This window comes from Eucalyptus grandis, chromosome 5, assembly GCF_016545825.1.
Source record: "Eucalyptus grandis isolate ANBG69807.140 chromosome 5, ASM1654582v1, whole genome shotgun sequence".
NCBI lineage: Eukaryota > Viridiplantae > Streptophyta > Magnoliopsida > Myrtales > Myrtaceae > Eucalyptus > Eucalyptus grandis.
Window position 1 is genome coordinate 49,539,471 of NC_052616.1, and position 60,948 is coordinate 49,600,418.

The 60,948-nt window shown below is 38.4% G+C and overlaps 4 protein-coding genes across 21 annotated transcripts in view; all 4 read left to right on the plus strand.

The window, feature by feature from the left end:
* LOC104445341 (F-box/LRR-repeat protein At5g02910) overlaps window positions 1-273 on the plus strand; it is a 9,796-nt gene extending 9,523 nt beyond the window's left edge. For all 4 annotated transcript variants that reach the window (XM_039312486.1, XM_010059225.3, XM_010059226.3 and 1 more), the window contains one exon: window positions 1-273. This exon is cut by the window's left edge and continues 284 nt beyond it. In XM_039312486.1, coding sequence (XP_039168420.1) covers window positions 1-85 — 85 coding nt within the window. In that variant the 3' untranslated portion in view covers window positions 86-273.
* A 6,772-nt stretch (window positions 274-7,045) lies between these two features.
* On the plus strand, window positions 7,046-16,133 carry LOC104430880 (F-box/LRR-repeat protein 25-like). 3 transcript variants are annotated; one of them, XM_039312746.1, is made up of 6 exons: window positions 7,046-7,133; window positions 11,460-11,571; window positions 11,985-12,090; window positions 13,851-14,761; window positions 15,186-15,361; window positions 15,657-16,133. In XM_039312746.1, the coding sequence occupies exons 3-6, from the start codon at window positions 12,015-12,017 to the stop codon at window positions 15,664-15,666; spliced, it is 1,173 nt and encodes a 390-aa protein (XP_039168680.1). In that variant the 5' UTR covers window positions 7,046-7,133; window positions 11,460-11,571; window positions 11,985-12,014; the 3' UTR covers window positions 15,667-16,133. The 3 variants fall into 3 exon arrangements, 2 of the variants coding, with proteins under 2 accessions (XP_039168680.1, XP_039168679.1); XR_005551236.1 differs by having other exon boundaries at window positions 7,050-7,133; window positions 15,265-15,361; window positions 15,657-15,796; XM_039312745.1 differs by lacking the exon at window positions 15,186-15,361 and having other exon boundaries at window positions 7,055-7,133.
* Window positions 16,134-22,777: 6,644 nt separating this feature from the next.
* LOC120293435 (putative F-box/LRR-repeat protein At3g18150) lies at window positions 22,778-32,964 on the plus strand. 8 transcript variants are annotated; one of them, XM_039312733.1, is made up of 8 exons: window positions 22,778-23,049; window positions 23,183-23,342; window positions 28,236-28,347; window positions 28,761-28,872; window positions 29,855-29,917; window positions 30,663-31,582; window positions 32,007-32,183; window positions 32,480-32,964. In XM_039312733.1, exons 2-8 carry the CDS (start codon window positions 23,203-23,205, stop codon window positions 32,831-32,833), a joined length of 1,878 nt encoding a protein of 625 aa, XP_039168667.1. In that variant the 5' UTR covers window positions 22,778-23,049; window positions 23,183-23,202; the 3' UTR covers window positions 32,834-32,964. The 8 variants fall into 8 exon arrangements, with proteins under 8 accessions (XP_039168667.1, XP_039168668.1, XP_039168669.1 ...); XM_039312734.1 differs by having other exon boundaries at window positions 30,666-31,582; XM_039312735.1 differs by lacking the exon at window positions 29,855-29,917.
* Window positions 32,965-39,021: 6,057 nt separating this feature from the next.
* On the plus strand, window positions 39,022-56,405 carry LOC104445339 (putative F-box/LRR-repeat protein At3g18150). 6 transcript variants are annotated; one of them, XM_010059213.3, is made up of 6 exons: window positions 39,022-39,135; window positions 39,357-39,507; window positions 42,894-43,006; window positions 44,796-45,760; window positions 46,185-46,361; window positions 55,837-56,405. In XM_010059213.3, exons 2-6 carry the CDS (start codon window positions 39,377-39,379, stop codon window positions 56,188-56,190), a joined length of 1,740 nt encoding a protein of 579 aa, XP_010057515.2. In that variant the 5' UTR covers window positions 39,022-39,135; window positions 39,357-39,376; the 3' UTR covers window positions 56,191-56,405. The 6 variants fall into 6 exon arrangements, with proteins under 6 accessions (XP_010057515.2, XP_039168677.1, XP_039168678.1 ...); XM_039312743.1 differs by having other exon boundaries at window positions 44,796-45,298; XM_039312744.1 differs by having other exon boundaries at window positions 44,796-45,223.
* The last annotated feature ends 4,543 nt before the right edge of the window (window positions 56,406-60,948 follow it).

Sequence of the window (60,948 nt, forward strand, 5' to 3'; positions counted from 1 at the left end):
GCTCCCGAAGCGTTCCCCAAGTGCAAATGTCATTCTAAGGTATCCTTCCCAAGGAAGTTCGTCTAAACATGTGCGTAAATCCTGATTATCTCATCGACACCAATGATGTCTTTTCCTCTGTTTTGTACCTTTACATTTATAGGAGATGTGATTGAATGCAACTCCCGGGGCAGAAATTTGAAATAAAACTTCCCCTTTCTGTATGTTTCAACTGGAAACTTTTAGCTCAGCTTAATATTGTTTCAGAAGTTACAATGCATGTCTTTCTCAGAATGCAGCTAATGAGGTTGATTACCTAAGTGAATAGCACAGGTTCACAAGCACTTAACTCTTGTCTTGCACCAACATCCCAAATGTTTTACAAAGCGCAGCATCATCCTTTGAAATACGCTCTCTTTGTGGACTGAACTAGGGAATCCACATTCTCACTCAATGATTTATGGATGTGCGAGAGTTGGATTATAGTTGTGAGATTTATATGTCATAAAAGAACAAGTTTGTTGGTAAAAGGTTGTGATTGAGTTACTAACATTAGTTTGACCAAACAAATTACTAATTACTCTTTGATTATTTATGAATTTTCAACTTCTGTAACAAGTTTCCAAAATCTATATACATAATTTGCAGTTTTAGAGTTATATCTCCACTCTTGTATCAAGTTACCAATTCTAATTTGAAAGATTTACCAACCATCCTCATTTGAGATACCAAATCTTATTGGATTGACTGAAAAATATTTTTGTCATTGTTTTCAAATTATTAACTTTTAATTTCGTAACTTTTATACGATTGTTTACCTTTGCTTTATGTTACCAACTTTTTTCTTCGTAACCTTTATTTGATTGTTTCCAAATCACTTTTTTATTATTATTATAATTTCCAATACATACCAATCTTTTAAGGCTAAAGTTTTTATCGAATTATCAATCTTCATTTAAGCGAGTCACCAATTTTTCTCCAGTAAGTTACCAATTAGTTGAAGGTTATTAATTTTTACTTGTTTGACTTATCTAAGTTTATTTGATTGTCTTGAAAATAAATAAGTACTTATTTGATTGTTTCTGAATTATTTCCTAATAACTAACTAATCTGTTTACGTAACTTACTAACGTTTTAAATTGAACATCTCTTATATCAAATAGCCAACCTTAATTTGAGTGGTTTAAGAGAATGTTTCGATTAACTATTACTAGATTTAGGTTGTCAATTCTTGCTTGAATAACCTATCGACATTAATCATAAAGATCCGACAAATAGAAAAGGGGAAAAAAAAAGGGCTTAAAAGGAGGCTCATTATCCAGCAACATATGTGAGAGGCCACCCCACGACTTTCACATACCAACTCCTGCTTTCCCTAAGAAAGGAAAATTGAACCCCTCCTTGTTGCACAAGTAAACACATTGATCTCGCCATCCGGTTACGTTAAGGCGTCCCCGCATAACTGAACCAAACGGAGCTCGAAATGGATTGAAAAACTTTTGGATTTCAGACGGAAAATTGCCAGTGAAAGTTGGGGAAGTTCGATCCGAACATAAGCCAAGACTTGGAAAACTTAAAATGAAGCGATATCAAAGCATTTTGTCAAACCCAACTTAATCGCACATTGTCAAAAGTGGCACAAAAAGAGACGAGCAATGTAATTTCCATTCCTATGTCATGCAAATCTAGGGGTGTACAGTGTGGCATTTTTTCCATAAAACTAGGGACTTCTCAAGGCACCTCTAATGCTCCATTAAGCCAAAGGCTTTGACAGGCCTTTGGAGATGCAATTGCATCTTCTTAAAGCTCTCCAAAGAATTTGCAGAATGCCATTTGCAATTGTCCAATGGATTTTGGAGCCCCAAAGTTTCCTGAGAAATCCGAACCAAATGCATCCTGTGTACTTGTGATCTCTGACAGCCTTTTTGCAGCTGAATCACATCATGAAAATCCCAAAGATCATGAGGGTCGGTGGGTACTCGTCGAGGCGATGTCCTTAATTCAATGTTAATTATCATCTTCTCCAATCCAATTGCCTCCTGAAGAAGAAACTTAGCCAGATCAAGCAAAAGTTTTGATTTTCGTCGTCAAATTCCCACTCTATAAATTCAACCCTTTTAAGATGATTTGCCACACAATAGAATTCCTTCTGTGAGCGCCAGAATTGCTTCTCATCAAAGGGGCAAAGCTTTAAAAAATCCCTGTTCTTGAACAGAAAACACACATGGACAGTAATTTTTTTTGGAGCTAATTAAGAGAAATTATAAACATAGCAGTGATATTAAGTACAAAAAGAAAAATGAAAAACAAACAAGCTTGTTTGATCTGGTACGATACATCTTAAGTTCTCATAGACCCAAATGAATCAATGATCACATCCTTTGCTACTGAACAATCGACGTTTTTCTTAAGAGAAGGCCAGTTGATGATAGCATCCCCTGAAAGATGACATCCAGATACTCACAAGCTCACCAGCGATACGCAATCGTTCAAGGTTCGATGTAACTCATGAGACATGCGTTCAGAGCCCAACGAAGCATCTTCAGCGATGATGACATTAGCATCGAGATGGAACTTCTCTATCTTAGAAGCAGTGCAGAGACTCAGTGCCCTGTCGATCTCGCTGATGACAATAGCATCAAGTTGGAACCTCTCTATCTTAGAAGCATTGCAGAGTCTCACCGCTCTGTCGATCGAAGGAACAATACACCAAGGGGAGAGAGAGATCGATGTATGGAGTGGAGGTCCAAGTGAAACGCCATTGCTTGGACAGCACGCTGGTCGTGACCACGTCTTTGAAGGGCAAGAAGGAGAAGATGCGGTGGATTATGACGTCCCGCAAGCGGCTGACGTGATCAACCTCCTTTGCCGCAGACGCCATCTCCACGTTGATGTTTAGAGAAAATAAGACGAGCGTCTATGGTGGCCCAACCCTAATCAGGGTTGTATGATATATCTTTATAGGATCATCAAATGTAAAGATAGAAACATAATTATAGAAATATCTCACGATATATATAAATTACACATTCATGCTTCCCGCCACGAATGGATTTTGAGGACCTGGAGGGGTTTAATAAGATGTTGGTGGATTGACATAGAAGCCAAATCAGATCATCGAAATGCAGACAAATCAGATATTGGAAATTATTGTCATGAGATTTTGAACATTGGTCATGGTAAAATAATGGGGAGATTTTAATTCTCTGTTAATATCTTTGTCAACCTTACTTGACACACCAACCGATAAAACATACACAAACATGCGCATGAACATTAGATACATGAAAAAAAGAAAGTGATTTGGATTATTTTAGTAAATCGATCCAATTTATGGTACTATGATAAAATTAGAAGTAATTTTAAATCTTTGAGAAACTTTGTGACGAGTGTATGATATTTTAAGTGATGGGGGTGACTTGTGTTATGTGCGTATTAAAGGGCTATCTTCAAATTATCTTTTTGTCAATTATTTAGTATATACTTTTGCTATTCGTCTTGCAGTGGGCAAGTATATTATAATCTCGGGCCGAAATATGAAATTGAAAAACGCTTTTAATGTCCTATGTAGTATAGGGAGATTGAAGATTCATTTATTTAATCGAAAGTTTTAACTCCAAAGTAGTTAGCATTATTACACTCAATCAAAACAATCTTAGTTAGATTATATGCCTCCTCCAAGATCAAGCAAAAACCAATAAAAAGGAAAACGGCACGTCCTTTTTTTTTTATAAATAAATTATTAAAATTGTAAAGGATACTGTATAGTCATTATTCGGATTAATATTGGTAATTTGAGGGTAAAAATACTAATATGAGTGCAGAAGCATCTACAACTTTTATTTATATGTGTTAGAATAATTTATGTACAGCACTTTGTTTCTTTGATACAAAAATTGAATATATGATTGCTTTCTTTCACACATTTTCTATTTCCTCCGCCATAACATTACTAATTAAGAATCGTAATGATTAAATTTGTATTATTTGTTAATGGAAAGAAGTTATTGACAACATATGAAGAAACTTGTACAAATATACATATGGAAACAAAGCAGTGTTGCAAATTTTGAATTATCTTTGTAAAGTTTTTTATAAAATAGACAAAATTAACCGATTTGGGATTTGGGAAGGGGACGCTTCATATTGGTATCTGCTGCGATGGAAGTGGATTGCTGTGTTCTACTGTTCTTCATTTTGTTGAATAACATTGAAAGGTGCATGATCTATTTCAATGCCTGTACCTTTCGCAAATTAACCGATTCGTTTTGACGTTTCATTCTTCTTTTCTTTTGTGGTCATTGAACCTTCAGTCCTCTTACCTGGAGAAAGCATGCTATGTAAAGCTGATATCGCATAGCACGCTTGCGTGGCATCATCAATGAATTGAATATACTTATTTAGTTTACTTTCGAAGGTCATGAAGGAAAAATTACAAAAAAATCTTAAATCTATAGAACTTCTGTCAATTCTATAATAAATATTTTAAAATGAACAATTTAGTCATTGAATTTTTTAAAATTCATCAATGTCAATTTTGACTGAAAATTGTTGCATTGATGTCGCCCGTCCTACATGGCATAACCTGCATTCATGTGAGCAAATATTTTAATGCTTTTTTTTTTAATTTTATTTTTTTTATCATTATTTTATAATATTTTTCTTTTCTTTTCATTTTCCTTCTTCCTCTACCAATCACTAGGCCTCGGCGATGGCTGGTAACCGGGCACAAATAATGACTGGCGAGGATTGCCCTTGTTGGTTTCAAGCTAGGTCGCCCTCGCTTGGATCTAGATGGGGGCTGCACAGAGGTGACCCGGATTCTCCTATCACACCCAAAAGTGTTCTCCAAGCACGAAAGTCATTTTTAGGTGTCCGTCCCAAGGATGTTCGTCTAAACATGTGCATAAATACTGATTTTTTCGTCAACACAGATGACTTTTCCTCTGTTAAGTACCCCTCAGCTCAACATCCACAGGAGATGTGATTAAATGCATTAGAAATATTTAGGCATCTCCCATAGATACTTAGGATATTTTTTATGATTTTCTATATCTATTTTGATGTCAAAATTTATAGATTCAAGGGAAAATTCCAAAAAGGGCCCAAGTGTCCTCATTTTCTTACATAAGAGTTTAAAGTGAACCTTATTTCAAATAAGGGTCTAAGTAGTTATACTTATTTCAAATAAGAACATAATCAATGACATTTTTGTCATTTTTTTTCTTTCTTTCCTTTTTTCTAGTTTTTCTTCCTTCTTCACCGATGGCTAATCGGCCATTGGCAATGCCCACAAAGGGCTAGGTGAGGGTTGCCCTGGGGGAGAGGTCGCCCCTTGTGGGTGTCAGTGAGGTCGACCCTCTCCGACCCTAGGCCACGGCTTGACACCCATCGCCAGTAGTAGTCGAGCCCTCACTAGCTCCTATCAACGATGGGTGTCGAGCCTTCGCTGGCCCTAGGCGAGGGCTTGCAAGCCGACCCTTGCTAGATTTGGCAAGGGTGGCCTTGCCCGTAGTCGGTGAAGGCTGACTTCATTAACGGCCATGAGGGTGGCCCTCACTGGATCAAGGGAAGGCGGCCCTCACCCGCTGGCATTGCTGGGGGCGGCTAGCCACCGGCGAAAAAGGGAGAAGGAATAAAGAAAAAGGAATGAAAGAAGAAAAAAAAGGGAAAATGATGAAAATGTCCTTACCAAGCTCTTATTTGAAACAAGTATAATTACTTCAGCCCTTATTTGAAACAAAATCCATTTTGGGCTCTTATTTTAAAAAATGAAAGTATTTCGAACCCTTTTATGAAATTTTCCCTAGATGCTCCAATTTACTTACAAATTTCAAACTCACGACTGAAAAGAATAGGGTCGAGGAGGTCGGGACCCGACCCCAGACCAAGAACGACAACACAAGGTGGCCATGTCAGTAACGGCCAATCTTCTTCATCTTCTCTACATCCTCCTCCTCCTCTCGCTTTGCTCTGTACATCATGTCATCGCCCACCTCGTATGCTTTTTTTTTTTGGTAAGGACCTCGTATACTCTTTTTATGCATTAAACTCCAAAAACTTAGGCACTTACCAAACAGTGCCTAATTATGATTTTTGTTAAGTCCCTGGAATCGGTTTGGGAATTTTTGGAATTTTGTTTGAGAATAAAAAAAAATGTGATTCTCGATGAATTAAAATAGTGAAAGTCTTCTTCTTCCCTTCCACTATCCCGTGATTGCCGTCCACCACCACTTGCTATCGTCCGTCACCGCCCATCGCCAGTCGCCGTCCACTGATTCGACAAGCTCACCGGAGGCAAACCCAGCCATCGGCGAAGGCTGAGCCTCGTTGGGAGCTAGGCAAGCCTCACCGCGGTTGGGCGAGGCCCATCCAGCCCTAGCGAGGCTCACCTAGCCCGGTGAGGCTCCGCTTGTCCACCGGCGAGGTCGAGCCTCGCGACACCCAAGCCTCGCCGGTGGCCAGGTGGGCCTCGCTCGCCCCAGTGAGGCGCTGGCCACTAGCGGGTGGCTAGGCAGGCCTCGCCCAGCCTTGGTGAGGTCGGCCTAGCCATGGGCAAGGCTCGGGCCGATGAGGCCGACCTCGCCATGGCGGCGATATACTTCGGTGAGGTCTCCAGCCCTCGTCAAAGAAAAGAAAAAAGAAGAAGAAAAAAAGCAAAAAAATTTATTTAAAAGTTGAAAAAAATATTAAGTTGGAACAGAACCGATGAGCACGCTATCAAACGTAATTATTTCGAATCAGAAATTTTGAATAGTTATTAAACGCGTTTTTTTTTTTTATCCAAAATCAGTTTTTGAAAATAGAATAAATAGTAATGAAAAGCGACCCACTTTATGGATTCTCTTGCCCAATCGCCTCACCTTGCGTCTCCCCCTCTCTCTCCCTCCTCCGATCGCATTTCGGCGGAAAGTTATCCCTTTTCATCAAAGAGATGAGACCGACGCACCCTTCTTTTTGGGTTCTCGAGGGGGGGAGGACTTTTGGGTATGGGTTCTTGAAGCCGCGCATTGGTTGTGCTGGGGTGGGTGGGTGTGTCTGCTGGTCGTGCCAGGTGGTGGGGGAGGAGGCGGGGGCGCTGGAGGTGCGCTTGATGGGGGCGACTGGAGGGCTCATCTGCCGCCCAACTCACGGGAGAGGATCGTCAACAAGATGTGAGTGCCCGATTCCCAAGGCTTTAGCAAATATGGTCATGTTATTAGGTCGAGGCACGACATGAATTCTGAGGTAGCTTTCGCTGTAATGTTTTCTCGTTGGATAGTTTAGTCTTGATTAATTTTCAATAGGGGATTGAAAGGGTATGTAGGCCGGATGCTCTTGTTACATTGGTGATTATATAGCATAAGAAGATGGTTATATTTCTTTCTTGATTGAAATGGATTGTCTTCTATTACCAGGAGGGCTTACCATAGTATGTAGATGAACATAATAGCAGAAGTAATGCCACGTGGCTTTCTGGTAGGAGAACAGTTACTGGAAGATGGCTGTCATGCTCGTGACAAAAATTTACTTATCGGAGCCTAAGGATTTTTAGGCGTATCATTGCTTGTAGGTTGCGTTATTTTTTATTAATCTCAAATATATTTAGTTTATACAAGCTCTTACTGGAAGAGATACATGGACGATCATCTGATTTTTCCTTCTCCAATTCAATATTGTCAATAAAGTCGTAATAGGTGTTGAAGGCCCAAAGGTTTTCCACAGGAAACCTTTTCTTCACTTACCGTGAGTTGCAATGGTTAAACTCTCACCTGTGCCACCTGTAATAGAAGTAGATGCTATTAATGTGTGTGGGTTTAGGTGTCACCAAAGTTTTATAGGTTTGTGAATTCTTATGTGTGTTATTTTGGATCATTTCCTAGTTGCTTTCTTATCTGGTAGAAAGCTATCCATAATTTGTTGAACGATATGCAAATTCCACTGGATCTTTTTATCTGTTGTCCACTGGATTTTTTTGACTATATTACCTCCTTAACCTCCATTGAGCGCCATGAACTCTGGTGAGCCTTTGACGAAGGCTCCATTGGCTATGTAGGCTCTTTTCCTCTTTTTTTCTCTGCTGTTTGCTTTCTCTGAGACGTTGAAGACTCTTTCCCTCTTTATCTTCTTTGCCGTGTAATTGTGGAGGCTGGTTTCGTTGTAAGAGACCTACAGGGGTAAACGGGTTTTGTGGAATGACAATCTTTTGAGCTTGTGTTAGAGGCTGAAAAGGAGGAGTTGTTAAGAGCAACGGAGTACGCCAGATGGAGGAGATTGTCGATATACCTCTCTATTGAGAACTTGAAATGGTGGATGGATTACCATGCAGTTGTAGAACCTGGTAAAACGGGTGTATGGGGAATTAGATGCTGTAGTTGGAACTGGAAGAATTACTGGTGTTTTAAACATGTGGTGGCATTGTAGTGATGTGCAATGAGAACTTATTCGACTTAGTAGTTTGCTTAGTGGGCCAATTTAGTGTTTTGTGCCTGTTTGCTGGTGCAGAGAATGGGGAAGAACGGGTGTTTACAGTGGTTTATGGTCCTGGAGAGGGTAGTGCTGGGAGTTCTTTTGGGGATTAGCTCTCTGATGTTAGAAGTAAATGGGGAGTGCCTTCGGTGATTGGGGGAGACTTCAACATGGTATTATGTACACATGAACAGAATGGGATTGGTACTGACATAGCTTGCATGAGGGAACTTCGGCGAATCTTAGATACCATTTGCCTAATTGGCTTGTCATTGGTAGGTGGGGGATATACTCAGTCCAGGGACGGGGAGGGGCTATCCTTTTCATGCATTGGTCGGTTCCTAGTTTCAACAATATGGGAGGATATCAATCCGAGCTAGATTCAAAATTTGTTACCTTGAGTGACCACCATCCACCATCCAATTGTGTTAGAGGAGATAGGTATTAAATGGGGCCCATCTCCCTTCCGGTTTAAAAAATATGTGGCTCACAGTAGAAGATTTCAAGGAGATAGTTCTCAATTATTGGAAGAATATTTCTTTTAGAGGGTATGCCACCTTTGCTTTTGCTTCGAAGGTATATTCTGAAACAAAAAAGTCATGAGAAGGTTGGAAATGTGGAAAACAAAGTTAAAGAGACAATTTAAGAAGTTGAAAGGCTTGACGATAAGGAGACCGGATGATCTTAATGAAGGAAGAGCGCTTTAGGAGAATGGAATTGAAAAAAACTGTTACTTTGTTGATTCTAATGAAAGAAACCTCCTGGATACATATTTCTCAGGAGATTTGGTTTGATGAGGGTGATAGAAACACGAAGTCCTTCCGTAAGATGGCCAATGCTCATAGAAGACAACTTCCTTAGTGAGTTGGAAGTTTTTGGGATGGTTGTTGAAGATGTGGATGCCATGAGTGTGTGGTTATGTAGAATTCTATGCTGATTTATACAGGGAGAGATGTTTCGGGAGACTGTAATTTTGGAGGCTTCCCTTGATCCCAATATGGTTGAGATGCTGCAGATGCCTTTTATAGAGGAGGAGATTAGAAGGGCAGTCTTGGAGTGTAATTGAGATAAGGCACTAGGTCCTGATGGATTTGCATTGAAATTGTTCAGGAGAATTGGATAATGTTATTGAAGACCTTCTGAAGGAGTTCCAGAGTAGGGGGGGAAGTTTGTAGATAATCTAAATTGTACATTCTTAGTTATCATTCCGAAGGAGCCTGGTGCAACGGATGTTAAGGATTTTCAGCCAAATACTTGGCGGGTAACTTGTTCTGGTCATTTGAAAAGGTTCTACCTCATCTTTTGGGACCTTTTCAAATTGCATTTATGGAAGCTTGTCAAACATTGGATGCTATTCTTACTGCCAATGAGGCGGATGATTGTCTTGAGGAAAGAGAAGCAGGAGTGATTTGCAAATACGACATAGAGAAGGCCTATGATCATAAATCATGGGAGTTCTTGTTGTATGTGTAAGAAGAATGGGCATTGGTGACCAGTCATGTAGATGGAATTTAAGAAGCATTTCTTCATAGATTTTCTTGGTTATGGTGAATGGCAGTCCAAGTTGTTTCTTCAAGTGTTCTAGAGATTTAAGGCAGTCCTCTGTCACTTTTGGAACTTGTGTTGGATTTGGAAGTGTTGAGCAAGATGCTGATTAAAGCTACTGGTTAGATTAGTGGTTTCACAGTTGACAATGCTTGTAATGAAGATTCCATAATTCCTTTTTCATTTGTGGATGATGCCATAATTTTCTTGGAGGATGACATCAAACAAATTTTACACTTGTATGTTTTGAGGCTGTCTTGGGACTGAAAGTGAATTTGGGAAAAAAGTGAAATAACTCCTTTGAGTGAGAATGTAAATTTGCAAGAAATATCTTGGATTCTTGGTCGTAAGGTTGCCAGCGTACCTATAAAGTACTTGGGGTTGCAGTTGGGATCCACTTACAAAGCAAAAGCTGCATGGAATCTAATGATACAAGATTTGAAAAGAGTTTAAGTGGGTGGAAGATGGCTTATTTGTTCAAGGGAGGTAGATTTATGTGGATGAAGCGTGGGCTTCCTAATCTTCTGATTTGCTTTCTTTATTTGTTTCCAATCCCTATTTCAGTGGCAAAAGGACTTGAGAGCATACAAAAAGTTTCTTTGGGGAGGGATGACAACCCGAGATTTCATTTACTTAATTGGACTATTGTAACACAATCAGTTTCTTTTTCTTGTTTTTTTAAGGGGGGGGGGTGGGTGTGGAGAGAGGGGAGGGGGTTGGGGGTAAAGTCATTGGTTCTTGTATACTAAAGCTTTGCTTGTACAATTGTTGCGGAGATTTAATGGGGGAGAAAACTAGCCCTTGAAGGGGGGTACTCATTGCAAAGTTTGGTTCGGAAGATACAGAGTGGATAACAAAATCTGATGAACACATGGAGTCAGGCTTTGGAAGCACGTTAGGCAAGGATGAAATGCTTTTGAAAACAGACTTTCCATTAAAGTGGGAAATGGTAGGGATACTATTTTATTTTTGTGCAAGACTAAAGAAGAGAGCATGAATCATTAAGTTTTACAATGTTGCTGGACCAGAAAGATTTGGGCCACAGTTTTTGCAATTTTAGGAGTAAATTGGTTGACCTTAGGCACAGTATGACACAAACTTAGGGCTTGGAGAGGGACTTTCAGTTCGTGTGTCATAAAGAAAATATTACTAAGATGATTCCTCTCCTTGTTTTTTTAGCTCATTTGGAGAAAAAGGAATAAAAGAGCATTTCAAGGAGTTGAATCCTCGTGGGATTTTTTTAGGGATAATTGTTTGTACACCCTCACTTTTGGTGTAGCAGGAAAGTCCAATGTCACACATAGTTTGGTGGAAATGCTGGAAAGTCTTTGTGCATTATATTGTATATGGGTGTCTTCTGTTTTTAGCCATTTTGTTAGGGGTGGTACCCCCTTGGTACTTCTTAATGAAATCTTATTTATCATTGATGAGAAAATGATTGGCCAGAAATAATTGCAGCTGAAGTGCAAATCTCTTTTGATATGCAGAATGGAGACTTTGAAGAGACATCTTCCTGTTTCTGGTCCAGAGGATTTGCGTGAACTCAATAAAATTGCCGTGAAGTTAGAATGAAAAATTTACGCTTCTGCAACAAGCCAGGTATTATATGATGTCCATGTCCACCATGTGCGTTTCATTCTCTTCGATCTTATTTTTGATAGCATTTTATGAAGTTTCCCGGGAGCTAGTGCTTACTTATTCTGTATCAAGTTTCTATGTGGATAGAGGATGCATAAACAAACCGGATAGGCTGTGCTTAAAAATTTTTGAAAAGCGTTCTTTTATTGAGAATTCCTATGATGCGTGCATTTATGTAGTAACTGGAATCGTTTAAATATTTAAAATTAGCTTCGCACCAGTGATATCAGGTTTGCTCAGTGCTGTGATATTATACTGAGTTTTAAGTTATAGTTTCAAATTGATATCTTCTTTATTTTCTTTCTAATTTGATTATTTAATTAGTTGGTCTATTATGAAGTGATTGAGTGATTTCTGCTTCCTTTCCCTTTTAGCCTTACTATTTGAGGAAGATATCTTTGAAGATGTTGAAAATGGAGACAAAGTCTCAGAGTACCTTACCTAATGCTTTGCCATCGGGGAATAGCAGTGAGGAATTGGGTACGACTTAAGTTCCTGTTACTTGATACCATTGATATAGGGATTGGAATTTCTGTTTTGTTATCCCCTTGTATATTTACATATATGTATATTTCGTCTTACACAAATTTTCATTCATGTGCTTGCACTATTTTTTATTTTATTTTATTGATTCATTGTTTTTTAGGGACTTAAGTCCTAAAAATTGTTATGATACAGCATTTGAGTCCTAAAACTTTCATTGTGTGCACTTAAGTCCTAAAATTTGTGATAGTCATCCACTTTAGCTCTTCCATTAGCTCTTTTATGTTTTAGTGGACGGAAAATCCACATGACTTTTTTATTTATTAATGGCCACATAGTATTAAAAGATGCATCTTCCTTCCACTTAAAATTGACAGAATTAATGGAATGAATCAAGTGTATTCAATTGCAAGTATTGTGACTTGAATGCATGAAATGAAAGTTTTAGGACTTAAGCACATTAGCATAACAAATTTTAGGACTGGCCCTGGAATTTTCCTTTTTTTGGGCTTTACATGGTACACATTCCTATACCCACGACAAGCTGTGCTGCTTATTTATAGGGTAAATGCTCCACCGGCACATGGAACTTTTGGTGGATTTTCGTTTTAGTACCCTGAAGTTAATTTCTTTTTGCCATTCTTGCTCATTTGTAACCTTAAATACTCATTTATACCACGGGCAGTGGCACATTTGAATTTCTTTGTTTCATTTGTAACCTATTGATTTAAGAATTGTAAGATCTTGGTTGTTTGCTTCATAGAATCAGATATGCATTTGTGAAGAACAAGTTCAACTAGAAAGGGCCAAATGCTTGCATATTTTGTAACTTCCTCCCACATCTTTGCCTCAAAATTTCTTTTTTAAAAGTGAGTCTCTCTTATGGCGTCAAAAGATGCATGCTTGCAAAAGATAATTTACATTACTCTTTTATTCTTTTGTTTCTTTAAGATTTCAAGATCACTTCATGTACATGAACTTCACAGAGATTTTTATTTAGTACTTGCCGAAAAGAAAATGAGTGAGTAATTGTTTGTCTGTTTTTGCATATCCATTATCCATCTAGTATCACTTGCTCAGAAAGTTTCAATTTGAAGTAATTAAAGGTCGTCCTCAGGGTGCATCTATCCCTCATTCCTTTAATCTTTCTTTGCTATTTGCATTTGCTGCTGCTATGCATGTATCGATCCGGTTTCTTGATTCACTAACATAACTTGTATACATTGTATGTCATCTTAAGTTATGCATCCAAAAAATCAAGGCCAAAGCCAACCAAATCCTAATTCCTTAGCTGTGGATCAGCCTCAAGCAAATCAACAGTAGTTAGTTTGGAAAACTCAGAATAATTGTTCCTTCTGAAGTTCAGGTTGGTTTGGCCTGCCCATTAATCTAATAAGTTAGCCTCCACTCCTCTAATCAAATCTCTCCCTCTGTCTCTACCTCATTTTCTCTCCTGCTTGTTCCTCTTCTGCAATTTCTCTGCAAATTCTCATACTCCGGTGGACTTTGTTGCTCTCTCGCTCTTCCATTCTTTGTAATGCCTCCATTCCCTAAGTAGCTCAAGCTTTCCTCTGGGTTTTCGATCTCAATTCCTTCATGTGCTATCTCTTGGTTCGCTTTTGATTTATCTTTTTTTCTTTTTTTGAAGAAAAGCCATGGGACTTTTTAGGGTTTAGTTACTTTCCTTATGTGCTGATAAGAGTTTATATAGTCTTTTTGTCACATTTCTTGCCAACCTTACTCTTCATCATCATCAGCAGGCAAACGTGCTCGGTTACCTCCTTCCAATCAAGATGAAAGGCGAAACTCAGTGGATTACATCAGCGAATTGCCCGATGCCATAATCCTTCATATCTTCTCCTTCATGACCACAAAAGACGCTGTCAAAACCAGCGTCTTGTCCAAGCGATGGCGTTCCACTTGGACCTCTAATCAGTATATGAGTTTCTCTTTGCCCCTTGGCAGTATCCTGAAGAGCTTCATCACTTTTGTTGACTCGGTGCTGTTACGCTGCACCGCAATTAAGGCAAAAAGATTCCTCTATGATGGTCCTTGTTTCGCCTTGATACAATCAAGTCTTGATAGGTGGCTCCAGTTTGCCATCAAGCACGGTGTTGAAGAGGTATCAGTAAACCTGCGTTACTTGCGCTACAAAGATTTTCTGTTGCCGCGAATCTTGTTCTGCTGCACCACGCTGGTGAATTTGCATGTGTCCCAATGCTGTTTTAGGGTGTTCGGCACTGTGAATTGGTGTTTGCTGAAGACATTGCGCATTGATTATGCAAAGTTGAACAATGATGGGATGATGAGAGTTTTGAGTGGCAGCCCTGTTCTAGAGTTCCTTGAGTTGAAAAGTTGCGTGGGCGTCAAGCACATCATGGTTGAATCAAAAAGTTTTAGAGAGTTGGTGATTGATTCTCATGTGTTTCGTGGTCGAGCTTCAATGCTGAAAATTTCGGCCCCACATCTTCTCAAATTGCGTCTATTGGGCAATTCTCGAGGGGGAAAGTTTAGACTAGATGAAGTATCTTCCTTGATTGAGGCCGAGTTAAATTTCAACATGAAAATTGCACTCGATAAGGTTAAGGCTCGTGCCAATCTTGTCAAGGGGCTTCTCAAGAGGCTGCATCATGTCATGAAATTAGTGATGGGAAGCTGGTGCCTTCAGGTGCAAGCCGATTCTTTTAGCCCTATTATTCCTGGTTCAAGTTGCAGACATGCATCACACATTCTGCCATTTGATTAGATAAATTGTGAGATTGTTTATTGGTGCTTGATGATACCATGCTCAAATAATTGTTATTTCAGAGAAACCTTGTCATCTTATCAACAGAATTTTTGCTGGATAAGGCTCTTTTCCTTTTCATAAAAGAACTTTTCACACCTAAGCTGATATCACCTTTATGGGTCCAGCATTACATTGGCTTCGATAAGACTAAAATCTGATGTCCTTGTTTGCTCATTCGTTTGGTCTGTTGGCTATTGTGAGAGGTCTTTGGAATTGCAAGCATGTCTTATATTTAATCTTCTTTAGTGCTTAGAGAAAGTAAAGTGATCAGTTTCTGCTTCTCTCACCACAATGATGTGCTTAGGTGCTGTTGCTAATGGAGGAGAGAGATATGTCTCTTCCATCCTTAGAATGTCGGCATCTGATATTACTCGGCACAGCAGGTCATGAGGGAGCTCCTGAGGCTATAGTGAAAATACTCGAAAGTACGCGGCTCTTGGAGAAGTTATTCTTACAAACAACTTGCACCCCAATTCTGCGGTACACGGCTGCTAGAACCCTCTCAGTTCACTGGGTTAATTTAACACCAGATTTGCTTGAACATATACAGATTGTGAATTTTAGCCTTAGGCCGCGTATAAACCTGTCTTTCTTTTCTTCTCGTGATTGAAAATTATTTTTGTCCCTGTCTATTTAATTGACATTTTGGATTCTCAATAGATTTATATTTCTCTTGGTGTTGTAAATGCTATATTATACTCTCAAAGCTCGATATTTGTCTCATCTAGTTCCAAATGTGTATCTCCTCCTTAGTCATGATGTTGTACATCTGCAGATTGAGTTGAATGCGGAGAGTGTAGGCCATCGCATCTTTGCTGGAGAAGAATTTTGGAATTTGGTAAGGGGGAGGATCTATCAGTGTTTGATGCATCTCAAGCATGTTGAGATTGTTGATCGCGGTGCCAATCTGCTGGCATGGGAACCTGTTCTTTCCCTGCTCAAGTTTCTCCTCCAGAATGCACTTTGGCTGGACGAAATAGTGATCAACAGTACCAATTCCAAATCATCCCAAGCATTTGAACCGTCACCGCTGCTTGAAGTGGCCCGGATTCTTCAGTCGCACCCAAAGTGTTCTCCAGGGCCAAGGTCATTCTTAGATATCCTTTCCAAGGATGTCCGTCTGTGTAAATCCTGATCATTTCGTCAACACCGGTGACTTCTTTTTCTCCGTTTTGTACCCCTGAATTTTAGCTTAACATTTTCAGGAGATGTAATTGTATGTACCTGTCGCAAATTAACCAATTCGTTCTGACGTGTCGTTCTTCTTTTTCTTTTTGTGGTGGTAGAACTTTCAGTCCTCTTACTGGGAGAGAGCATGCTATATAAAGCTGATATTGCATAGCATGCTCGCGTAGTGTCTTCGATGAATTGAATATCCTTATTTAGTTTACTTTCGAAGATAATGAAGGGAAAATTACCAAAAATGTTCTAACTCTATAGAATTTGTGTCAATTTAGTAATAAACATTTTAATTTAGTGTACTTGCTACCTTTAGGCTGTTTTCTTTGCCGTGTTTGTGTCTTGCGGGTTGGCTGGTTTTGCCGCTGTTTTGGCAATCCTTTTCCATCCCTGCACCCTTCCACTCGCTATGACTCTTTGTCATTTTGAGTGTAAGTTTTGGTGCCGCGATTACCTTTTGTATAGTTTGGTTAAAGCTCAATATATTTCTTACTAAAAAAAAACATTTTAATTTGGCCAATTTAGTTATAGAACTTTTAAAAAAAATTGTCAATATAGTTCATCTGATCAATTTTTGATGAGAAATTATTGGAATTGATGTTGCCCGTCGTATGTAGTATGGCTTGCACTCACATAAACAAAATTTTGAATTTTTTTTTTGAATTTTTAATTATTTTTAGTATAATTTTATAATTATTTTTTTTTAATTTTCTTTTTCCTTCTTCCTCTACCGATCATTAGGCTTTGACAATGGCTGGCAAGGTTACCCTTACTGGTCTCAAGCAATGTCGCCCTCGCCTGGATCTAGATAGGTGCTGCTTGGAAGTGACCTGGATTCTTCTATAAAACCCAAAATGTTCTCCAAGCCTGAAGGTCATTCTTAGGTATCCGTTCCAAGGATGCTCGTCTAAACTTGTGCAAAAATACTGATTTTTTCATCAACCCCGGAGTTTTGGCTTAACATCCACATGAGATGTGATTAAATGCGTTAGAAATATTTAGGTATCTCCCATAGATACTTAGGATATTTTTTTATGATTTTCCATATCTATTTTGATGTCAAAATTTATAGAAATTCTAACTTGGTATCAAAAGCAAGGCAGTGCTATTCCTTTCACGGAATGTGCATCTACCCCCCATTAGTCAAAATTCCATGCCAAGGGAAGATACTTGAAATAAAAACTCCCTTTCTGTTTGTTCAACTAGAAACTTTTAGCTCAGCTTAATATTATTTCATGAAGTTACAATGCGTCAGTCTCGAAAAGCAGCTAGTAAGGTTGATTACCTAAGTGAACAGCACAGGTTCACAAGTCCTCACTCTTGCCTTGTACCAACATTCCAAAAGTTTTATGAAGCGCATCATCCTTTGAAATATACTCTCTTTGTATGCACTGAACTAGAAGAATCCACAATCTCACTCAAAGATTCATGGAAGTACAAGAGTTGGATTATGGTTGTAGGATTTATTTGTCATAAAAGAACAAGTTTGTTGGTAAAAGGTAGTGATTAAGTTACTAACATTTTTCTACAAAAAAAAAAAAATACTAATTTTTATTTTATTATTTCTGAATTTTCAACTTCTGCAATAAGTTATCAAAATTTATTTGGCAGAAGAATAACCCAAGTGCCATAACTTGGCACGGAAGGACACTTAAGTGTCATAACTTCAAAATTGTACACTTGAATGCCAGTTTTGAAGTTAAATGAAACACTTAAGTGCCACTCTGGCGAAAATCTGGTCAAATGGCTGACGTGGCCATTTTCAAACGAGTTTGGTCCAAAACAGCGTCGTTTTGCACGCTGACCTAGCGAGAAAATGCAAAAACGACGCCGTTTTGTGTTTGACGTGTAAATAATAATATAAAAATTAATTGAATTAGATTTAAACTTAATTTTATTTAAAATATTCTAAAAATTTTAAAAATTTTAAGAAAAATTTAAAAAAAAAAAGAAAAAAGAAAAAAAAAAAAAGGGGGAGTTCGAAGGGGGTGGCCGAGGGCTAAGCCCTCACCGCGCCGCCTCCCGCCGTCACCGAGAAGGGCCGGCGATGGAGGGGGAGGGTCAGCCAAGGTCGCTAGCCCTTGGCTGACGGGCGGCGAGGGCTTGTGGCCCTCGCCGCCGGTCGGCCGATGTCCCCGGCCCCGGCCGAGCTTGGTGACCTCGGGCGACGTCCCGACCCTGGCCGAGCCCGGTGACCTCGGCCGATGTTCCTGGCCCCTGGCCAGAGCTCGGTGACCTCGGCCGACGTTCTCGGCCCTTGGCCAAAGCCCGGTGACCTCGGTCGACCCTCCCCACTCAGTCGCCGGCCCTTCCAAGCGGTGACGGGGAGGTGGTGAGGGCTCACGAGTCTTCGCCGGATTTGGGCAAGGGCCGCGACCCTCGCTCCGGATCGGGGGAGGGCTCGCGTGGGGCGAGGGTCGCGGGCCCTTGCCGCCTCCTCGCCACCGCCAGGAAGGCCAGCGATGAAGTGGGGAGGGTCGGCCAAGGTCACCAAGCCACGACCAAGGGGCCGGCGAGGCCGGGTCGGCCGGCGGCGAGGGCCCGTGAGCCCTTGCCCGGATCTCGGGGCAAGGATCGTGGCCCTCGCCGCCGGTAGGCGGGGGCCTACGCGACCCCGGCCGACCCTCCTCCCTCCATCGCCGGCCCTTCCGGCGACGGCGAGGAGGTGGCGGCGGCGAGGGCTCGCTCTCGGCCGCCCCCTTCGACCTCCCCTTTTTTTTTTTTTAAAAATTTTCTTACTTTTTAGAATATTTTAAATAAAATTAAGTTTAAATCTAATTTAATTAATTTTTATATTATTATTTACATGTCGACACGAAATGACGTCGTTTTGCATTTTCTCGTCACGTCGGCGTGTAAAACGACACCGTTTTGGACCAAACTCGCCCGAAAATTGCCACGTCGGCCATTTGACCGGATTTTCGCCGAGTGGCACTTAAGTGTTTCATTTAACTTCGAAACTTGCACTCAAGTGTACCATTTTGAAGTTATAGCACTTAAGTGTCCTCCCGTATCAAGTTATGGCACTTTAGGTGTCCCAAACTCAAATTTATTTGCATAATTTGCAGTTTTAGAGTTATATCTCCACTCTGGTATTGAACTACTAATTCTAATTTAAAAGATTTACCAATCATCACCATTCGAGTTACCAAATAATTTGAAGATACCAAATCTTATTGGATTGACTTATCAATATTTTTGTGGTTGTTTTCAAATTATTAACTTTTAATTTAGTAGCTTGTTATGTTTTAAATTAACAAATTTTTACATAAAATTATAAACCATAATTTCAGTAACTCACAAAATTAACCCAAATTTGAGTGACATACGAACTTTTTTTTGGTGATTGATTTCCATTTATATTTGAGTAACTTATTGATATTTACTTGGTTTACTTGGTTGTGCCGACAAAAGCGCATTATTTTTATTCTTTAAAAATTGCAAACATTTATTTGCGTAACTAATTTAACAACGATTTAGAGGTACAAACTCTTATATCAAACTACTAACTTTGATACCAAATTAATGGCCTTAATTTAAATCATTAACTGACTTTAATATGATTGCTTTACCTTCACTTTGTCTTATCCACTTGTTTCTTCGTAACCTTTACTTCATTGTTTCCAAATTACCAAATTTTATCTCCAATAGATAGTAAGATTTTCAAGTTAAAGTTTTTATCAAATTACCGATCTTAATTTAACTGACTTGCCAATTGTTTTCCGATAAGTTACCAACTAGTTTAAGGTTATTAACTTCTACCCATTTGATTTATCTAAGTTTTTTCAATTGTCCTCATAATAAATAAGAATGTATTTGATTGTTTCAAAATTATTTCATAATAAGTAACTTATCTATTTGCATAACTTACTAATGTTTTAAATTTAACAACTCTTATATCAAATTGCCAACCTTAATTTGAGTGGTTTAAGAGGATTTTCTCGATTCTTTATTACTAGATTTAGGTTGTCAATTCTTATTTGAGTAACCTATCAATATTTATTATGATGTTCTGACAAAGAGAAAAATGAAAAAAGAAGCACATGATTCCGACTCTTGTAATAAGTTATCAACTTTTATATGTATAAACAAAAAAAATGAGTCCTACCTTGTGGTATCCATGAACCTATAACTTCTTGGGAAGAGATAGATGTACATGATCATCTCAATGTTTTGCAAATTTGATCATTTTATTTAGGGGATAGCTACAGGATTATTGTACGAAGGAGTTTGGTTGCGGTATAAATTTCTGCTTGCCCTAGCAATTAGTATTTCCTCGAAGCCTGGCTAATAAGACTTAATCTCACTGGCTATCTTTGCAAAGCCTTGATGTTAATTAGCGTTAGATGAGAGAAAGAGCACGCATTTTGCGCATTAAAAGAATGTAAAAAACAAATGAAATGTGTCTAATAGAAACATAATTATAAAATGATGTCGTCAGTTTACAAAAATAATCTTAAATTATTCTATGATAAGAAAGATTCATATTCTAATTTAAAAATATTAAAGATTGAAGAAATTATCTTGCTTTAATCGTATTTTACATTTGGATGGCGACTTGGACATCATTCGGTATTGAGAGATTGTGATTTATCTTTACAACCTACATGGGTTTTCATGGAATTTACTTTTGTTTGGAAACGGCCTTTGATTTGCTTTATACTATGCGGAGATAACCAGAAAGAGCACACTCTTATGCATGTTGAAAATGACAAAGGAATTCATAGATTTTTCGGGGAGAAAGAGAGTTTTAAGATGCAAATTAATTTAGCAGAGAATATATGTCTTTATTTTTGTTTTATTCTATCTTTTTTTTATTGATTAAAGAGAATTTGTTGAAATAAAAAATTATTTCATTTATATTTGTAGACACTTTCTCTAATTTATCCATTTTTCCAATTTTAAACTCAAGAAAAAACGAATTTCCATAAATTGTTGCTTTATCCACGTTCTGACATTCAAATTAAACATAAAAGTTAAGAGATGATAAATAAATAAGCTAAAAAGCTTACTAGTGAAATTCGGGCCACATGGCAAAATAATGTCATGTGTCTTGCCATGTGGCAAATGTAGCTGAAAAAATATGTGTAACATGACAATAAAAAAAGCAAGAATTTTCTCAGCTTTGACCTTAATTATATATAATAAGAGAGGATTCCACCTCTTAATCAATATTACAAGATTGTAATGCACCAAAGGATCTTATGGCATTTAATGGTAAAATTTTGATATCAAAATCCTCATTTGCATTCTTTTTTTATTATATAGAGAGATTTGCATACGTTATTATATAATATAAACAAAGTTAGAAGTGTTTGGGCCCATTACATATTAGTCGGTCTAGTTCAACTTTTGGAATATATGCTTTGCATTTTTATGCTCTCATTGGCTCGATGCATCTTTTCAAATTGAATAGAAATTTGAAAGATCTCCGTGTAGTAAAATTAAAAAGAGAAATCATTTTGATTTGAGGCAAATCCCTTTTCGATTTGCCTTATAAAGTCATCATTTAACCCAAATTTTTTGAAATGATTCATGGGCCACCTCATTTTTAGCCGGCCTAGCATAATGGGTTTTAAAAATGAAAAGCCCAAAACAAATCGATATTTCTTTTTTGTCTATAAAATGAATCAATTTAAATGGGTATATTATGAATCCATTCCCAACTCGCCTGATAAACAAGGCTCTCTTCATTCTTCATAAGAACTTCTACATTCTTCTAGACCTGATTCTCTTGTCTGTCTCCCTCTTTGGTTCCACAGATTTGACTTGGCAGTGGTTGCGACATTAAAATTAAGGGTTAATACCATAAAAATCTAAAATTGATACATATGTGATAAATTTATCTTAAATTAAATTTTTACAAAAGGGCTCCAAGTGTTCTCATTTTCTTAAATAAAAGCTTGAAGTGGACCTTATTTCAAAGAAGGGCTCGGAGTAGTTATACTTATTTCAAATTAGAGCCTAGTCAAGGACATTTTCATCATTTTCCTTTTCTTTTCTTTTTCTGGTTCTTCTTCCTTCTTTGCCTATGGCCAACCGGCCATCGTTAATGCCCGCAACAGGTTGGGTGAGGGTCGCTCTCGGTTGATTCGGCGAGGTTCGCCTCACCCTCTGATGAGGATAGCCTCACCTTGGGGGAGAGGCCACCCCTTGCAGTCATCAGCGAGGTCAGCCCTCATTGGTCGCTCAACCCCCATCATCGAGCTCTCACTTGTTGCCGGCAATGGGCGTCTAGCCCTTGTTGGCCCTAAGAGAGGGCTTGCAAGCCGACCCTCGCCAAATTTGGCGTGGTGGCCTTACTCGCAACCAACGATGGGTGACCTCGCTAATGGCCACAAGGGTAGCCCTTGTCGAATTGAGTGAGGGCAACCCTTGCCCAGCCCTTTATAGGCATTGTCGGGGGTTGGTTGGCCACCAGCGAAGAAGGAAGAAGGACTAGAAAAAAAAAAAAAAAAAAAAAAGAAAAATGACGAAAATGTCATTGACTAGACCCTTATCACTTCATGCATTTATTTGAAAAAATGAGGGCATTTCAAGCATTTTATTGAAATTTTCCCTAGATTCAATGCTCCAATTTACTTAAAAATTTCAAACTCATGGCTTGAAAGAATCGGGCTGAGGAGGTCGGCACCCGATCCGATCCGATCCGACCCGACCCGACCCGAGACCAAGAACGACAAGACAAAAGGGGAACAGACAAGGTGGCCAAGTCAGTAACGGCAAATCTTCTTCATCTCCTCTTCCTTCTCCTCTCGCTTTGCTCTGTACATTTCGAGTCATCGCCCACCTCGTCTGCTCTTTTTATGCATTAAACAAAAAGTCTCCCAAAAACCCAATGCACCCTCTTCAGGCTCGAAGAATAAAGCAGTGAAAAGCGACCCGCTTGATGTATCCTCTTGCCCAATCGCCTCGCCTTGCGTCTCCCCCTCTCTCTCTCCCTCCTCCCATCGCATTTCGGCGGAAAGTTGTTCCTTCTCGTCCAAGAGGTGAGACCGACGCACCCTTCTTTTTGGGTTCTCGAGGGGGGGAGGACTTTTGGGTATGGGTGGGTGTGTCTGCTGGTTTCTTGTTTATTGCTTGCTTTGTGTTTTGAGTCCCGTGCGATTGTTGGGTGTTGAGGTTTCTGAGGAGTGGACTTGATGGATAACGCTGCCTGGAGGCCGATGCTGCTGCCGCCGGGTGGCGGGGGAGGAGGCGGGGGCGCTGGAGGTGCGCTTGATGGGGGCGACTGGAGGGCTCATCTGCCACCCAACTCACGGGAGAGGACCGTCAACAAGATGTGAGTGCCCGCTTCCTTTGCTTGGGTTTTCATCCTTTTCGTAGGGAAAAATGTGGGGTTTTACGATGGATCGTTGCTTTGGGGACGATTCCCAAGGGTTTAGCACATATGGTCATGTTATTTGGACGAGGCGCCACAAGGATTCTGAGGTAGCTTTCGCTGTAATGTTTTCTCGTCGGATGGTTTAGTCTTGGTTAAGTTTCAATATGGGATTTAGCGGGTATGTAGGCCAGTAGCTCTTGTTACATTGGCGATTATGTAGCATAAGAAGATGGTTAAATTTCTTTCTTGTTTGAAATGGATCGTCTTCTTTCACCAGCAGGGTTTATCATAGCGTGTGGATGAACATAATTGCAGCAGTAATGCTGTGTGGCTTTCTGGTAGGAGAACAATTACTGGATGATGGCTGTTATGCTCATGACAAAAATTTACTTATCCGGAGCCTAAGGAATTCTAGGCATCTTATTGCTTGTAGGTTACGTTATTTTTTATTAATCTCGAATATATTTAGTTTATGTAAGCTCTTACTGGAAGAGATACATGGACGTATCATCTGATTTTCCCTTCTCCAATTCATTATTCTCACTGAAGTAGTGATAGGTGTTGAAGGCCCAAAGGTTTTCCACAGGAAACCTTTTCTCACTTACCTTGAGTTGCAATGGGTGAAATCCCACCCGTTCCACCTGTAATAGAAGTAGATGCTATTAATGCGTGTGGGTTTAGGTGTCACCAAAGTTTTATAGGTTCGTGAATTCTTATGTGTGTTATTTTGGATCATTTCTCAGTTTGCTTTCTTAGCTGGTATGCAAATTCCACTGGATCTTTTTATCTGCTATCCATTGGATTTTTTGACTATATTAGGATTATGTAATTTCAGCTCTGTTATACATTGGATTTTGTGATCATCTCCGGCAAACCTTTTCTTTTGACCTTTCATCCTTTTCTTGCCCACTCTTAACTCCTGACCCTCTTCCAGCTCTCAACCCTCTGTTTTCCAGCTCTAGCAACCTCCTTAACCTCCATTGGGCGCCATGAACTCTGCTGAGCCTTTGACAAAGGCCCCATTGGCTATGTAGGCTCTTTTCCTCTTCTTTTCTCTGCTGTTTGCTTTCTCTGAGACGTTGAAGACTCTTTCCCTCTTATCTTCTTTGCCAAGTAATTGTTGAGGCTGAAAAGGACTTTTTAAGAGCAACAGAGTATGCCAGATGGAGGAGATTGTCGATATACCTCTCTATTGAGAACTTGAAATGGTGGATGGATTACCGTGCAGTTGTAGAACCTGGTAAAACGGGTGTATGGGGAATTAGATGCTGTAGTTGGAACTGGAAGAATTACTGGTGTTTCAAACATGTGGTGGCATTGTAGTGATGTGCAATGAGAACTCATTCAACTTAGTAGATTGCTTAGTGGGCCAATTTAGTGTCTTGTGCCTGTTTGGTGGTGCAGAGAATGGGGAAGAGCAGGTGTTTACTGTGGTGTATGGTCCTGGAGAGGGTAGCGCTGGGAGTTCTTTCAGGGATTAGCTCTCTGATGTTAGAAGTAAATGGGGAGTGCCTTCGGTGATTGGGGGAGACTTCAACATGGTATTATGTACACATGAACAGAATGGGATTGGTACTGACATAGCTTGCATGAGGGAACTTCGGCAAATCTTAGATACCATTTGCCTAATTGGCTTGTCGTTGGTAGGTGGGGGATATACTCGGTCCAGGGACGGGGAGGGGCTATCCTTTTCATGCATTGGTCGGTTCCTAGTTTCAACAATACGGGAGGATATCGATTTGAGCTAGATTCAAAATTTGTTACCTTGAGTGAACACCGTCCGCCATCCAATTGTGTTAGAGGAGATAGGTATTAAATAGGGCCCCTCTCCCTTCCAGTTTGAGAATATGTGTCTCACAGTAGAAGCTTTCGAGGAGATAGTTCTTATTTATTGGAAGAATATTTCTTTTAGAGGGTATGCCAGCTTCCCTTTTGCTTCGAAGGTATATTCTGAAACAAAAAAGTCATGAGAAGGTTGGAGATGCGGAAAACAAAATTAAAGAAACAATTTAAGAAGTTGAAAGGCTTGATGATAAGGAGACCGGATGACCTTAATGAAGGAAGAGTGCTTTAGGAGAATGGAATTGAAAAAAACTCTTACTTTGTTGATTCTAATGAAAGAAACCTCCTGGATACATATTTCTTGGGAGATTTAGTTTGATGAGGGTGATAGAAACATGAAGTCCTTTCATAAGATGGGCAATGCTCATAGAAGATATAACTTCCTTAGTGAGTTGGAAGTTTTTGGGATGGTTGTTGAAGACATGGATGCCATGAGTGTGTGGTTATGTAGAATTCTATGCTGATTTATACAGGGAGAGATGTTTCGGGAGACCATAATTTTGGAGGCTTCCCTTGATCGCAATATGGTTGAGATGCTGCAGATGCCTCTTGGAGAGGAGGAGATTAGAAGGGTAGTCTTGGAGTGTAATGGAGATAAGGCACTAGGTCCTGATTTTGCCTTGAAATTGTTCAGGAGAATTGGAGAGTGTTAGTGAAGACCTTCTAAAGGAGTTCCAGAGTAGGGGGGAAGTTTGTAGATAATCTAAATTGTACATTCTTAGTTATCATTCCTAAGGAGCCTGGTGCGACGGATGTTAAAGATTTTCAGCCAAAAGCTTGGCGGGTAGCTTCTTGCTGGTCACTTGAAAAGGTTCTACCTCACCTTGTGGGACCTTTTCAAATTGCTTTTATGGAAGCTTGTCAAACAGTGGATGCTATTCTTACTGCCAATGAGGCGGATGATTGTCTTGAGGAAAGAAAATCAGGAGTGATTTGCAAATTCGACATGGAGAAGGCCTATGATCACGGATCATGGGAGTTTTTGTTGTATGTGTAAAGAAGAATGGCTATTGGTGACCAGTGGTGTAGATGGATTTTAAGATGCATTTCTTCATTGACTTTCTTGGTTATGGTGAATGGCAGTCGAAGCTGTTTCTTCAAGTGTTCTGAGATTTAAGGCAGTCCTCTGTCACTTTTGTTTTTTGTGTTGGATATGGAAGTGTTGAGCAAGATGCTGATTAAAGCTACTGGTTAGATTAGTGGTTTCACGGTTGACAATGTTTCTAATGAGAATTCCATAATTCCTTTTTCATTTGCGGAAGATGCCATAATTTTCTTGGAGGATGAAATCAAACAAATTTTACACTTGAGAAGCACACTGTTATGTTTTGAGGCTGTCTTGGGACTAAAAGTGAATTTGGGAAAAAAGTGAAATAACACCTATGAGCGAGAATGCAAATTTGTAAGAAATGTCTCGGATTCTTGGTTGTAAGGTTGCCAGCGTACCTATAAAGTACTTGGGGTTGCAGTTGGGATCCACTTACAAAGCAAAAGCTGTGTGGAATCTAATGATACAGAGATTTGAAAAAGAGTTTAAGTGGGTGGAAGATTGCTTATTTGTTCAAGGGAGGTAGACTTATGTGGATGAAGTGTGGGCTTTCTAATCTTCTGGTTTGCTTTCTTTATTTGTTTCCAATCCCTATTTTATTGGCAGAAGGACTTGAGAGCATACAAAAAAAGTTTCTTTGGGGAGGGATGATAATCCGAGATTTCATTTAGTTAATTGGAGTATTGTAACACAATCAGTTGCTTTTTTTTTTTTTTTTTTTTTGGGGGGTTAAAGTCATTGGTTCTTATATATAAAGCTTTGCTTGTACAATTGTTGTGGAGATTTAATGGGGAGAAAACTAGCCCTTGAAGGGAGGTACTCGTTGCAACGTTTGGTTTGGAAGATGCAGAGTGGATAACAAAATCTAATGGAGGAACACATGGAGTCAGGCTTTGGAAGCACATTAGGCAAGGATGGGATGCTTTCGAAAACAGACTTTCCATTAAAGTGGGAAATGGTAGGCATACTATGTTGCGGGGTGACATGTGGTGTGGACACACTGCTTTCAAAGACTTATTCCCAGATGTGTGTGCACCAGAAACAAGAGAGCTAGGATGGCTGATTGTTGGAAGACTGACAACAGGGAAACGGTTTGGTAAATTAATATCTTACATGGGGCTCAAGATTAGAAGCTCGAAGCTTTCTTGAATATTTTTGAGTTATTGTATCGCGCAATGTTAGATGTGAGGACGATAGGCTATGGAGGAATGTTGTTCCTCTGGAACTTTTTCTGTCAAAGCCTACTATTCCGATCTCTTTTCTACTCAGATGGAATTACAACAGAGCACACTTTTCCCATGGAAATCTATTGGGAAAGTCGAGTTTCAATTGAAGGATTCATTTTTTGCTTGGCGAGCTACTTGGGGATGTATTCTTACTTCGGATAATCTTTAGAAGCGAGAAAAAATACTGGCTAATAGGTGTTTTTTTTTTTTTTTTTTTTTGGTGCAAGACTAAAGAAGAGAGCATGAATCATTAAGTTTTACAATGTTGCTGGACCAGAAAGATTTGGGCTACAATTTTGCAATTTTAGGAGTAAATTGGTTGACCTTAGGCACAGTATGACACGAACTTTGGGCTTGGAGAGGGACTTTCAGTTCGTGTGTCATGAAGAAAATATTACTAAGATGATTCCTCTCCTTGTTTTTTTAGCTCATTTAGAGAAAAAGGAATAAAAGAGCATTTCAAGGAGTTGAATCCTCATGGGATTTTTTGAGGGATAATTGCTTGTACACTCTCACTTTTGGTGTAGCGGGAAAGTCCAATGTCACACATAGTTTGGTGGAAATGCTGGAAAGTCTTTGTGCATTATACTGTATATGGGTGTCTTCTGTTTTTGGCCATTTTGTTAGGGGTGGTACCCCCTTGGTACTTCTTAATGAAATCTTATTTATCATTGACGAGAAAATGATTGGCCAGAAATAATTGCAGCTGAAGTGCAAATCTCTTTTGATATGCAGAATGGAGACTTTGAAGAGACATATTCCTGTTTCCGGTCCAGAGGATTTGCGCGAAATCAATAGATTTGCCCTGAAGTTCGAGGGAAATTTTTACGCTTCTGCCACAAGCCAGGTATTATATGATGTCCATGTCCACTGTGTCCATTTCATTCTCTTCGATCTTATCTTTGATAGCATTTTATGAGGTTGCCCGCGAGGTAGTGCTTACTTATTCTGTATCAAGTTTCCATGTGGATAGAGGATGCATAAACAAACCTGATAGGCTTGTGCTTAATAGAATTTGAAAAGCGTTCTTTAATTGAGAATTCCTATGATGCGTGCATTTATGTAGTAACTGGAACTGTTTAAATATTTAAAATTAGCTTTGCACCAGTGATATCAGGTTTGCTCAGTGCTGTGATATTGTATTGAGTTTAAGTTGTAGTTTCAAATTGATATCTATTTTATTTTCTTTCTAATTTGATTATTTAATTAGTTGGTCTATTATGAAGTGATTTAGTGATTTCTGCTTCCTTTCCCTTTTAGTCTTATTATTTAAGGGAGATATCTTCGAAGATGTTGAAAATGTGGATAGAGTCTCAGAGTACCTTACCTAATGCGCCATCTAACTCTGTGGGGAATAGCAGTGAGGACTTGGGTACGACTTAAGTTCCTGTTACTTGATACCATTGATATAGGAATTGAAATTTCTGTTTTGTTATCCCCTTGTATATTTACATATATGTATATTTCGTCTTACACAAATTTTCATTCATGTGCTTGCACAATTTTTTTTTTTTTTTGACTCATTGTTTTTGAGGGACTTAAGTCCTAAAAATTGTTATGATAGAGCATTTGAGTCCTAAAACTTTCATTGTGTGCACTTAAGTCCTAAAATTTGTGATAGTCATCCACTTTAGCTCTTCCATTAGCTCTTTTATGTTTTAGTGGACGGAAAATCTACATGGCTTTTTTATTTATTAATGGCCGCATAGTATTAAAAGATAATAAAAAAAGTCGTGGCATCTTCCTTCCACTTCAAATTGACAGAATTAATGGAATGAATCAAGTGTATTCAATTGCAAGTATTGTAACTTGAATGCATGAAATAAAAGTTTTAGGACTTAAGCACATTAGCATAACAAATTCTAGGACTGGTCCTCGAATTGTCCTTTTTTTTGGGCTTTACATGGTACACATTTATATACCCACAACAAGCCGTGCTGCTTATTTATAGGGTAAATGCTCCACTGGCACATGGAACTTTTGGTGGATTTTTGTTTTAGTACCCCGAAGTTAATTTCTTTTTGCCATTCTTGCTCATTTGTAACCTCAAATACACATTTATACCATGGGCAGTGGCACATTTGAATTGCTTTGTTTCATTTGTAACCTATTGATTTAAGAACCATAAGATCTTGGTTGTTTGCTTCATAGAATCAGATATGCATTTGTGAAGAACAAGTTCAACCAGAAAGGGCCAAACACTTGCATATTTTGTAACTTCCTCCCACTTATTTACCTCAAAATTTCTGAGTCTCTCTTACGGCATCAAAAGATGCATGCCTGTAAAAGATAATTCACATTACTCTTTTATTTTTTAATTTTAATTTTAATTTTTGTTTTCTTTAAGATTTCAGGATCAATTCAAGTACATGAACTTCACAGAGATTTTTATTTAGTACTTCCCGAAAAGAAAATGAGTGAGTAATTGTTTGTCTGTTTTTGCATATCCATTATCCATCTAGTGTCACTTGCTCAGAAAGCTTCAAGTTAAAGTAATTAAAGGTCGTCCTCAGGGTGCATCTATCCCTCATTCCTTTAGTCTCTTTTTGCTATTTGCATTTGCTGCTGCTATGCATGTATTGATCCGGCTTCTTGATGCACTAACATAACTTGTATATATTGTATGTCATCTCAAGTTATGCATCCAAAAAATCAAGGCTGAAGCCAACCAATTCCTAATTCCTTAGCTGTGGATCAGCCTCAAGCAAATCAACAGTGGTTAGTTTGGAAAACTCAGAATAATTGTTCCTTCTGGAGTTCAGGCTTCAGCCTGGTTTGGCCTGCCCATTAATCAAATAAGTTAAGCCTCCACTCCTCTAATCAAATCTCTCCCTCTGTCTCTTCCTCATTTTCTCTCCCGCTTGTTCCTCTTCTGCAATTTCTCTGCAAATTCTCATACTCCGGTGGACTTCGTTGCTCTCTCGCTCTTCCATTCTTTGTAATGCCTCCATTCCCTAAGTAGCTCAAGCTTTCCTCTGGGGTTTTTGATCTCAATTCCTTCACATGCTATCTCTCGATTCGCTTTTCATTTTTCTTTTTTTCTTTTCTTGAAGAAAAGCCAGGAGACTTTTTAGGGTTTAGTTACTTTCCTCATGTGCTGATAAGAGTTTCTATAGTCTTTTTGTCTCATTTCTTGCCAACCTTACTCTTCATCATCATCAGCAGGCAAACGTGCTCGGTTACCTCCTTCCAATCAAGATGAAAGGCAAAACTCAGTGGATTACATCAGCCAATTGCCTGATGCCATAATCCTTCATATCTTCTCCTTCATGACCACAAAAGATGCCATCAAAACCAGCGTCTTGTCCAAGCGATGGCGTTCCACTTGGACCTCTAATCAGTATATGAATTTCTCTTTGCCCGTTCACAGTAGCCTGAAATTCAAGAGCTTCATCACTTTTGTTGACTCGGTGCTGTTACGCTGCACTGCAATTAAGGCAAAAAGATTCCTCTTTGATGCTCCTTGTTACGCCTTGATACAATCAAGTCTTGATAGGTGGCTCCAGTTTGCCATCGAGCACGGCGTCGAAGAGGTATCAGTAAACCTGCGTTACTGGCGCTACAAAGATTTTCTGTTGCCGCGAATCTTGTTCTGCTGCACCACGCTGGTGCATTTGCGTGTGTCCAAATGCTGTTTTTGGGTGTTCAGCACTGTGAATTGGTGTTTTCTGAAGACATTGCGCATTGATTATGCAAAGTTGAACGATGATGGGATGATGAGAGTTTTGAGTGGCAGCCCTGTTCTGGAGTTCCTTGAGTTGAAAAGTTGCGAGGGTGTCAAGCACATCATGGTTGAATCAAAAAGTTTTAGAGAGTTGGTGATTGATTCTCATAAGTTTTGTGGTCAAGTTTCGATGTTGAAAATTTCGGCCCCACATCTTCTCAAATTGCGTCTATTGGGCAATTCTCGAGGGGGAGAGTTTAGACTAGATGAAGTATCTTCCTTGATTGAGGCTGAGTTAAATTTCAACATGGAAATTTGTGCACTCGATAAGGTTAAGGCTCATGCGGATCTTGTCAAGGGGCTTCTCAAGAGGCTGCATCATGTCACGAAATTAGTGATGGGAAGCTGGTGCCTTCAGGTGTGAACCGATTCTTTTAGCCCTATTATTCCTGGTTCAAGTTGCAGACATGCATTACACATTCTGCCATTTGCTTAGGATAAATCGTGAGATTGTTTGTTGGTGCTTGATGATACCATGCTCATAAATTGTTATTTCGGAGAAACTTTTTCACCTTATCAACGGGATTTTTGCTGGATGAGGCTTTTTTCCTTTTCATAAAAGAACTTTACACACCTAAGCTGATATCACCTTTATGGGTCCAGCATTATATTGACTTTGATAAGACTAAAATCTGATATCCTTGTTTGCTCTTTCGTTTGGTCTGTTGGCTATTGTGAGAGGTTTTGGGAATTGCAAGCATGTCTTATGTTTAATCTTCTTTAGTGCTTAAAGAAAGTAAAGTGATCAGTTTCTGCTTCTTCCACCATGATGATGTGCTTAGGCGCTGTCGCTAATGGAGGCGAGAGATATGTTTCTTCCATCCTTAAAATGTCGGCATCTGATATTACTCGGCGCAGCAGGCCATGAGGGAGTTCCCGAGGCTATAGCGAAAATATTCGAAAGTACGCAGCTCTTGGAGAAGTTATTCTTACAAACGACTTGCACACCCAATTCTGCGGTACACAACTGCTAGAACCCTCTCAGCTCACCGGGTGAATTTAACACCGGATTTGCTTGAACATATACAGATTGTGAATTTTAGCCTTGGGCTGCATATAAACCTGTCATTTCTTTTCTTCTTGTGATTGAAAATCATTTTTGTACCTGTCTATTTAATTGACATTTTGGATTCTCAATAGATTTATATCTCTCTTGGTGTAGTAAATGCTATATTATACTCTCAAAGCTCGATGTTTGTCTCATCTAGTTCCAAATGTGTATCTCCTCCTTAGTCATGATGTTGTACATCTGCAGATTGAGTTGAATGCGGACAGTGTAGGCCGTCGCGTCTTTGCTGGAGAAGAATTTTGGAATTTTGTAAAGTGGAGGATCTATCAGTGTTTGATGCATCTCAGGCATGTTGAGATTGTTGATCGCGGTGCCAATCTGCTGGCATGGGAACCTGTTCTTTCCCTGCTCAAGTTTCTCCTCCAGAATGCACTTTGGCTGGACAAAATAGTGATCAACAGTACCAATTCCAAATCATCCCAAGCATTTGAACCGTCACCGCGGCTTGAAGTGGCCCGGATTCTTCTGTCGCACCCAAAGTGTTCTCCAAGGGCCAAGGTCATTCTTAGATATCCTTTCCAAGGATGTCCGTCTGTGTAAATCCTGATCATTTCGTCAACACCGGTGACTTCTTTTTCTCCGTTTTGTACCCCTGAATTTTAGCTTAACATTTTCAGGAGATGCAATTGAATGTACCTGTCGCAAATTAACCGATTCGTTCTGACGTGTCATTCTTCTTTTCTTTTGTGGTGGTAGAACTTTCAGTCCTCTTATTGGGAGAACTTTTGTTCTGATGTGTTGTTCTGGCCCTGGCCAGATCTGGCGAGGGCAACCCTCGCCCGACGCCGGCGAGGGCTTGGCGAGGGCACCCTTGCCGGACTCAGGCGAGGGCTGCCCTCGCCCGACGCAGGTGAGGGCCACCCTAGCCGGACTCAAGCGAGGGCGACCCTCGCCTGACGCCGGCAAGGGCCGCCGCCTGAGTCCGGCTTCCCTCCGCTGGCCATGGCAAAGGAAAGAGAGAAGAAGAAAAAAGGAAAAAAAAAGAAGGAAAAATATAAAAAAATAAGACGAAAATGTTCTTGGTAGGGTAAATGTGTCACTTAGTAAAGTTTGGGGTTTTTCACGTCATAAAAAAAGTTGGGGTTTTTGGTGGTCTTTTCCTAACTTTTTAATTTAGTCAATTTAGTTATAGAATTTTAAAAAATTTGATATAGTCCATCTAGCTAATTTTGACAAGAAATTATTGGCATTGATACCCCATCATATGTGAACAAATTTTTTAATATTTTTTTGAATTTTTGATTAATTTTATTATAATTTTATAATTATTTTTATTTTCTTTTCTTTTTCCTTTTTCCCCTGCTAATCATTGGGCTTTGACAATGGCTGGTAACCGGGCACAAGCGACAGACGGGGGTCACCCTTATTGGTCTCAAGCAACGTCACCCTCGCCTGGATCTAGATGGGTGCTGCTTGGAAGTGACCTAGATTCTTCTGTCACTCCCAAAGTGTTCTCCAAATACGAAGGTCATTCTTAGGTATCTGTTCCAAGGATGTTCGTCTAAACGTGTGCATAAATATTGATTTTTTCATCAACCCCTGAGTTTTGGCTTAACATCCATGGGAGATGTGATTAAATGCGTCCTTTTTTTACCCATGCGTTCATTAAATTCACCATTGACCCTCCATCTACCATGCAATGGTCAATTGCGATCCCAATCACCTGTAATTTGTCTTCAAAATTAATTATGTTTCAATAGAGAATGTAGAACATGTAAACATGTGAAAATATTTCTGCGTGAATTGAGTTCATGCACTTTATGTTCATATGTCGTCTTAAATTCAATGGGAGCAAATGGAATCGGAATGAATGTTCTTGATCCATGCCATAATATCTTGACTTTTTGCCTTCGATAAAAAGAAAGATTTGCCTAGACTCAATGCACTACAGATCTAATGAATCTCAATTTCTAAGCCCGTGATTTAAGTGAGGGCCATAGTTTTATCCAACAATATCAAATCACCTCGAGTTAAACGCACTAAAGTTTTTAAATAATGAGTGCAACTAAAAAGGATACATTCATGATATCATTTTCGTTCTCTTTCTCTCTCATTCAAGCTCTCATGGGGATTGAACCTCCATTTGCAAAGATGCTACGATCGCCGAATCTTGCAAATCTCGTGTTTCGATACTTTTGTCTTGGAGCGAAATTCATCCTCCAGGCCAGACGATGTGATCGCGGTGAGATCGAACAGGGTTCGACCGGGTCGGATGGATGGGGACTCCTTGTTGTCCTCGTCCAGCTTGGTTGAGATGGAGAGCTAGAGGATGGAGGATTGCATTGGGGTTTACGAGTTCCTTCGTGGGATTGGAATTGTCCTCGACGAGTTGGAGCTTCTAGTCACGGTCTAGGTCATGAAGGAGTGAATTGAATTTCTTCACAAATTGGGGCTGACGATCGAGGACATCAATTTGAGATGATTTCCAAGCTTCGGTGATTGATCACCGCTCCACAACTTTTGGCATCTCCTAGTGTCCTTTTCCCCTTTTGTTAGAGAGTTATGGCTCATTTGATAGTTATTACTTCCATTGAAGCTTATAAAAGAAGAGGAAAAGAGCCTGCATAGCCAATGGGGCCTTCGTCAATGGCTCGCCGGAGTTCACGGTGGTAAATGGAGGTTAGGGAGGTCACCAGAGCTGGAAAAGAGAGGGGTCGAGAGCCGGAAGAGGGTCAGGAGTTGAGAGTGGGTAGAAAAGGATGAAAGTTCAGAAGAAAAGGTTGGCCGGAAGGTCACAAAATCCAGTGTATAACAGAGCTGAAATTACATATTCCTAACATAGTCATAAAATCCAACGGATAATAGATAAAAGAATCCAGTGCACCTTGCACATTGTTCAACAAATTATAAATAGCTTTCTCCCAGATGAGAAAGCAAACTGAGAGATGATTCAAAATAACACATACAAGAATTCACAAACCTATAAAATTTTGGCGACACCTAACCCGCACGCATTGACAGCATCTCCTCCTATTACAAGTGGTACAGGTGGAAGTTCAAGCGTTGCACGTCAAGGTTGAAAAATATTAAGTTCTCTAGACTGCAGACGATTGATGATTCGCGCTTAGGTGTTGGCGTCTCACATATATTGGAAGATGAGCCTCCTTTAAGCCACAAGTTAGTTGCGGTAATGAGAGACTCCTTTGGCAAGTGTCAAAAGCATAGGTGATTTGGTTAACGAATGCTTCTATTGGAGTTATCGTGCCTTCGCAACTTATAAGTGAAAAGTATTACATTGACTCGGTCCATCTAGACCAGTACTATTACAGCATGCCCCCAAGGAAACTAGTGATCAATAGCTATAACGGTGTTGGTTCATATAGACTAAGTCTATTCTATTACTTTTATAGCATTTGCAATAACTAATAGGTCCAAGTGATTCCATTTATATTATATGACAATTGACCTTGCCATGAAATGCATATGCAAATCTCTCTATGTAATAAAAAGAATGCAAAGGAGGATTTCAATCTCGAACTTTTACTATTAAATACCAGAAGATATCCTTTGACAACTTATAATCTCTTAATACTAAAGGTGTGATAAAATCCTAACCTATTTTATATAATTAAGACTGGAGATGAAAGAATGCTTGCTCCTATGTTCCCCACGTGGCATCTCACCTTTCCTTTATTAACACCACATGGCAATACACTTATATAGTTTTGCCACATGGCTCGAAATTCACTTGAAATTCGACCAATAAGCTTTTAACTTATTTATTTAGGGTGACGTTACTCTACCCTCAAATGACTAAATTGACTCCCATTTACACTAAAAGGATAAAATTGCCCCCAATCTTTCAATTGTAGTTTAAAGAGATGACCCTACTCCTCCTTTTTTCTATCTTTTCTTCTTCTATTTAGATGATCTCCCAACTTTCACATCTTCAACATTTTGAAGTTTGTAAGAACTTATATTTCTTACTAACCATATTTTGCACACTCAAATTTACGTAATAGCATCCTAAAGTCATAAAATATAAAATGAAAATTACCAAAAAATCATAAATTTATTGCAATTATATTAATTCAATTTTAAACTTTTTTTTACCAATTGAGTCTTAAGCATTTTACATTTGCGCTAGATCAATCAATCCAACCAATTTTAGCTGAAATTGCCAACATAAATACCAGCCATCTTACGTGATACTACCAACATTGACATTAACAATTTGTAATAACATTTTGATATTTTTAATATTTTTCTTTCCTTTTTTTTTTGTCTTCCCTTCTTACTACATCTACTATTGCGCCATTCATTGAACTTTTTGAGATCAACAAAAACCTCAAACTTGTACAAATATGACAAATATACCTTTCATCATAGTTCCATCCAAAATAGCAGTGAAAACTCTACGAGGAAACTAATATGGAGATTGGCTGGCAAACAAAGCTGTGTGAATCCAATATGGCTTTATTGAAAATATACGGTGGTATCCTAGTATCACGTCAGCAAATTGATCAAGCAAACAATTATTTACTTAAATCCACTTACAAATTGACATTTGCCATCGACTTGGAATCAAACAAAAAATTATTAAAAAGTAATATTTTCCTCTCTTCCTTGTCCATCACATCACTTTCCTGAAATGACATCTCAATCATTTGGGTCGGGCCGAACAATAACAAACAACGCTCGAAAGTGCACCTTTTGGGTCCATGCAGGCTAAAGGCTCGGCCCATCAAACCCATGAAAAGGCACAATACAGTCCAGTAAGGTCTTGTTTAGTAACTAGTTAATTCTTGATTTTTTTTCCCATAACATAAAAAAAAAAAAAAATCCATTTAGTAATGTCATTTCATTTTTTCCACTCCTGAAAGTAAATTTGAAACATAATTAAAAGGTAGAAAAAGTTACTTATTTATTTCCTGAAACAAATCTAAAATCAAGTCATTTTCTTTTCTTTTCTTTTTTCCCCTCTTTCTTTAACTTTTTCTTTTATTTTATTCCTCTTCCCCCTCTAGCTGGTAGTGGGGCTTGGCGATGGCCGGCGAGTTTGCTGACTCTCGTCTAACCTATTGTCGGCTATGACCGAGGCCAAGCGACTAGCTAGGGAGGAAGAAGAAAAAAAGAAAGAAAGAAAATAAAATAAAGAAAAATATTATAAAATTATTTAAAAATTAAAAGAAATTTCATGTCATAAAAAATTGTAGGGTCATACCAAATATATTTTTTTCTTTTTTTTATTTTGGAAATAAAAATTTTGCACAATTACAAAATACGTTTGAATGCTCATGAACTCATTTGAGGAACATAATAAAAATTCTATATTTATAAGTAGAAATTGTTTCCAACAATAGAATGATTGCCAAATAGACCATAAGCGCAAAAGTGGGACATAAAAGACCTTTGGTGCAATAGAAAATTGGTTTTGAATTAGAAAAAAGGTTCCTTCCATTTATTTTGCGGACAGTTTAGGCCCTGTTTGTTTAAAGGTGCATTTGTTTATGTTTCTGTTAAAGTTTCTGAATGTAAATATAAAAACTATTTATGTTCCTAATAATTTTACTAGAAAGATGCGTTTGATAAATTTGTTCCGAAATAAAAAATGAATAAAAATATTTTTGGTAAATTTGTATTCTTTTTTTTGTTTCTTTTAATCTTGTAATATTTTAATTTTGTTGTTCCTTTTTTTCTTTCTTTTTTCTTTTTCTTTTTTTCTTCTTCTAGTCGGTCGTTGGCATTGGCCATGGCCGGCGACTGGCCGACGAGGGTCTGCGGCCTCACCCAACCACGGTGAGGCGAGCTCGGGCTCACCCAGCCAAGGCGAGGTCGAGCCTCGCTAGGGGCCGGCGACGCTCGGCCTCGTTGGGGGCTGACAACCCTCCGGTGAGGTCACCGCCCTCGACGGCCGGCAGCCGCGGCCATGGCCGAGGCCGGCGACCGGCCAAAAAAAGGAAGAAGAAAAGAAGAAGAAAAAAAGAGAAGAAAAGAAATGAGAGAGAAAATTTGTCCTTCAAAAGTGTTTTTGGAAAAAAATAAATTTTTTTGTTTCTTATTTTCGTTTCAATTTTGTTCCGGAACAAAAAACATATTTTGAATAAAAACGCCAACAAACGTGTTTGTTCTTTTTTTGTTCTAACAAAAAAAATAAAAAAATTGTTCTTGAACATAAAAAAAAACCATGCACGCCTTAATTGTGTTTTTTCCCAAACAAAATTTCGTTATTTTGTTCCGAGGAACAAAAAAGAACAAAAACGTGTTTGTTTACACTTTTATTCCTAACAAATTTGGACAAAAACAAAAAGTAGAAAAACTCGTTTCATGTTCTTAGGAACAATTCCGAGAAACACTTTTTTTTTCTTTTCCTTTTTCTTTGTTCAATCGCCCGGCTTCGGCCATGGCTAGCGACCAGTCGTCGAGGTTCGGTGACCTCGCCGAAGGGTCGCCGACCCCCAACGAGGCTCAGCCTGGCCTTGTCGTGGTTGGGCAAGGCCATCGGCTCTTGTCGGCCGATCGTTGGCTATAGCCGATGCCGGCGACTAGCCAAAAAGAAGAAAAAAAGAAAAAAAAAATTTAAAAGTTTTAAAATTAATTAAATAAAAAAAAAAATTATACAAGTTTATCAAATGTGTTTCTATTCTTTTTTTTTTTTTTTTGGTAAAAATGTGCTTCTATTTTTTTTTCTATTCCAGAAATATAAATTTTGTATTGTTACTAAATGTGTTTTTCGTTCAAAAATTATTTCTTGGAATAGAAATAGGAATTCCCGGAAAATGTTACCAAAAACGTCCGTGACGTATGATTTTCAAATAGCTCTTCATGCAAAATGCAATAGCAATGAAAGCAGACCCACTTCACGGTTCTCTTGCCATAGCCTCTTCCGTCTCCTCCCACAGGTGAGGTCGACGCTCTTCTTTCGCCATCCATCGACTGTTCCTTTTGGGTTTTCGATGGGGTCTTGTGGGAACGTGGGCGGATTCGTGGGTCGGGGTTGCTTGAAGTCGGCGTTGATTGTGTTGGTTTATGCCATTCGAATCTGCTTGTGGGTGGGCGTGTGCTGATTGTTTTGTTCCTCTTATTGCTGGGCTAAATCCCCGTGCGGTTGTTGGTTGTTGAGGTTTTTGACTGGTGGGTAAGATGGTCAACGCTAACTGGAGGCCCACGCGGCCGGGTGGCGGAGGAGGCGGGGGCACCGAAGCTGCACTTGATGAAGGCTGTTGGAGGGCTCAGTTGCCGCCCCGATCACGGGAAAGGATTGTCGACAAGATGTGAGTGCTCCTTCCTTTGCTTGGGTTCTTATCGTTTTCGTAGGGAAAATTGTGGAGTTTTATGATAGATTGTTGCTTTGGGACTATTTCCAAGGGTTTAGCAGGTTAATGAAGTAATGGTTTTACAATATCGTCTTGTTATTAGGTCGAGGGGCAACATGAATTCTGGGGTAGCTTTCGCTGTAGTTTTTCTCTGGTTGGATAATTTTTAGTCTTAGTTAATTGTCAATATGGGATCTAGAGGGTATGTAGGACGGTAGCTCTTGTTAAATTGGTGATTACATAGCATAAGAAGATGGTTTAATTTCTTTCTTAATTGGAATGAATTATCTTCTATTTTTGTTTGCAACCAGGAGGGTTTTCCATAGAACGTAGATGAACATAATTGCAGAGGTAAGGCCTTGTGGCTTTCTGGCAGGAAAACAGTTACCGGATCATTGCCTGTTATGCTGGCGACGAAAATTTACTTATCCAGAGCCTGAGGATTCTTAGGCATCTTATTGCTTGTAGGTTGTGTTTTTTCATATTAATCTCAATTTTAATTTTCCCCATTCCAGCTCAATCGTGTCACTGTAGTTGTTGTAGGGTTTTAAGGCCCAAAGGTTTTCCACAGGAAACTTTTTCTTTGCCTACCTTGAGGTGCAATGCTTGAACTCCCACCCTTACCACTTTTAATAGGAGTAGATGCTATTAATGTGTGTGGATTAGACATCGCCAAAATTTTTTAGGTTTGTGAATTCTATATGTGTTATTTTGAATCATTTCTGAGTTTAGCTTTCTTATTTGGGAGAGTGTTATTCATAATTTGTTGAACAATATGCAACTTCCACTGGATTTTTTATCTGCTATCCATTGAATTTTATGACTATAATTTCAGCTCTGTTATACACTAGATTTTGTGACCATCTCCAGCAACCTTTTCTTCTGACCTTTCATTCTTTTCTTACCCACTCTGTACTCCTGAACCTTTTCCAGCTTTTGACTCTTCTGTTTTCCAGCTCCTGCGACCTCCCTAACCTCCATTGACCACCATGAACTCCAGCTAGCCATTGACAAAGGCCCCCATTGACATCGTAGGCTCTTTTCCTCTTCTTTTATACTGCTGTTTGCTTTCTCTGAGATGTTGAAGACTTTTTCCTCTTTATCTTCTTTGCTGTGTGCAATTTTTTAGGCTGGTTCTGTCGGGAGATACCTACAAGGTAAAGGGGTTTTTGTGCAAAGAAAATCCTTTGATTTATTGTTACAGACCAAAAAGGACTTGTTGAGAGTGATAGAGTATGCTGGACAGAGGAGATTGTCGATGTACATCTCCAACAAGGACTTGAAATGGTGGATGGATTACCATGCAGCTGTAGAACCTGGTAAAACAGGCGTATGGGGAATTAGATGTCGTAGTTGGAAGAATTACTGGTGTTTCAAACACGTGGTTGGACTGTACTGATGTGGAATGAGAAATTAGTCAACTTAGTAGATTGCTTAGTGGGCCAATTTAGTGTCTCATGCCTGTTTTGTGGTGCATACATCTCTCTGCATCCAAAACTTATTATGGAGAGCACAAGTTATCCCGTTTCTCAAGGGACAAAACCTCTATGCCCATGTCGATGAAACCAAACGCGTCCCTCTGATGTAGCTCTTGCAACAAGTTGCTTCTATCATGAGTCTTCCAATTGCGTCTCTCTCAGAATTGGTTTTACTTCTGATTATTGGTAAACCAACTAGCCTAAGCTTAATGGAAATACATAACAATTTTTGTCTTATTAGACTTGAGAGCATACAAAAAAGTTCCTCTGGGGAGATTGGGATGATGAGCTGAGATTTCACTTAGTAAATTGGAGTATTGTAACACAATGAGTTGCTAATGGGGGGGTTGGGGGTAAAGTCGTTTGTTCTTATATATAAAGCTTTGCTTGGACAATTGGGATGCTTTCAAAAACAGACTTTCTATTAGAGTGGGAAATGTTAGGCATGCTATGTTGCAGGATGATGTGGTGTGGAAACACTGCTTTCAAAGACTTATTCCCGGATGTGTGTGCATTAGCAAGAAACATGAGAGCTAGTCTAGCTGATTGTTGGAAGACTGACAATGGAGAAACAGTGTCATAATTTAGTAACTTGTGTAGGGATCAAGATTAGAAGCTCAAAGTTTTCTCAATTTTCTTTTTTTTTGGGGGGGTTGTATCAAGAGACATTAGATGTGAGGACGATTAGGCTACAGTAGAATTGTTGTACCTCTGGAACTTCTTTTGTCAAATCCTACTATTCCAACCTCTGTTCTACTCAGATGCAATTACAACAGAACACACTCTTCCCGTAAAAATCTATTTGGAAAGTTCAGATTCCATTGAAGGTTTCATTTTTTTTTTTTTTGTTTGGCTAGCTGTTTGGGGATTTATTCGTACTTTGGATAATTGTTAGAAGGGAGGAAAAATACTGGCCTATAGGTGCCTTTTGTGCAAGACTGAAGAAGAGATCGTGAATCACTAAGTTTGACATTGTAGCTGGACCAGAAAGATTTTGGCTATGCTTTTATAATTTTAAGAGTAAATTGGTTGACCTTAGGCATAGTATGACATGAACTTCGGGCTTGGGGAGGGACTTTCAGTTTGTGTGTCAGAAAGAAACAGATGACTAAGATGATTCCTCTCCTTGTTTTTTTGGCTCATTTCAAGAAAGAGGAATAAAAAGGCATTTCAAGGAGTTGAATCCTCATGGGATTTTTTTTTTTTTTTTTGGGATAATTGTTTGTACACTCTTCACTATTGGTATGCGGGAAAGTCCAATTCCAAACATCTAGTTTGTTGGAAATGCTACAGTCTTTTTGTGCATTATTTTGTATGGGGGTGGCTTCTATTTTAATCCATTTTGTAGCAGTGGTACCTGCTTGGTACTTAATGAAATCTTAATTATCATTGTGGAAATATATATATCTATTGGCTAGAAAGAATTTCAGCTGAAGTGCAAAATACTGTGAGGTTTGAGGAAAATGTTTATGCTCTTGCAACGAGCCTGGTATTATATGGTGTCCACGTCCACTACGTGCTTTTCATTCTCTTCAATCTTATCGTTGATTACTTTTTACGAAGTTGCCTGGGAGCTAGTGCTTCCTTATTCTGTATCAAGTTTCTACGTGGATAGAGGATGGATAAAGAAACTGGATAGGCTTGTTCTTAAATTATGCGTGCATTCATATTGTAAATGGAACTGTTAATATCTGAATTTAGCTTTGTGCTGGTGAAATCAGGTTTGCCCAGTGCTGTGATGTTGCTCCTAAGTTTTAAGTTATATTTTCATTTTGATATCTGCTTCACTTTCTTTCTAATTTGATTATTTAATTTGTTGGTCAGTTATGAAGTGATTTAGTGATTTCTGCTTCCTTTCCCTTGTAGTCCTATTTTTAAAGGAAGATATCTGAAGATATTGTCAATGGAGACAGAGCGTCAGGGTACCATACCTAATGCTTTGCCATTTAACTCTGCTGGGAGTAGCAGTGAGGACTCGGGTACGACTTAAGTTCCTGTCATTTGGAAATATGGATGTAGGAATTAGAATTTTTATGTTGTCATCCGCATATATATATCTGTAGATATGTATATTTCTTTAAACTAGTACTTTCATTAATGTGCTTGTACTTTTTTATGATACATTGTTTTTGGGAACATATAGAGCATTTGAGTCGTAAAACTACTTTCATTTTGTGCACTTAAGTCCTAAAACTTGACATTCATCCACTTTAGTACTTCTGTTAGCTCCTTAGTCCTTTTAGGTTTTAGAGAACGGAAAATCTATGTGGCACTTTTTTTCTTATTAGCGGCCATGTATGATTAAAAGAAAATAAAAAATTCATGTGGCATCTTCCTTCCACCTAAAATTTATGGAGTTAATGGAATGTCTCAAGTGCATTCAATTGCAACTAGTATGACTTAAATGCACAGAATTAAAGTTTTAGGACTCAAGCGCATTAGCAAGACAAATTTTAGGACTTGCCCCGGAATTGTCCTTTTTTAGGCTTTACATAGTACACATTTATATACCCACTGTGAGCAGTGCTGCTTATTGACAGGGTAAATGCTCCATGGGCACATGATTTTTTCAGGGGATTTTTGTTTTAGTATTCCGAAGTTAAATTTTTTTTGCTAATCTTGCTCCTCTGTAACCCCAAATGCAAATTTATTCCATGGGCAGTGGCACATTTGAATTTCTTCATTTCATTTGTAACCTATAGATTTAAGAACCGAAAGATCTCGGTTTTTTCCTTTTTAGAATCTGATATGCATTTGTGATATGCATTTGTGAAGAACAAGTTTTTCAAAGAGTGGAAGCAAGCTTCAGTCTAACTAGAAAGGGCCAAACGCTTGCATCTTTTGTAACTTCCTCCTACTTCTTTGCCTCAATTTTTTTTTTTTTTTTTTTTTTTGGGTTAAAAGTGAGTCTCTCTTTTGGGGTCAGAAGATGCATGCTTGCAAAAGATGATTCACATTTCTCTTTTGTGTTTTTGTTTTCTTTTAAGATTTCAAGATCAATTCAAGTACATGAACTTCACAAAGATAGTGAGTCATTGTTTGGCTGTTTTTGCGTATCCATTATCCATCTAGTATCACTTGGTCAGAGAGTTTCAAGTTGGAGTAATCACGAAGTGCTCTTAATGTGGTATTCATGTGGCATCTATCCCTCATTCCTTTCATCTTTTTGTGCTATATGCAGTTAGTGCTGCTATGCATGTATTGATCCAGTTTCTTGATTAACTTGTATATATTGTATGTCATCTCAAGTATGCATTTACAAATTCAAAGCCAAATCCAGCCAATTCCTAATTACTTAGCTGTGGATCAGCCTCAAGCAAATCAACAGTAGTTGGTTCAGAATACTCAGAATAATTGTTCCTTCTGGAGTTAAGGCTGCAGCCTGGTTTGGCCCGCCTATTAATTGAATAAGTCTGCCTCCACTCCTCTAATCCCACCCCCCACCCCCCGGGGTCCCGTGGGCAGTTCCTCTGCAATTTTCTCTGGAAATTGTCATACTCCAGTGGACTTCACTCGCTCTCTTGCTTCCATTCTTCATCTTGCTCATTCAACTGCCTCTGTTCCTTAAGTAGCCTCAAGCTTTCCTCCAGGGTTTTTTTATCTCTAACCTTCACAAGCTCTCTCTCAATTTGCTCTTTGATTTTTTTATTTTTTATTTAATGAAAAGCCAGAAGACTTCTTAGTGTTTAGCTATTTCCCTTTTGTGCTGATCAGAGTTTATATAGTCTTTTCATGTTTCTTGACAACCTTTATTTTCATCATTGTCAGCAGTCAAACGTGCACGATTACCTTCTTCTAATCAAGATGAAACCCAGAACGCGGTGGATTACATCAGCCAATTGCCTGATGCCATAATCTTTCATATCTTCTCCTTCTTGACCACAAAAGACACCATCAAAACCAGTGTCTTGTCCAAGCAATGGCGTTCCACTTGGACCTCTAATCAGTATATGAGTTTCTCTTTGCCCCCTGGTGGTAGTCAGAAATCCAAGGGCTTCATTGCTTTTGTCGACTCAGTGCTGTCACGCTACACCGCAAAAAAGTTGAAAAGATTCCTCTTTGATGCTCCTTGTCCCGCCTCAATGCGGTTTAGTCTTGGTTGGTGGCCCCAGTTGGCAGTTGAGCGTGATGTTGAAGAGGTATCGGCAAGTCTTGATAGGTGGCTCCAGTTTGCAGTTGAGCATGATGTCGAAGAGGTATCGGTAACCCTAAATAATCACCGCCACAAAATTTATGCATTGCCTCAAATCTTGTTTTCCTGCAAAACACTGGTGAGTTTGCGCATATCCCGATGCTGTTTTTCGGTGTTTGGCACTGTGAATTGGTGTTCATTGAAGATATTGCGCATTGAACTTGCGGAGTTGAACGATGATGGGATGATGAGAGTTTTGAGTGGCAGCCCTGTTCTAGAGCTCCTTGAGTTGAAACGTTGCGTGGGCGTCAAGCACATCATTGTTGAATCAAAAAGTTTTAGAGAGTTGGTGATTGATTCTCATGAGTTTTATGGTCAAGCTTCCATGTTGAAAATTTCAGCTCCTCATCTTCTCAAATTGTGCCTATTGGGCAAGTCTCGAGGGGGAGAGTTTAGACTAGATGAAGTATCTTCCTTGATTGAGGCCGAGTTAAATTTTGAAATGCTCGATGAGGTTAAGGCTCGTGCCGATCTTCTCAAGGGGCTTCTCGAGAGGCTGCATAATGTCACGAAATTAGTGATGGGGAGCTGGTGCCTTCAGGTGCAAGCCGATTCTTTTAGCCCTATTATTCCTGGTTCAAGTTGCAGACATGCATTACACATCTGCCATTTGCTTAGGATAAATTGTGAGATTGTTTATTCGTGCTTGATGATACCATGCTCAAATAATTGTTATTTCAGAGAAACCTTGTCATCTTATCAACAGAATTTTTGCTGGATAAGGCTCTTTTCCTTTTCATAAAAGAACTTTTCACACCTAAGCTGATATTACCTTTATGGGTCCAGCATTGCATTGACTTCGATAAGACTAAAATCTGATGTCCTTGTTTGCTCATTCGTTTGGTCTGTTGGCTATTGTGAGAGGTTTTAGGAATTGCAAGCATGTCTTATGTTTAATCTTCTTTAGTGCTTAAAGAAAGTAAAGTGATCAGTTTCTGCTTCTTCCACCACGATGATGTGCTTAGGCGCTGTCGCTAATGGAGGCGAGAGATATGTTTCTTCCATCCTTAAAATGTCGGCATCTGATATTACTCGGCGCAGCAGGCCATGAGGGAGTTCCTGAGGCTATAGCGAAAATACTCGAAAGTACGCGGCTCTTGGAGAAGTTATTCTTACAAATGACTTGCACACCCGATTCTGAGGTACACGACTGCTAGAACCCTCTCGGTTCACTGGGTTAATTTAACACCGGATTTGCTTGAACATATACAGATTGTGAATTTTAGCCTTAGGCCGCGTATAAACCTGTCATTTCTTTTCTTCTCGTGATTGAAAATTATTTTTGTCCCTGTCTATTTAATTGACATAGTGGATTCTCGATAGACTTATATTTCTCATGGTGTAGTAAATGCTATATTGTACTCTCAGAGCTCGATATTTGTCTCATCTAGTTCCAAATGTTAACATTTTCAGGAGATGTGATTGAATGTACCTGTCGGAAATTAACCGATTCGTTCTGACGTGTCGTTCACTGAGAGAAAGCATGCTATGTAAAGCGGATATCGCATAGCATGCTTACGTGGTGTCATCAATGAATTGAATATCCTTATTACCACGCCTTACAACCACAATGCCTTAAAGCTAAACTCTCAACACCTCCCTATCTTGATCGGTTCTATTGCCGGAATGACTGCCGCCGCCGCCGAGGCTGAACTCTTCATCGATCTCATCAGCCAGCCCCACCTCCCCCATCCTCCTCAGCCCTCGGCTCAAGACCTTGACCGCGTGATCCTCTGAAAGCTCACCGCCTCTCCCCTCCTCCCCGCGCCGATCACTGCCTTCAGCAGCCTCGGCACCGCCTACCCCACTCGATATATCCAGCTCCTCCACCAGATCTCCTCCCCCATCCCCTGCCTTACATGAAGCCACATCACAGGGAGAGCATGAGACCGGGTGACGGCCGGGACCTGGAGGGCGAGGGGCGCACCGGTTGCCGGAAAGGGCAGCGAGGTACTTGGGAAACAAGGTGGGAAAACTGGAGGCCTGGATTGTCTCGGTGCTGAATTGAACAAGAAGTTGAAGAAGTAAGGTTGATTACCTAGGTGAACAGCACAGGCTCACAAGCCCTCACTCTTGCCTTGTACCAACATCCAAAAGTTTTTATGAGATCCAGACTGAACTAGAAGCATTCTCAAAAAGATTCATGGAGGACAAGAGTTGGATTATGGTTGTAGGATTTATCTGTCATTTTGTTGGTAAAAGGTTGTGATTAAGTTACTAACATTTTTTTACAAAAAAAAATACTAATTTTAATTGATTATTTCCGAATTTTCAACTTCCGCAATAAGTTATCAAAATTTATTTACATAATTTGAGTTTTAGAGTTATATCTCTCTGGTATCGAATTACCAATTCTAATTTGAAAGATTGTCCCCATTCAAGTTATAATTTGAAGATGCAAATGGAAGAGAAATTGTTAACTTTTAATATAGTAGCTTATTATGTTTTAAATTAACAAATTCTTACATAAAATTATAAACCATAATTTCAGTAACTCACAAGAGACATATTTTTTTGGTGATTGATTTCCATTTATATTTAGTGACTTATTGGAGATTTGGCTTAATGATGATGAGAGAAACATGAAGTCCTTTGAAAGATGGCCAATGCTCATTGAAGATATACCTTCCTCAGTAAGTTGGAAGTTTTTGGGATGGCTGTTGAACATGTAAATGCCATGAGTGCGTGGTTATCTAGAATTCTATGCTGATTCATGCAGGGAGAGATGTTTTGAGAGACCGGAAATGGAGGCTTCTCTTGATCCCAATATGGTTGAGATGCTGCAAATGCTTTTCAAGGGGGGAGAGATTAGAAGGGCAATTGTGGAGTGTAATGGAGATAAGGCCCTAGGTCCTGATAAATTTATGTTTGAATTTTTTGCGAGAATTGAAGATTGTTAGCAATGACCTTCTAGAGGAGTTCCAGAGTAGGGGGCAAAGCTCGTCAAACATTGGATGCTATTCTTACTGCCAATGGTCTCGAGGAAAGAAACGCAGGAGTGCTTTGCAAGTTGGACATGGAGGAGGCCTATGATTAGGGATCGTGGGAGTAATGTATGTGTAAAGAAGAATGTATTTCTTCTTTTGTTGTTTGTGTTGGTGACCAATGGTGTAGATGGATTTCGAAATGCATTTCTTCACTGATTTTCTTGGTTATGGTGAATGGCAGTCCAAGAGGTCTCTTCAAGTATTCTAGAGATTTAAGGCAGTCCTCTGTCACTTTTGTTGTTTGTGTTGCTTTTGAAAGTGTTGAGCAAGATGCTGATTAAAGCTACTGACAAAGGTTAGATTGGTGGCTTCACAATTGACAATGCTTGTAATGAAGATTCCATATTTCTTTTTTCATTTGCGGATGACGTCAAACAAATTTTAAACTTAGAAGCATACTGTTATGTTTTGAGGCTGTCTCAGGACTGAAAGTGAATTTGGGAAAAGAATGAAATAATTCCTGTGGGCGAGAATGTAAATTTGCAAGAAATGTCTCGGACTAGTGGTTATAAGTTTGCCAGTATACCTATAGAGTACTAGGGTTGCAGTTGGGATCCACTTACAAAGCAAAAGCTGCATGTAATCTGATGATACAAAGATTTGAGAAGAGTTTAAGTAGGTGGAAGATGGCTTATTTGTCCATGGGATGTAGACTTATGTAGATGAAGCATGCGCTTTTTAATCGTCTGGTTTACTTTATATCTTTGTTTCCAATCCCTATTTCAGTGGCAAAGACTGGAGAGCATGCAAAAAAAGTTTCTTCAGGGATATTGGGATGATAATCCGGGATTTCGTTTAGTTGATAGGAGTATTGTAACACAAGCAGTTTCTAATGGGGGAGTTGGGGGTAGAGTCATTGGTTCTTGTGTGTAAAGCTTTGCTTGGACAATGATTGTGGAGATTTAATGGGGAGAAAACTAGCCCTTGGAGGATGGCACTAGTTGCAAAATTTGGTTTGGAGGATTCAGAGTATATAACAAAGCCTAGTCGAGGAGCACATGGGGTCGGGCTTCAGAAGCACATTAGGTAAGGACGGGATGCTTTCAAATACAGACTTTCTATTAGAGTGGGAAATGGTAGGCATACTATGTTGCATGGTGACATGTGGTGTGGAGACACTGCTTTCAAAGACTTATTCCCAGATGTGTATGCATTAGCAAGAAACTAGAGAGCTAGGGTGGCCGATTGTTGAGAGACTGACAACGGAGAAACAATGTGGTAAAGTAACATCTTACGTAGGGCTCAAGATTAGAAGCCTGAAGCTTCTCAATTTTTTTGAGTCATTGTATTGAGCAATGTTAGATGTGAGGACAATAGGCTACGGTGGAATTGTCATACCTCTGGAACTTTTTCTGTCAAATCCTACTATTCTGATCTCTCTTCTTGCAATTACAACAGAGCACACTCTTCCCATGGAAATATATTTGGAAAGTCATGGTTCCTTTGAAGGTTCCATTTTTTGCTTGGCAAGCTGCTTGGGGATGTATTCTTACTTCAGATAATCTCTAGAAGAGAGGAAAAATACTGGCCAATAGGTTCTTTTTGTGCAAGACTGAAGAGAGAGCATGAACCGCTTACTTTTATGTTGGAGCTGGACCAGAAAGATTAGGGCTACAGTTTTTGCAATTTTAGGAGTAAATTGATTGACCTTAGGCACAGTGTGACATGAACTTTGGGCTTGGAGAGGGACTTTCAGTTCGTGTGTCAGAAAGAAACAGATTACTAAGATGATTCCTCTCCTTGTCTTTTGGCTCATTTCTTCACTTTTGGTATAGCAGGAAAGTTCAATTTCATACATCTAGTTTGTTGGAAATGCTACAATGTCTTTTGTGCGTTATTTTGTATGTGGTTTGGCTTCTATTGTAAGCCATTTTGTAGGGGAAGTACCCCCTCGGTACTACTTGATGAAATCTTATTCATTTTTGAGAAAAAAAAATTATTGGCCCGAAATAATTTCAGCTGAAGTGCAAGTCTCTTTTGGTACGCAGATTGAAGACTTCGCTGAGACATCTTCCCGTTTCTAATCGAGAAGGTTTGCAAGAACTCAATAAAATTGCCTTGAGGATTGAGGGAAATTCTTATGCTGCTGCAACAAGCACGGTATTATTTGATGTCCATGTCCACCATGTGCATCTCATTCTCTTTGCTCTTATCTTTAATTGCTTTTTATGAAGTGGCTCTGGAGCTAGTGCTTGCTTATTTTGTGTGTAGTTTCTATGTGGATAGAGGATGCATAAACAAACTGGATACACTTTTGCTTAAAAAAATTTTAGAAGCTTTCTTTTATTCTTGTAATCTGTCGAGAATTTCTATGATTTGTGCATTTATATAGTAACTGGAACCGTTTAAATATTTAAATTTAGCTTTGCACCAGTGAGATCAGGTTTGCTCAGTGCTGTGATATTGTACTTAAGTTTTAAGTTGCAGTTTTAAATTGATATCTGCTTCATTTTCTTTCTAATTTGATTATTTAATTTGTTTGGTCTGTTATGAAGTAATTTAATGATTTCTGCTTCCTTTCCCTTTTAGCCCGATTATTTAGGGAAGATATCTTTGAAGATGTCGACAATGGAGACAGAGTATCAGAGTACCAGACCTTATGCTCTGCCATCTAACCCTGCTGGGAATAGCCGTGAGGAGTCAGGTACAACTTAAGTCCCTGTTACTTGATACCATTGATGTAGGAGTTAGAATTTCTGTTTTGTTATCCCTTTATATATTTACAGATATGTATATTTCTTCTTACACGTATTTTCATTTATGTACTTGTACTATTTTTTTTTTTTTGGTATATCCTTTTTGGGGGACGTACAGCAGGAGTCCTTAAATTTTTTATGATAGAGCACTTGAGTCTTAAAAATTTCATTTGGTGCACTTAAGTCCTAAACTTTTTGACAGTCATCCACTTTTGCTCATTAGTTAGCTCTTTTAGGTTTTAGTTGACGCAAAATCTATGTGGCATTTTTTTTTTATTAACGGCCACGTTGGATTAAAAAGATAATAAAAGAAGTCATGTGGCATCTTCCGTCCCCTTAAAATTGACGAGTGAACGAAATGACTCAAGTGCATTGACTTTTCAAAATTTGTTTTGACTTAAATGCATGAATAGAAAGTTTTAGGAGTTCAAGCACATTAGCATAACAAAAATAGGGATTGACCCTGGAATTGTGCTTTTTTGGGGCTTTACATAGTACACATTTGTATACCCACTACAACCCGGTTGGGGGGATTTCGATTCTCTACCCTGAAGTCAATTTCTTTTTCCAATCTTCCTTATTTGTAACCTCAAATGCACATTTATACCATGGGCAGTGGCACATTTGAATTTCTTTGTTTCATTTGAAACCTATTGGTTTAAAAATGGGGAGATCTCTGTTTTTTTTTCCTTCATAGGATCAGATATGCATTTGTGAAGTTCAAGTTTTTCAACGAGTGGTAGCAAGCTTCAGTTTAACTAGAAAGGGCCATATGTTTGCATCTTTTGTAACTTCCTCCCACTTCTTTGTCTCAAATTTTCCTTTTTAGAAGTGACTTTCTCTGATGGCCTTGGAGGATGCAAGCTTGCCAAAGATGATTCACTTTTCTCTTTATGTTTTTGTTTTCTTTAAGATTTCAAGATTAATTCAAGTACATGCACTTCATGAAGATTTTTATTTAGTACTTGCTGAAAAGAAAAAGAGAGTAATTTTTTGTCTTTTTTTTTTCATATCCATTATCCATCTAGAATCGCTTGCTGAGAAAGTTTCAAGTTGGAGTAATTACATAGTGCTCTAAAGGTTGTCCTCGGTGTGCATCTATCCCTCATTCCTTTCATCTTCTTGTGCTATTTGCAGTTAATGCAGCTATGCATGTATTGATCCATTTTTTTTATACACTAACATGTAGATTTTGTATGTTATCTCAAGTTATGCATCCACAAATTCAAAGCCAAAGCCAACCAATTCCTAATGCCTTAGCTGTGGATCAGCCTCAAGCAGGTCAACAGTAGTTGGTTCTGGATACTCAGTATAATTGTTCCTTGGCTTCCGCCTAGTTTGGCCAGCCCATTAATCAAATAAGTCTGCCTCCACTCCTAATCAAATCTCTCTCTTTCTCTTCCTTATTTTGTATGTGTTTTGTTATCCCTTTGTATAGTTACATATATGTATATTTCCTCTCACACAATTTTTCATTCATGTGCTTGCACTATCATCATCATCATCATTATTATTATTATTATTTTGATTCATTGTTTTTGAGCGACTTAAGTCCTAAAATTTTTTATGATAGAGCATTTGAGTCCTAAAACTTTCATTGTGTGCAGTTAAGTCCTAAAATTTGTGATAGTCATCTTAGCTCTTTTATGTTTTAGTGGACGGAAAATCTACATGACTTTTTATTTATTAATGGCCGCATAGGATTAAAAGATAATAAAAAAACTCGTGGCATCTTCCTTCCACTTAAAATTGACAGAGTTAATGGAATGAATCAAGTGTATTCAGCTGCAAGTATTGTGACTTGAATGCACAAAATGAAAGTTTTAGGACTTAAGCACATTAGCATAACAAATTTTAGGACTGGCCCTGGAATTGTCCTCTTTTTGGGCTTTACATGGTACTCATTTATATACCCACAACATGCCGTGCTGCTTATTTATAGGGCAAATGCTCCACTGGCACATGGAATTTTTGGTGGATTTTCGTTTTAGTACCCCAAAGTTAATTTCTTTTTTTGCCATTCTTGCTCATTTGTAACCTCAAATACGCATTAATACCATGGGCAGTGGCACATTTGAATTTCTTCATTTCATTTCTAACTTATTGATTTAAGAACTGTAAGATCTTGGTTGTTTGCTTCATAGAAGCAGATATGCATCTGTGAAGAACAAGTTCAACTAGAAAGGGCCAAAAACTTGCATATTTTGTAACTTCCTTCCACTTCTTTGCCTCAAAATTTCTTTTTGAAAAGTGAGTCTCTCCTTATGGCGTCAAAAGATGCATGTTTGCAAAAGATAATTCACTTTATTCTTTTTTTTTTAAAAAAAGATTTCAAGATCAATTCAAGTACATGAACTTCACAGAGATTTTTATTTAGTGCTCACCGAAAAGAAAATGAGTGAGTGATCGTTTGTCTGTTTTTGCATATCCATTATCCATCTAGTATCACTTGCTCAGAAAGTTTCAAGTTAAAATAATTAAAGGTCATTGTCGGGGTGCATCTATCCCTCATTCCTTTAATCTTTTTGTGCTATTTGCATTTACTGCTGCTATGCATGTATTGATCCAGTTTCTTGATGCACTAACATAACTTATATATATTGTATGTCACGTTATGCATCCACAAATTCAAAGCCAAAGCCAACCAATTCCTAATTCCTTAGCTGTGGGTCAGCCTCAAGCAAATCAACAGTAGTTAGTTTGGAATACTCAGAATAATTGTTCCTCCTGGAGTTAAGGCTTCAGCCTGGTTTGGCCTGCCCATTAATCAAATAAGTTAGCCTCCACTCCTCTAATCAAATCTCTCCCTCTCTCTCTTCCTCATTTTCTCTCCCGCTTGTTTCTCTTCTGCAATTTTTCTTGCAAACTCTCATACTCCAGTGGATTTCATTGCTCTCTCGCTCTTCCATTCTTTGTAACGCCTCCGTTCTCTAAGTAGCTCAAGCTTTCCTCTAGGGTTTTTATCTCAACCTTCACATGCTATCTCTCAATTCGCTTTTTTTTTTTAAGGAAAGCCAGGAGACTTTTTATGGTTTAGTTACTTTCCTTATGTGTTGATAGGAGTTTATATAGTCCTCTTGTAACATTTCTTGCCAACCTTACTCTTCATCATCATCAGCAGGCAAACGTGCTCGATTACATGCTTCCAATCAAGATGAAAGCCGAAACTCAGTGGATCACATCAGCCAATTGCCTGACGCCATAATCCTTCATATCTTCTCCTTCATGACCACAAAAGACGCCATCAAAACCAGCGTCTTGTCCAAGCGATGGCGTTCCACTTGGACTTCTAATCAGTATATGAGTTTCTCTTTGCCCCCCGGCAGTAGCCAGAAAAGCAAGGGCTTCATCAATTTCGTTGACTCGGTGGTGTCACGCTGCACCGCAATTAAGGCAAAAAGATTCCTCTTTGATGCTCCTTGTCTCGCCTCGATGCAATCAAGTCTTGATAGGTGGCTCCAGTTTGCCATCGAGCACGGCATTGAAGAGGTATCAGTAAGTCTGCATTACCGGCGCCACAAAGTTTATGTGTTGCCGCGAATCTTGTTCTGCTGCACCACGCTGGTGAGTTTGCATGTGTCCCAATGCTGTTTTTCAGTGTTCGGCACTGTGAATTGGTGTTCGTTGAAGACATTGCGCATTGAACATGGGAATTGAACGATGATGGGATGGTGAGAGTTTTGAGTGGCAGCCCTGTTCTAGAGTTCCTTGAGTTGAAAAGTTGCCTGGGCGTCAAGCACATCGTGATTGAATCAAAAAGTTGTAAAGAGTTGGTGATTGATTCTCATGAGTTTGGTGATGATGAAGGTTTGACATTGAAAATTTCAGCACCTCATCTTCTCAAATTGCGCCTGTTGGGCAATTCTCAAGGGGGAGAGTTCAGACTAGATGAAGTAGCCTCCTTGATTGAGGCTGAGTTAAATTTCGACATGGAAGGCTTTGCAGCTGATGGTGGTGATCTTGTTAGGGGGCTTCTCAAGAGGCTGCATCATGTCCCGAAATTGGTGATGGGGAACTGGTGCCTTCAGGTGTGAGCTGATTTTTTTACCCCTGTTATTTCTGGTTCAAGTTGTGGACATACATTACACATTCCGCCATTTGCTTAGGATAAATCGTGATATTGTTCATTGGTGCTTGATGATACCGTGCTTATAAATTGTTGTTTTGTAGAAACGTTGTCATTTTATGGAGCTTTAAAGGAATTTTTGCTGGACAATACTTTTTTCCTTCTCATAATAGAACTTTACACATTGTTAGCTAATATTACCTTTATGAGTCCAGCATTACATTGACTTAGATAAGACTAAAATCCGATGTCCTCGTTTGCTTATTCGTTTGGTTCGTTGGCTATTGTGAGAGGCTGTTGGAATTGCAAGCATGTCTTATGTTTGATCTACTTTAGTGATTCAAGAGAGTAAAAGTAATCAGTTTCTGCTTCTTCCACCATGATGATATGCTTAGGCGCTGTTGCTAATGGAGGCGAGAGATATGTTTCTTCCATCCTTAGAATGTCGGCATCTGATATTACTCAGCACAGCAGGCCATAAGAGAGTTCCGGAGGCTATAGCAAAAATACTCGAAAGTACGCGGCTTTTGGAGAAGTTATTCATACAAACGACTTGCACACCCAATTCTGCGGTACACGACTGCTAGAACCCTCTCAGGTCACTGGGTTAATTTAACACCAGATTTGCTTGAACATATACAGATTGTGAATTTTAGCCCTACACTGCATATAAACCTGTCATTTCTTTTCTTCTTGTGATTGAAAATCATTTTTGTACCTGTCTTTTTAATTGACATTTTGGATTCTCAATAGATTTATATTTCTCTTGGTGTTGTAAATGCTATATTATACTCTCAGAGCTCGATATTTGTCTCATCTAGTTCCAAATGTGTATCTCCTCCTTAGTCATGATGTTCTACATCTGCAGATTGGGTTGAAGGCGGAGAGGGCAGGCTGTCGCGTCTTTGCTGGAGAAGAATTTTGGAATTTTGTAAAGTGGAGGATCTATCATTGTTTGATGCATCTCAGGCATGTTGAGATTGTTGATGGCGGTGCCAGTCTGCTGGCATGGGAACCTGTTCTTTCCCTGCTCAAGTTTCTCCTCCAGAATGCACTTTGGCTGGACAAAATAGTGATCGACAGTACCAATTCCAAATCATCCCAAGCATCTGAACCGTCACCGCTGCTTGAAGTGGCCCGGATTCTTCTGTCGCACCCAAAGTGTTCTCCAAGCGCCAAGGTCATTCTTAGATATCCTTTCCAAGGATGTCCGTCTGTGTAAATCCTGATCATTTCGTCAACACCGGTGACTTCTTTTTCTCCTTTTTGTACCCCTGAATTTTACCTTGACATTTTCAGGAGATGTAATTGTATGTACCTGTCGCAAATTAACCGATTCGTTCTGACGTGTCGTTCTTCTTTTCTTTTTGTGGTGGTAGAACTTTCAGTCCTCTTACTGGGAGAAAGCATGCTATATAAAGCTGATATTGCATAGCATGCTTGCATGGTGTCATCAATGAATTGAATATCCTTATTTAGTTTACTTTTGAAGATAATGAAGGGAAAATTACCAAAAATGTTCTAATTTTATAGAACTTGTGTCAATTTAGTAATAAACTTTTTAATATGGCCAATTTAGTTATAAAACTTTTAAAAAAATTTGTCAATATAATTTATCCGGCCAATTTTGACAAAAAAAACTATTGGCATTGATATCGTCTGTCGTACGTAGCACGGTCTGCACTTATGTGAACAAGTTTTTTTAATAATTTTTTGAATTTTTAATTAATTTTATTATAATTTTATAATTTTTTTTTCTTTTATTTTTCCTTCTTTCTTTGCTGATCATTGGGCTTTGACAATAGTTGGCAACTGGGCACAAGCGACTGGCGAGGGTCACCTTTATTGGTCTCAAGCAAAATCGCCCTCACCTTGATTTGGATGGGTGCTGTTTGGAAGTGACTTGGATTCTTCTGTCACATCCAAAGTGTTCTCCAATGATGAAGGTCAATCTTAGGTATCCGTTCCAAGATGTTTGTCTAAACGTATGCATAAATACTGATTTTTTCATCAACCCCTGAGTTTTGGCTTAACATCCACGGGAGATGTGATTAAATGTGCTATAAATATTTAGGTATCTCCTATAGATACTTGGGATATTTCTTATGATTTTCCATATCTATTTTGACGTCAAAATTTATAGAAATTCTAACTTGGTATCAAAAGCAAGGCAGCGCTATTCCTTTCATGGAATGTGCATCCACCCCCCATTAGTCAAAATTCCACGCCAAGGGAGGATACTTGAAATAAAAAAAAAAAAAAATCCCATTTTGTTTGTTCAACTAGAAACTTTTAGCTCAGCTTAATATTATTTCATGAACTTACAACGCGTCAGTCTCGAAAAGCAGTTAGTAAGGTTGATTACCTAAGTGAACAGCACAGGTTCACAAGCCCTCACTCTTGCCTTGTATCAACATTCCAAAAGTTTTAGGATTAATACCTTGAAAAATCTCAAACTGGTACATCTGTGACAAATTTACCCAAAATTATTTTTTTGACCATGAAAAATCTCAAATTGGTACACCAATGACAAATTTACTCCAACTAACCATAAAAAAAAAACCATAAACTGATATATTTATGACAAATTTATCAAAAACTAATTTATTCGATCGCAAAAAACCATAAACTGGTAAATTTGTGACATATATACACTTCACTAAATTGGATTAATACCACAAAAAAATTACAAAAATTGTAAACTATGACAAATGGAACGTAAAATTGTAAATTGGTATACCAGTTAACTGTCACGTGTCATTTAACTTAATCAAAATTTAATGAAAACTAACATAAAGTAAATTTGTCACGCGTGTACCAGTTTGGGATAAATTTGTTAAAAATATACCAATTTGGGGTTTTTAGTGGTCAAAAAAATAGTTTGGGTTAAATTTGTCACATGTGTACCAATTTAAGGTTTTTCAGGGTATTAACCCAAAGTTTTATGAAGTGCATCATCCATTGAAATACACCCTCTCTCTGTGCATTGAACTAGAAGAAGCCACAATCTCACTCAAAGATTCATGGAAGTAAAAATGTTGGATTATGGTTATAGGATTTATCTATCATAAAAGAACAAGTTTGTTGGTAAGAGGTTGTGATTAAAAAAAAAAAGAGGTTGTGATTAAGTTACTAACATTTTTCTACAAAAAAAAAAAAAAAAATTACTAATTTCTATTTGATTATTTCCGAATTTTCAACTTCTGCAATAAGTTATCAAAATTTGTTTACATAATTTGCAGTTTTAGAGTTATATCTCCACTCTGGTATCAAATTACGAATTCTAATTTGAAAGATTTACGAACCTTCGCATTCAAGTTACCAAATAATTTGAAGATACCAAGTCTTATTGGATTGACTTATCAATATTTTTGTGGTTGTTTTCAAATTATTAACTTTTAATTTAGTAGCTTATTATGTTTTAAATTAACAAATTCTTACATAAAATTATAAACCATAATTTCAGTAACTCACAAGCTTAACCCAAATTTGAGTGACATACAAACTTTTTTTTGGTGATTGATTTCCATTTATATTTGAGTGACTTATTGATATTTACTTAATTTACTTGGTTGTGCCGACAAAAACGCATTATTATATTGTTTTAAAATTTCAAACATTTATTTGCGTAAATAATTTAACAACGATTTAGAGGTACAAACTCTTATATCAAACTACCAACTTTGATACCAAATTAATGGCCTTAATTTGAATAATTAACCGACTTTTATACGATTGCTTTACCTTCACTTTGTATTATCAACCTTTTTCTCCGTAACCTTTACTTCATTGTTTCCAAATTACCAAATTTTATCTCCAATAGATACTAACATTTTCAAGCTAAATTTTTTTATCAAATTACCAATCTTAATTTAACCGACTTGCCAATTTTTTTCTAATAAGTTACTGACTAATTTAAGGTTATTAACTTCTACCCGTTTGATTTATCTAAGGTTTTTCGATTATTTGTATAATAAATAAGAATGCATTTACCCACCTCGTGGTAGGCGAGTTGATTAGGGCGCACGTTGGCCACACGATGGCTAGGGTTCGATTCCCCTCCTCATCACATTGCGCGACTTAAATGGGGTGCTGTGGGAGGTGGGTCCCCGCGCTAGTGCCTCCCGGGTTTACATCGCCGGCTGTTCTCAGGTTACAAAAGAGAAAAATAAAAAAATAAAATAAAAATAAGAATGCATTTGATTGTTTCAAAATTATTTCATAATAAGTAACTTATCTATTTGCATAACTTACTAATGTTTTAAATTTAACAACTCATATATCAAATTGGCAACCTTAATTTGAGTGGTTTAAAAGGATTTTCTCGATTATTTATTACTAGATTTAGGTTGTCAATTCTTATTTGAGTATTCTATCAATATTTATTATGATGTTCTGACAAAGAGAAAAATGAAAAGAGTACATGATTCCGACTCTTGTAATAACTTATCAACTTTTATATGTATAAACAAAAAAAATGAGTCCTACCTTGTGGTATCTATGAACTTATAACTTCTTGGGAAGAAATAGATGTACATGATCATCTCAATCTTTTGCAAATTCGATCATTTTATTTAGGGGATAGCTATAGGATTATTGTACGAAGGAGTTTGGTTGCGGTATTCATTTCTGCTTGCCCTAGCAATGAGTATTTCCTCGAAGCCACTGGCTATCTTTTCAAAGCTTTGATGTTAATTTGCGTTAGATGAGAGAAAGAGCACACATTTTGCGCATTAAAAGAATGTAAAAAACAAATGAAATGTGTCTAATAGAAACATAATTATAAAATAATTTCGTCAATTTACAAAAATAATCTTAAATTATTCTATTATAAGAAATATTCATACTCTAATTTAAAAATATTAAAGATTTATCTTGTTTTAATCGTATTTTACATTTGGATGGCGATTTGGACATCATTCGGTATTGAGTGATTGTGATTTATCTTTACAACCTACATGGGTTTTCATGGAATTTATTTTTGTTTGGAAACGGCCTTTGATTTGCTTTATACTATGCGGAGATGACCAGAAAGAGCACACTCTTATGCATGTTGAAAATGACAAAGGAATTCATAGATTTTTTGGGGAGAAAGAGAGTTTTAAGATGCAAATTAATTTAGCAGAGAATATATGTTTTTATTTTTGTTTTATTCTATCTTTTTTTTATTGGTTAAAGAGAATTTGTTGAAATAAAAAAATATTTCATTTATATTTGAAGACACTTTCTCTAGTTTATCCATTTTTCCAATTTTAAATTCAAGAAAAAAACAAATTTTCTGTAAACTGTTACTTTATCTACGTTCTGACATTTAAATTAAAGATAAAAGTTAAGAGATGATAAATAAATAAGCTAAAAAGCTTACTAGTCAAATACGGGCCACATGGCAAAATAATGTCATGTGTTTTGTCATGTGTTTTGCCATGTGGCAAATGTAGATGAAAAAAGTTGTGTCACATGACGATCACAAAAGCGAGAATTCTCTCGGCACTGGCCTTAATTATATATAATAGGAGAGGATTTCGCCTCTTAATCAATATTACAAGATTGTAATGTACCAAAGGATATTTTATGGCATTTAATGGTAAAATTTTGATATTGAAATCCTCCTTTGCATTCATTTTTTATTATATAGAGATATTTGCAAATGTTATTATATAATATAAATAGAGTTAGAAGTGTGTGGACCCATTACATATTGCTCGGTCTAGTTCAACCTTTGGAATATATGCTTTGCATTTTTATGCTCTCATTGGCTCGATGCATCTTTTCAAATTGAATAGAAATTTGATAGATCTCTGTGTAGTAAAATAAAAAAGAGAAATCATTTTGATTTGAGGCAAATCCCTTTTCAATTTGCCTTATAAACTCATCATTCAACCCAAATTTATTGAAATGATTCATGGGCCGCCTCATATTTAGCGGGCCTAGCCATAATGGGTTTTAAAATGAAAGGCCCAAAACAAATCGATTTTTTTTT

Coding starts and splice junctions, on each gene's coding strand:
- LOC120293435 (XM_039312733.1), top strand. CDS start 23,203: ATGGATAACGCTGCCTGGAGGCCGATGCTGCTGCCGCCGGGTGGCGGG. Junction 28,348..28,760: donor ACGCTTCTGCCACAAGCCAG/GTATTATATGAT, acceptor TTTCCCTTTTAG/TCTTATTATTTAAGGGAGAT. Junction 28,873..29,854: donor GAATAGCAGTGAGGACTTGG/GTACGACTTAAG, acceptor TTAAGATTTCAG/GATCAATTCAAGTACATGAA.
- LOC104445339 (XM_010059213.3), top strand. CDS start 39,377: ATGGTCAACGCTAACTGGAGGCCCACGCGGCCGGGTGGCGGAGGAGGC. Junction 39,508..42,893: donor GAAAGGATTGTCGACAAGAT/GTGAGTGCTCCT, acceptor TTTCCCTTGTAG/TCCTATTTTTAAAGGAAGAT. Junction 43,007..44,795: donor GAGTAGCAGTGAGGACTCGG/GTACGACTTAAG, acceptor CATCATTGTCAG/CAGTCAAACGTGCACGATTA.
- LOC104430880 (XM_039312745.1), top strand. CDS start 12,015: ATGTTGAAAATGGAGACAAAGTCTCAGAGTACCTTACCTAATGCTTTG. Junction 12,091..13,850: donor GAATAGCAGTGAGGAATTGG/GTACGACTTAAG, acceptor CATCATCATCAG/CAGGCAAACGTGCTCGGTTA. Junction 14,762..15,656: donor TGGGAAGCTGGTGCCTTCAG/GTGCAAGCCGAT, acceptor GTACATCTGCAG/ATTGAGTTGAATGCGGAGAG.